This window comes from Myotis myotis, unplaced genomic scaffold (genome assembly GCF_014108235.1).
Source record: "Myotis myotis isolate mMyoMyo1 unplaced genomic scaffold, mMyoMyo1.p scaffold_m19_p_1, whole genome shotgun sequence".
Classification (NCBI taxonomy): Eukaryota; Metazoa; Chordata; class Mammalia; order Chiroptera; family Vespertilionidae; genus Myotis; species Myotis myotis.
The window spans coordinates 43,065,299-43,121,659 of record NW_023416313.1 but is presented as its reverse complement, the minus strand read 5'-3'; the positions used below and the strand labels follow the sequence as shown (position 1 = coordinate 43,121,659).

The window sequence follows — 56,361 nt, the reverse complement described above, 5'->3', positions numbered from 1 at the left end:
GGCCGATAGGGGAGTTGGGGCACCGCCCTCATCACACATAGAGCAGGGCGGATCAGGGGGTTGGGGCGCCTTCCCCTGTCACAAACAGAGCAGGGCAGATAGGGAGGTTGTGGCCCCACCCCCTGTCACACACAGAACCGCAGGGCGATCAGGGGGTTTGGGCGCTGCCCCCTGTCACTCTGATCCTGGAGCCAGGAGGCCTCGTGGCTCCGCTGATCCTGGTGCTGGGAGGCATATTACCCTTTTACTATATAGGATAGAGGCCTGGTGCACGGGTGGGGGCCAGCTGGTTTGCCCTGAAGGGTGTCCTGGATCAGGGTGGGGGTCCCCACTGGGGTGCCTGGACAGCCTGGGTGAGGGGATGATGGCTGTTTGTAGTTGCTCACACACCCTTAAGGGTGGGGGTCCTTACTGGGGTGCCTGGCCAGTCTGGTTGAGGGGCTGAGGGCTGTTTGCAGCTGGTCACACCCCCTTCAGGGTGGGGGTCCCCACTGGGGTGCCTGGCCAACCTGGATGAGGGGATGATGGCTGTTTGCAGCTGGTCACACACCCTTCAAGGTGGGGGTCCCCACTGGGATGCCTGGCCAGTCTGGGTGAGGGCTGAGGGCTGTTTTCAGGCTGGCGGGTGACTGAAGCTCCCAGCTGCTCCTTTTTTTCTTTCTTTTTTTTATTCTGGGCCAGCTTTAGCTCTGACTCCAGCTCTTATGCCTCCACTGCTGAAAGCAGGTATCTGGTTTGTTTGGGTTCTATAATCGAAACACTGTTTCAACTCCAGCTCTGAGATCCCGGCTGGCTGAAAGCAGGTTTCTGGGGTTTTGTTTAGCTTCTATATTTGTAACAGTGTTTCAAACTGCAAGCTCAGAGGCCGGCAGCGGCAGGCAGGGAACATTGGAGTCCTCCATCACTGAAGCAAGCAAGCCTCATGTTAACTTCAAGCTGCCTGGCTGCCTGGCTGCCGGCCGCCATCTTGGCTGGCAGTTAATTTGCATATCGCCCTGATTAGCCAATGGGAAGGGTAGCTGATGTACAGCTAATTACCATGTTTCTCTTTTATTAGATAGGATGATTCCCCACTGTCACATACAAGTGACAGTAGGACTTGCTCATTAGTAAAGATTTGTAGCTAACACATTTTTGCATGTATTAACATTCAAAACAAGGCCCACTTTCTTCTAAAGGTCAAAATTTGTTGTTAAATCACAGTAGGAAGCAAGATGATTAAGGATAAGTCATGATTAATTAAAAACATTAGTAAGAAAGCAGGAAAATGTACCAATAAAACTGAAGCAATATTGGCCAAAGTGGGTAGAAAGTACTGCTTGGGACACTCGCCTTATCTTCAATAGCTCAGGTCAATTCTTTTTTGTCCTCAATACTCTAAAATTTCCTTCAAGGAACAGCTTTTCATGGAACCTCACCGTGTAAATTTGTATTAATAAACAGAGATATGAAGAGCAGCACTCCTGATCTTGATTATTTCCTTTTGAACTCTTTCACAACTAAAACACCAGTTATTTTAATTATGACATCAATCAACTTTTCACTTATGAAACATGCCTTTCTTATTTGCATAATGTGGGGTTAAAGGAACAAGACACACAGCTTGTCAGAACATGAAATATAAAAGGAAGCACTAATGTTAATTTAATCTTATGCACAACTTTTAGTATTCCTACTCACATCATAGATTTTATAAAAGTCTCATCCTATCTGGTGGTACAATTAAAGTGATCATTGTCATCATTGTTGAGCCACCACTATTATGAATAATAGCACCCCCACCTCCTGATATTTTCATAACAATTTTCTCCAGAGTCTCTGTCTTCTCCAGGCAGTAGATTAAAACCCCAGCTACATGATTCACCCATCTTGTCTTGTCTTAAATTTTCTCATACCCATTGTTGTCCAGTAACTTTTTCCCAAGGATGCTCCAAAATGTGCTTACCACAAGATGGATACCTCTGAATCTTGTGATTGATTACTCTTGAAGGCTCTAGAGGTCCTTTCCCTAAGCTTTAAATCTTATCTGCTGGAACCCCCCTTGGAGATTATCAGGGCTTTGCTAGGCTCCCAAATTGCTTCCTAATCTGTGCATAGTTTGTACACAGCCACTCAGATTCCAAGATCCTAGGCACAAGTTCCCTTCCCTTTCTTTCAAGAGCAGCACATCTACCATCCAGCACACACTTTCCACCAACTCACCCTACCCCAGTATGCATTCCTTGGTTATCATTTCTCTGCTGCTTTTGATAATAAAAATAATAAAATAAACAAACTCCTAAGTCCTCACCATGTTTTAGTTATGATTCTAAGTTCTCTTACTTATATTAACTCAATTGTCTCTGCAAAAAGTGCAATATCCATAAGGTGGGTAATTTTAGCTCCATTTTATAGATAAGGAAGCTAAGGCATAGAGGTTGAATGACTGCCAATGCCCCACAGTAGGGGAGCTGGGATAGGCACTCATTTCAGCTGGCTGCAGAACTCACACCCTTAACCACTATACTGAACAACCTCTTTCATGTGGCCACTGCTGTGGCAAAAAGAAATCCTTTTATTCCTCATCCTTGACTCATTGAGTGACAACATTTGATAATATAAATAATTTTAAAAGCACCCAGAAAAAAAAAATAGATGTCAGGAGAGCTATCTAAGAGAATAGGCCCTGAAGATGTACCTTGGTAAAGGTACATTGAAAAGAGCCAGGCCCTAACTGGTTTGGCTCAGTGGATAGAGCACTGGCCTTCAAACTGAAAGGTCCCAGGTTCGATTCCAGTCAAGGGCATGTGCCTTGGTTGTGGGCATATCCCCAGTAGGAGGTGTGCAGGAGGCAGCTGATCGATGTTTCTCTCTCATTAATGTTTCTAATTCTCTATCCCTCTCTCTTCCTCTGTAAAAAATCAATAAAATATATTTTTTTAAAAAAAGAAAAGAGCCAGAGGAGTTGATTCCATTCTATTGAGGTCAAGAAGTACCTCCCCAGGAGACAGTCTGGGTAATGAGCCACTCAGATTTTACATAAAGGTAGGGAAGAGATTAAATAGAAGACACTTTTCAAAATGCTTCTCTTCTTTGTGAAAAATTTTCTAGACTGACCTGCTGAGTGGGTAGCTTTCATCACTGCTCATCTTTGCTTTGGCAGGAATACTTCAAAGATGAGGTCACATATTTTTCTTTTGATTGAATGTCAAAAGTTTCTCTAAGGCTGTATTTTCCTGTATTACAATGAACCTGTTTAGTCATCTTGCTGGGATAGGCTGGCCAAATTAAAAGTTTTGAATTACAATGGTTAGGGGGAGAAAGAGGCCAATAAAGAAAGAAAAGAGACTTGTCCTTTAGCAATTTGTAATTATAAAACTTGTATTGTATTCCAAGTAACTGCTTAATCTTTCCCCTCCTGCTATGTTTGAAAAACTCATCTCTAGCAAAACTCTGATAAAAAAAGTTTTTGTGTTGTAAATAATTTAGGGTTACCTACCACCTGAAGACACATTCTCTTATTTAGTGGACAAACATTTACCTAATATGTATGAAGTGCAAGCTCTACTAATACAGAATAACCGCTGAAATCACTCATTGAAACTAGTCAATGTGTAAGTTAAAATTATATTAGTACTAAAAACTAGGGAGAAAATCAAATCTTATTTTAATTTTTTTAAAACATCCAAGAATAAATATTATAAGTCATGGCTGCCTGGTTAAGGAAAAAAATGTAAATTTTTACTTATTATTCATATGTGGACCCCCAAAAAGAAAGATTCATTTAATGTAAACCTCAAAATGGAATTTACCTGCTGAGATGGATTCCCCTTAGTCAACCAAGGGTCCACATTTTATAAATAACTAGAGGTCCAGTGCACAAAATTCGTGCTGGGGTGGGGGTGTACCTCAGCCCAGCCTGCACCCTCTCCAATCTGGGACCCCTTGGGGGATGTCTGACTGCCAGTTTAAACCGGCAGTCGAACATCCCTCTCACAATCTGGGACTGCTGGCTCCCAACCTCTTGCCTGCCTGCCTGCCTGATTTCCCCTAACTGCTTCTGCCAGCCGGATCACCCCCTAACCACTCCCCTGCCAGCCTGATCAATGCCTAACTGCTCCCCTGCTGGCCCAATTGCCCCAACTGCCCTCCCCTGCAGGCCTGGTTGTCCCCAACTGCCCTCCCTCCCCTGCAAGCCTGGTCATTCCTAACTGCCCTCCCCTGCAGGCCTCATTCCCCCTTACTGTCCTCCCCTGCCTGCCTGGTTGCCCCTAACTTCCCTCCCTTGCAAGCCATCTATGGCAGCCATCTTGTGTCCACATGGGGGCAGCCATCTTGTATAAGGGTGTGATGGTCAATTTGCATATTACCTCTATATTATATAGGATAAGAGCCCAGCAGCCATTTGCTGGCAGGAGCTCCTCATGTACTGCAAAAATGGGGAAGGACCTCAGACTGAACTCTCAGCTTCCTACACTATGCCCCACATGAGTCAACGAATGAGTCACATGAGTCAACCAATGCAGGGGAAGCCCTGGTTTTGTCTTTCTACGAATTGAGACCTACCCCATCCAATCAGAATTGCACAATTTGGTACTTCATTTATATAAAATAGACCTAATTGGGAATCTTGGTGGGAACTTTCACTATAAATGGCCAGTGACTTCCACTCTGTCTCAGGGGAACGCAATTTAAGTTGCTACCTGAATTTGTCTCCTAGGCTGCAGCTCCATTTGCTCAAATAAATGCTCTTTATTTTTTATTACAGTCTAAAATTAATTTTGGTTTACACATACCTAAGTTTGCAATTCAGTCACAATGTTTCTGGTGTTAGAAAAACAGTTCAGTGGGAAACTATATGCTTCTGAAGATGAGAACTTTGTTGCAAAACAAGCTCCTCCTTTAACGATGTTTTTCCTATCTGACCCAGAGAGAAGACAGTGAAAAAATGGGTCCAGCATTTTCAATCTTTAAAAAATTATCACTATTTGCAGCCATTATCTCCTCCAAAGAGAAATAATTAGGTTTTTTTTTTCAAGATTCTCTTAGAAATTCTCTGTGACTCTGGTAGCAATTTGTGTGCATTGTGCTCCTTCTCCTCTATAAGACTACACCTTGAGAGGAGGATATATTTAAGATGCTTTTTACATTCCCCTACTTTGTACAAGGTAATGATCAATAAATTTCTACTAAGTTAACTAATGGAAACATGCGTTAAGCTTACCTCTATTCTCATTCATAAACTCTACTTTCTCAAGTATGTCCTTGAGAAGTCCCTCTCCTTGCCTCATGTTTACTTGTCTTTTTTTATGCTGTTCCCTCTGCCTGTGGTACATGTCATCTTTGCCAATTTCTATTTCTCAGCCTTCATGGCCAACTTCAAAGGACAACTTCTTTAAGACAAAACTAACTCATTTACCTCTCATAGCAAAATCAACCCACTTACCTCTCTTGGGCATAATTCCATTATGACATGTGTCATTTGTATTATAGTCATTACTTAATGTGTCTCTAAATAATACATTCTTGTAGATGGGAGACTATGTCTTATTCAGTTTTTAATCTTGAGCGAAAAGTGTTTGGCAAAGAGAAGAAATCAGCAAATGTCAACTGAATGAGTTTATAATTGACCATGATCCTCTATTAATAAAGGTGATAAGCCCTAACCAGTTTGGCTCAGTGGATAGAGTGTCAGCCTGCAGACTGAATGGTCTTGGGTTTGGTTCTGGTCAAGGGCATGTACCTTGGTTGCAGGCTCAATCCCCAGTAGGAGGCGTGCAGGAGGCAGCTGATCAATGTTTCTAACTCTCTATCCCTCTCCCTTCTTCTCTGTAAAAATCAATAAAATATATTTAAAAAATAAAAAATAAAGGTGATAAATATGTTCATTAGATTTTGACTGTGCCCCAGTGGGATCCTAGCTTTTCTAATGATACTTCAGATATCTGCAGATTGCTGCAGGTACTCTTGTCTTGCCATCAACCAAAGAGTAGCAGACCAGAATAATGTTATATCCTTCCAGAAATATAGCAGAACTCAGAATTAATGCTACCTGAGGTACTTATCAGAGCTTAGATTATAGGTTATAGAGTGGCAAAACTGCTTCTAGCTTCTTTGCCCAGGTGCAAAGATACAAGAGCATCCCTACTCCTTTGAGATCATTGATGCCAAAGGCACACCTCAGTAATATTTTCAATTACTTAGCTAGGGCCTATATTTTCTACTTTTATATCACCATTTATCAATCCCAGAGAAGGCAATTCCTTCTTCTTCTTTTCCATGTGTACTTGTAAGATAAAAAGAAGCAGTATCTATAATTATCAGAACAATATTCCTGTCCAGTTCTCTAATGGGTTAGATCTTCCTGTATAATCCCCGATGGTCCTCTTCTAGCCTGCCTCGATTCTATAAGTGTTCAGGTTTAGTCTTTAGGTGTGGGCTCCGAGCCTGGGATGGGAGAAGAGTTTTGTCACATTTTCCTGTTTCTGCAAAGGTTTGCCAAATGTCAGTCATTTGCATATCACTTTCATACTTTTTCTCATATTTGCATGCTACTGGTACATTATTATTGTCTCAATAATAATTGTCTTTAAATTGATTCATTATTTACTCAAATAAATATGGCCTTATTCTACACAATTCTATCTAATAAAGAGGGAATGTGCAAATTGACTGTCAAGCTGTCACAAAGATGGCGGTGACCACAGCAGAGGCAGTGTTTCTAAAACACAAGATGGCTGAGCCCACAGCGGAGGCCGAATTTCTGTAACGAGCTTTAAGGAGCAATCAGCAGGGACCTAAGGCTGCGTGGTGCTGGGCCAGGGCAGGAGACCTCAGGCCACGCCCCCTACCCCGGCACCAGGCTGGGGGACCTCAGGCTGTGCCCCCTGCCTGGCAAGACTTGACAGGGGACCTCAGGCCTCATCCCTCTCCCAGCACCAGGCCAGGGGACCTAAGGCTAAGCCCTCTGCCTGGCCGAGCTTGACAAGGGTGGGGCTGGCTGGGTTAGGATCTCACCCAGTGGAGGTGGGGCCAGCCAGGTCTGGGTCTTGCATGATTTTGAGGTGCTTCGGGTGGGTGGGGACTTAACTCTGGGTCCTGCGGTGCACCCCAGACTCTGACAGGAGGAAGAGTTTCATATACATTTTACTAATTTTCTTTCATCTCTGATATTTCTATTATAGAGAAAGGGCAAATAGCAATCCTATATATTAAAAGAGAAACATGCAAATTAGCTGTCCCTCCACTATGCTGAAGCAACGCCCACAAGTCACACCCACCAGCCAATCCGAGTGACTATGCAAATTATCTGACAAAGATGGAGGTTAATTTGCATACGCAGGTGTCAAGTGCCCCAGGAGGTGATGGCAGCTGTGGCTGCAGGCTCCCGAGACTTTCGCCGGCCCCAGGAGGCAAGGCCATAGCCACGCCCATGGGCTCCCAGGACTTTCTTTAACCGTCACTCTGTGACAAAGATGGCAATGCCTATAGTGGCCAGGACGGGACTACTGAAACCCAGAGGAGCTAGAATGCAGAAAGCCTCTGTCTGTTCATGTTAGAATGAGAGGAGTGGCTCATTTGCCCTCACTTTTTGAGGGCAATGAGTTTTTATTACCCCGGCAACATGAGCCCAGCGTCTGGCCCGGCTGCATGGGGGGGGGGGGGGGGCCTCCAGCCAGAATCTGCTTCAAGGAATGCCCAGAGTCTGTACCCCGGCCGGGCAGAGGGAGGGGAAGGGAGGGGCCTCAGGCCAGAGTCCGCCGCAAGGAACACTGGGCTCACAGAGTCTGCCTCCGGGGATGCCGAGTGTCCACACCCCGGCCGGGCAGAGGAGAGGTCCTTGGGCCGGAGTCCACAGCAAGGGATTCCAGGCTTGCTGTGATGCCAGCCCAGAGTCTGCACCGAAGGAGGGGAGGGGAGGGGAGGGGCCTGGAGCCAGAGTCCCTGGTGAGGAATGCTGGGCTTGCAGCGACGTGTTCAGCTTTAGAAGTTATTTACTTACTGATAGTTAATAAATAACTTCTAAAGCTGAACATGTGTGCTTCGCCGGGTGAAGAGAGGGGAGGGCAGGGGCCTCGGCCAGAGTCTGCACCCCGGCTGGGAGGAGGGAGGAGAGGGGAGGAGCCTCGGGCTGGAGTCTGCGCTGAAGGAGGGGAGGGCAGGGGCCTCTGGCCAGAGTCCACATTGAGGGATGCTGGCATCGTTGCAGGCCGGGCTGAGGGACTCCCCTTCCCCCCCCCCCCCCGCCGCATTAATTTCATGCATCAGGCTACTAGTATTAAAATATTTCCTCTAATTAATCCCTTTTAATGTGCACGAATTTTGTGCACCGGGCCACTAGTATTATCTATAAAAAATCACAGGTTTGAATCTTATAATCCTACTGGAGGCCCGGTGCATGGATTTGTGCACTGGTGGGGGCCGTGGCCCGTGGGGATTGGCCTGCTGTGGGAGTGCCACTTATCCTGGTCAGCCAAATGGCTGTGGACCTGCTCTCTGAGTGGATGCTCCCACTGTGGGAGCACACTGACCACCAGGGGGAAGCTCCTGCTTTGAGTGTCTGCCCCCTGGTGGTCAGTGCACATCACTGGTCAGTGCACATGACTGGTCAACTGGTTGTTCTAGTCGTTCTGCCATTCGTTCACTGGGCTTTTATATATAGAGATGAAATAGATATTCATTATATACCCCCAGTGGTTCTCATGCCATGAAGTTTCTGGGTCCAAAATTCTGATCTATCAGTATTTGTTTGTTCATTATATAAATTTCTTTTTGTGTTGTTTATTATTTATTCCTTATTGTTCTTTTTCTATTTTCTTCTACATGTCCTGTTTTAGATGTTCTTTGTATGCATTACAGATTACTTCTTTTATAAATGGAGATTATAGGTTTATGTACAGATGTGTGCAAAGAGCCCTAACAGACCAAGTCTGCATTCTAGCTCCTCCAAGTTTCAGTAGTCACTCAAAGCCTCTGTCTGTTCATGCTAGAATGAGAGGAGTGGCTCATTTGCCCTCACTTTTTGAGGATCATTGAGATATGAAGCACATGAACCCAACATATGGTATTAGTTCATTTACAAAGAAAAACTATTTCAGAACATCTAGGTAATAAACTGGGGAATATATGAAAAAGTAGTCACTGTAGTGTAATTCTGACTTTTTAAAAATCAAGATATAAAGTCAATCATCAATGAGTTTTTATTGACAGTATTTTGTCAAATTCTTTATAGAAAAACATATTCAAATGTTACCAAATGTAATATGAGCTAACCATAAATTCTAGAGTTAAAAAAACACACATTCTAAACAAATGGAAGAATGTACTGTGTTTATGGATTAGTAGAATCAACATCATTAAAATTTCCATACCACCCAAAGCAATTTATAGATTTAATGTAATCCCCATTAAAGTACCAAGAGCATATTTTAAAGACCTAGAACAAACTCTCCAAAAATTCATCTGGAATAAAAAAGGACCCCAAAAAACCACAGCAATTCTGAGAAAAAAGACCAAAGTTGGAAGGATCACAATACCAGATATCAAGCTATATTACAAAGCCATGATTCTCAAAACTGCCTGGTACTGGCACAAGAACAGACATATAGAGCAATGGAACAGAACAGAGAACCCAGAAATAGATCCAAGGCACTATGTCCAATCAATATTGCACAAAGGAGGCAAGAGCATACAATGGAATCAAGACAGTCTCTTCAATAAATGGTGCAGGGAAATTTGGTCAGATATGTGCAAAAAAATGAAACTAGATCACCAACTTACACCAAACACAAAAACAACTTTAAATGGTTAAAGGACTTAAATGTAAGATGGGAAACCATAAAAACCTTAGAAGACTCCTTGGGAGCAAAATATCAGACATATATTGAAGCAATATCTTTACCGACACAGCTCCTAGGGCAATGGAAACTAAGGAGAAAATAAACAAATGGGACTACATTAAAATAAAAAACTTCTGCACAACAAAAGAAACCATCAACAAAACAACAAAAAAGCCCACTGCATGGGAGAACATATTTGCCAATGCTATCTCAGATAAGGGTTTATTCTCCAAAATTTGCAGGGAACTCATGCAACTTAAAAAAGAAGATAAACAATCCAAAAAAAAAAAAATGGACAGAGGACTAAGTAGACACTTTTTGAAAGAGGACATACAGAAGGCCGAGAGACATATGAAAACTGCTCAAAGTTACTAATCCTCCGAGATGCAAGTCAAAACAACAGTAAGGTACCATCTCACACCTGTCAGAATGGCTATCATCAACAAATCAACAAACGACAAGTGCTGGCGATGATGAGGAGTAAAAGAAACCCTCGTGCACTGCTGATGGGAACATAGACTGGTTCAGCCACTGTGAAAAACAGTATAGAGTTTCCTCAAAAAGTTAATGGAACTGCCATTTGACCCAGTGATCCCACTTCTAGGAATATATCCCAAGAAACCAGAAACCCCAATCAGTAAGGTTATATGCACCACTATGTTTATAGCAGCACAATTCACCATAGCTAAGATTTAGAAACAGCCTAAGTGCCCATCAGCAAATGAGTGGATTAGAAAACTGTGGTACATCTACACAATGGAATACTACACTGTTATAAAAAAGAAGGAACTTTTACCATTTGCAACAGTATGGATGGAACTGGAGAGCATTATGCTAAGCAAAATAAGCCAGTTGGAGAAAGATAAATATCACATTATCTCACTCATATGTGGGATATAATGATCAACATAAACTGATGAACCAAAATGGATCCAGAGACAAGGTGGCACTGAGCAGACTGTCCAACCTTGGGGAGAAGGCAGGGGAGGAAGAGGTTAGAGATCAACCAAAGGACTTGTATGCATGCATATTAGCATGACCAATGGACACAGACACTGGAGTGGTGGGGGCTTGCCCTCAGGGACGGTGGTTAATTGGGGAAAAGGGAGACATGTAATACTTTAAACAATTAAAAAAAAATAATTACTCATCAAAAATTTTTTTTAAAGTAAAAACAAAACAAAAAAACACATTCTATGCCAAAACTATGTGAAATTGAGATTCCAGTCTTCAAGTTCTGTTTGTTTTTAATACACGACTCTCTCTCAAAAGGCCACCAATACGAAGCAGAAGAACAAATTCCTTGAAACCATGGATGATTGCCCTTTTTGTTGCAGCTGTTGTGTTGGTTCTAGCAATAATCATCGGTCTCCTTGTTTATTTTTTGGCATTTGGTAAGAACCTATCTCATTGCATTTTTTTTAAATTTTAAATATCCACTCACTTATTTCAAAACTTTAATAATTTTTAATATTTTAGAATACAATTTTCATTGCAACAATGATTTGCTTAAATGTGTACATACTTTGCATAATGTAATGTTGAGTTGCATAAATTTATCTACATTTTGGAAATTATAATCTTTTATGTGTAAAAATGCTTCTAGCATTAAAATTTGACTTGGTTCACATAACACTTTTTCTTGACCAATGCCATAGATTTATATTCTATGTTATTTTATGATTTTATGTTCTCAATATGATTTACTGAGAATAAAAAATTATTTTAGTAGCAATTCTAAATTCAAGGTCAACTTGTGTCAGGACACAACTGAAAATTACATGACTAATAGATTGTGCAATCTTCAAAAAGGAAGAGGGAACTGTTGGCCACAGCTACTGCATTAATTCTCAGGAGTTCATCAATTATGGGATGTTTTTGCATGTCATACCCTCTATTTCCATTATTTATGTAGCTCATATGAACTAAAGAGAAACCATGCATATTTGTTCTCCCTTCCAGATCAGAAAAAGGTGCACTATTTCCAAATCTCCTTCCAGATCCCCAGTATTGAATATCATCCAGATTTTTCAGTAGAGCACTCAAAAATTAGGACTGACCTGAAACAAAAAATCAATGATGAGGTAAGTCTAAGTTTTGCTGGCATCATTTCTACCTGGCAATACTGTTAGGGAGAAAGAGGTTAAAATAAAATAAGAGGTGAGTTGTGAACACACCAAATTACATCTATGTTAGGTTTGCCAGATAAAATACAGAATGCCCAGCTGAATTTTAATTTCACATCTTCCTGAAAATATACTCCATTTAACATGCTTATACTAAAAAGCATTTATTGTTTATCTAAAATTAAAGTTTAACTCTATTTTTATTTGCTACTCCTGGCAACTCTAATCAACATTATCTCAGGTACACTGGAGAAAGGATGATTGCACCAAAGACTGAACAACATAAGCTAAACAAAAAGAAAAAAAAAATAGCTTAAGTACAAAAAAATAGCATATTTGGAAATATAACTCAATCATTCAGGCACAAACAACATTACCATATATCATTAAATATACACCTACAGTATGTATGATCCTAATACATTTCCCTAATAATTAGGCAATTATATTGAACATTTGTTCTTAAAAATAGAGCATAGAAACACATAGACTTCCACTGAAGACTTCAAGTGTATACACAGCTTCTACTGAGCCAAGCATTGACCAAAGATAAAAGATCATTCTTGCCAGGTTCAGAAGTATTTCTTTAGCCATTTCCCAACCAAAATCAGAAAATGATGAAATGAATTGAAATATGCAATTAAGTGGCATTGGCAGGGTACTGAATATTTTATTACAGGAATAAATATATTGAATTGGAGACAGTCTAAGCTTTGAAGTCAGAACATCTATGTTCAATCGGCTTCTCAACTTTGGGAAGCTACTTGACCCCTCAAGGTTTCCACTTTCAAAATAATGATAATCACACCCACCTCTGAATTATTCTGAGAATCAGTTTATGTTGCGAATAAAAAGTATGAAAATCAATGTCTGAATGAAGGTTAGTATCTGTTTCTTGTGTTCTCATGGAACTTTTCGCACACCTCTGCTAGAGCACTTACTGCCTTGTGACATTATTATTATTTTATATGTCTATGTTTCTCTGGATTTGTGAAGGGCTAAATCGACTTATTCTTATAATTCTGGTGCCTGTCACAGTGTCTACCACATGGTAGGATCATAAAAATATTCATCAAACAAATGACTAGGGAATAAAGAATTTACTAGTAGTGGCCCTGTCCTCTAGAATACAAATGGTGACCACATAGGAGAAGGATCATAATTGAGAAGTACAGTAAAGAAGTACAGTAATTTAGACCAGGAGTTGGCAATATTTTTTTTGTGAAAAGCCAGATAAGTGCCCATCAGAAAATGAGTAGATGTAGTGTGGTACATCTACACAATGGAATACTATGCTGCAGTAAAAAAGAAGGAAATCTTGCCATTTGCAACAGCATGGATGGAACTGGAGAGCATTATGCTAAGTGAAATAAGCCAGTCAGAGAAAGATAAATACCACATGATCTCACTCATTTGTGGAATATAGAGAACAACATAGACTGATGAACAGGGACAGACCCAAAGACAAAGAAACAGCCATCAGACTATCAACCCCCAGAGGGAAAGTAGAGGAGGGTGGGGGTAAGGGGAAGAGATCAACCAAAGGACTTGTATGCATGCATATAAGCCAAACCAATGGACATGGACAACAGGGGGATGAGAGTATGAGTGCGGGGGAGGGGGGGGAAGGTTGGGGGTTAATGGGGGGATGAGGACATATTTGTAATACCTTAACCAATAAAGAAATTTTTAAAAAAGCCAGATAGTTTCAGCTTTGCAGGCCATACAGTCCTTCTGAAGCAATTCAGATTTGTCTTTGTAGTGATACTGCACCAGAGACAATATGTCAGCCAAGCAGTGTGGCTGCAGCCCAGGAAAACTTGATTTTGGATGCTAAAAGTTAAATTTTGTAAAAATTTTTAGCGGGCACAAAACATTACTCTTTTTATGATTTTTTTTCAACTATTAAAATAATATGAAGACCACTCTTAGATGATGGGCCCACAAAAATGAGTGGCTGGCTGATTTTTCCTATAGGCTATAACTTGCTGATCCCTGATTTAGACTGCAAGTTTCAGTTCTAGCAAACATTATCCCAGAAGAAATGACTAAAATCAGTACCTAAAATGAAATTTAGAGATGTCTTTTGGAGTTCAATAACCTAGACTGTTTATAATCTAGACTGCTTATATTGCCATGGGCAATAACATGGTTCACAAAACTGTAATTTAAAGGAAACAACAACAAAATAATGAGATAGAAAGAGAATGGAAATAGGCAGAGAACTTATAGTAAAATTTATAAAAATCGATGTAGAAATCTGGAAGTACATATGCCCAAAATGAAAATTACAGGTTCTCTGCAGTGATTTAGAAGTTATTTTAATGCTTTTCATTATGCTTTTTTGCTAGCTTTTTATAACTTTTTACAATGAATATGTATTAGGTTTTGTCATATAAATGTACATGTGTGTATAGAAAACTATATCCTTAGAAAAACAAATTTTCTATCATTGTTAAAGGAAAACACCTGGTCATTGTTTTTCTTAATAACTTGAATTTTCTTTTTTTAATAACTTGATTTTTCAATAACTATATGCTTACCATCCTATCTAATAGGATATGATATGGTGCCTCACCAGAGGAAATGTCATAAATCAGATGCGTGAAAAGCCCTTGTTCAGCACATGTCTAGTTTCACATTTTGACAGCTCTTTTCTCTTCTGATCTGAGGAAATAATTATTGAGACTCAGGTTCACTTAAGATTTGACACATGATCTGTCATTTTTTCTGAAAAGCCAGATTGATGAGTCAATGTTAATGAATAGGTTAGTGCAACCACAGATTCTGTAACAATCTGTGGTTTTAGTACAAAATAATTTCTTCTAGGGATTAGTATTACACAGAAATTATCCCACAAAAGTCTAAAATGACACACAAATAGCATAATCTTATTCTGTTATTATTTCATGATTTTTCTTGCTAAGTATATTCATTTTAAAGAAGTACCCAAAAATATATATTCTTTTCCTCTCCCCCATTTATCACAGAATCAAAATACGGCCTAAAAAGTTTCAGAAAAGCCTAAAAGACTGATTTTTTAATCACCTCCATGAGGAAGATAACTGAACTTGAATGACAGGATTTTAAGTCCTTATGTAGCAAGTTTTCAAAGAACCTCCATCTTTGTACCTCCAACTCTGTGCATATTTTATATTGGCTGTTGAAACAGCTAGCTTCATTCAACTCTATATCAGCCATCTTTAACCGTGTGACAATTTGTTTAAATATCAACATCTAATTACTAGGAAGATCTTTCTGATAACAGGATTATGCCCCAGTGAGCTTTCTGGGTGGGGATAGGTGTAAAGCAACACAGAATTAAATGCTATTTGAATCACTGCAGGTTTTATACAAACTTTTTTGTGTTCTATTGAAATGTGTGAAATTCATATTTAACAAAGTTCTATGCTGTGTGTTGTTTGTTTTTTCTTTTCTCAGATTGATAAGATATTTCAAAATTCCAGTTTAAATCATCATTACATCGAGTCTCATGTTGTCAACTTCAGGTAATCATAACTAATCAATTTGTATAATGAAAGAGCAATTTTGTTTTATTTAGTTATTCTTCATTTATTTGCTTTGTTGGCAGGATATGAAAATCTTAGATAGCTCAGCTGACATGGCTCAGTGGTTGAGCGTTGACCTATGAACCAGGAAGTTACGGTTTGATTCCTGGTCCGGGCACAGGCCTGGGTTTCAGGCTTGATCTCCAGGAGTGGATGAGCAGGAGGCAGCCAATCAATGATTCTCTCCCATCATTGATGTTTCTATCTCTCTCCCTCTCCCTTCCTCTCTGAAATAAATAAAAATATATATTTAAAAAATCTTGGATATATCAAGAGCAAAAATAATTTCATATTACTATGTTTAATTGTTATTCCTCTTCTACAGAGTACCTAGAGGGGATACTTTCTTGATTTGGGTAGAGATTAAATACATTCTTCTGGTTGTTCTTTTAAAGACTTGCATTTCTGCCCAGGCCGAATGGCTCAGTTGGTTGAGCACAGTCCAGTGCACCGAAGGGTCACTGGTTTGATTCCCCATCTGGGCACATACCCAGATTTTGGGTTTCATACTCCCATTAGGGTGTGTACAGAGGCAACCAATGGATGTTTCTCTCTCACATCAATGTTTTTCTCTTTCTCCCTCTGTACCTTCCTCTCTCTTAAAAAAAAAAATCAATAAAAACATATTTTGGACAGAAAAAAGATTGTGGGTCTGATTCTGGTAGGGCACATACCTAGGTTGTGAGTTCAACCACCAGTTGGGGCACGTGCAGGAGGCAACCTATTGATGTTTCTCCTTACATTGATATTTCTCTCTCACACACACACTCTTCCTCACTCTCTCTATAAAAACCAATGAAAACATATCTGCGCATGAGGATTAAAAAAAAAAAAAAGACTTGCCCTTCACTTAAAGATTCTCACAATCATTAAATACTTTTACTTAATTTTTTTAAAATATATTTTTATTGATTTCAGAGAAGAAGGGAGAGAGAGAGAAACATTAATAATGAGAGAGAATCATTGATCAGCTGCCTCCTGCACACCCCCTATTGGGGATTGACCCAGCATCCTGGGCATATGCCCTGACTGGAAATCGAACATGTGACCTCATTCCTGGGTCCATGCTCAACTGCTATGTCACACCTGGCTGGGCTTAATTTTTAAATTTTACTTAAATTTTAAGCATAAACAGATATGAATTTTTAAAAATTAAGAAAAAATATATGTAGACAGAGTTGACGAATTTAACAAGTATTTTTGATTTATTTTCCCAGAAAAAAAAATTCCAAAACTCTAGAATTTTACTCTCCCCTCCGTAAATATGAAACACTTTTACGAACAGGGAATAATTTATGTATTAACACCTATATGATAAAAGAAAGGGAAAAATCTATGATAATAAAATATTTATGTTGTATTTTTAAAGATATAACTAATATTTAAATAATAAGGTATTAAATAATAATTATGGCTATGACTTCACTTATTTATTCTGGTGTTTTTGTTTTCCAGGTCAAGTGATGATGGTTTGAAAACAGATGTATTGCTTAAATTTCACTTTCTTCCTAACAATGCAGAAACAGTAAAAAGTCAAGCTGCTAACATTTTGCATCAGAAGTTAAAATTAAATGAAAGCTTCTTGAAGATAGATACTTCATTGCCTTATCTTAAAGGTAAGAAATAACATTTTCTCTCCATGCTATAGTTCACAATTTTACTATCTTCTCATCTACAGAGAAAGGATGTTTATTTCACCATAAAATGAAAATGCTTTCCATTTTTAAGTCTCTCATTTATTTGATAATAAGCAAAAACCTAATCAACACCAAAATATTCCTTTGATTAATATGGAAATAATTAAGACAGAATAATTATATAATAATTATATAATAACACAAATATAATAGCAATTCCTCCTTTTTTGAAAGAGAGATATTAGTATAATTGTTTGAATTAAACGTGGATATGATTTAAAAAAAAAAACACCTATACTCTGCTACTATGCCATGAGAAGACTACCTTGTGTTACTTCTTTATAGCCACACCCAAACCCTCTTCCCATCTCTAGCCCCTGGAAACCCTAATCCATTCTCCATCTATCTATACTAATAAAAGGGTAATATGCAAATTAGACCAGATAGACCGGACATCTTCTGGTCGTCTAGTCCTCCTTCTGGACAAAGCCATGGTAGCAGGGGTCGAGGCAGAGGTGGTTAGGGGTGATCAGGCTGGCAGGCAGAGGCAGTTAGAGGCAATCAGGCAGGCAGGCAGGCAGGTGAGTGGTTAGGAGCCAGCAGTTCCAGATTGGAGAGGGTGCAGGCCGGGCTGAGGGATTCCCCCCCCCCCCCCCCATGCACGAATTTCATACACCGGCCTCTAGTGTTATTATTTCATGAATGTTACATAAATGGAATCATACACTTTATATCCTTTTGAGATTGTTATTATTGGCAAAACCTAATTCTAAGGGACTTACTCTAATAAACTCCCTACCCACAGTAATCTGCAGATGCATTTTATGTTCTCGGTTAGAGTCTGACCTACATTAAAGACTCCTTAATTTGCAGGTTTACTGAAATTTCACACAGCTTTCATTGTAGCAAAATATGGGTCTAGATTGCTCCTTATGCTATCTGGCATAAGGAGAAATTCATGTAATTGTGGGGAACAACTGAGCATCCTTTGTTTTCTATTTTGCTTCATGATAAAAATGACTAACGTATTTGAGGATTTGTTAGGATATTGGTGGATTTTGATTCCACAGGGAGCATCTGTGGACCAACCCTCCATGCCAGCTGTCTAAGATTCTTGAACGGCTTTACAGTAACACTACTGTGTGAATGAGGATGGAGGAGAACAGTGTCCAAACATATTAGTATATATGTAAAAGTGGTCTTAGGTTCTCTTCAGTTTCACTTATATTTTAATAAATTGGCATGGCATTAATCCACCTTCATGGCAAAAAATAGCATCCTCTCTGCCAATGTTTTTATAACAATGAACCAGTATTTTCCTAGAGTCCACATTTAGTAGGCATGAAGAGTTTAATTTATATCTAAACTACCCCTTTTTGTAGGATTTTATTCTATTGCCTTTAAATTAAGTATTTCCTAACTAATTCAGTTTCTTCCAAATAGAAATATTCATGTCATGCAGGTACAGTGTTTTAAATGACAATTGAAATTGCTGAGCAATCATCTTGTATTTTTTCCAGATATAAATAAAATACAAGCAGAGCACATTCTGAACAGTGGTAAGTTCAAAAATATCTCTGAGATGTCTTATAGATCAAATAATAAAACTTAAAAACACTTTAAGAGTTTCTTGCTCTAGCCAGTTTGGCTCAGTGGATAGAGCAATGGCCTGCAGACTAAAGGGTCCTGGGTTTGATTCCAGTGAAAGACACATTCCCCAGTTGTGGGCTCGATCCCAGTAGGGGGTGTGCAGGAGGCAGCCTATTAAATGATTCTCATAATTGATGTTTCAATCTCTCTCAAACTTTCCCTTTCTCTGAAATCAATTAAAAAAAGAGAGAGAAGAGTTTCTCTACTCCCATGTTTACTATTTCCAAAAGTATATGATATCTCTAAATAGATACATGATTTAACTCTCCTCAAGGGAAAATAATTGGGAATTCATGTCACATGGGTTCTTTGGAAATAACTTGCTCTTCTTTATAGAAGGATTCACTGATGACTTCTTTTAAAGAGTTCCCTTTCATTTTATCTTATTTATTTTTATTTGGTTCACTTTGTTAAAGTAGAAAATTTGTTTAGAAGTAAATGACATCCACTAACTTTAATATGTAAACTTAGATATTTATACTAAGTTATGTAATGGTTTTAATATTAGACAAGTATTTAAATAAAATAGTACAAATAGTATTTTTTTCCTGCAATAATTAGTATACATTTCACAATCAAAACCATCAAATATCATGGGGGTAAATGCTGCACCTAAGAACATGATCCCAAAATATAAGAAAAAAAATAAGTGAAATTGCTTTAAATACATCAGGGAGGGTATTAAATATTTTATGTTTTAAGTTAACCATTTTTAGTATAAATTATTATTCGATCATGTAATTTTGATTAAATTTTAAGGCCAGGCAAACCTATGAATGCTCCCATATTTTACTATGTGCCAAATATACTTATACACATTGATAACTCTAGAAATAATCATCTTATTCTCTTATGACAGGTTGTGGTTTAGGGAGGGAGTCTCCATCCATGGAAAAAATTGCTAATGGTTATATTGCAAAGAAAGCTGATTGGCCATGGCAAGCCAGCCTGCAAATGGATGGCACCCACTATTGTGGTGCCTCTTTGATCAGCGAGGAGTGGCTCCTGACTGCAGCGCATTGCTTTGACACGTAAGTCCTCCATCTGTACCAACAGGGTCACCAATGTCACTTCTTTTTCTCACCTTCACTTGCTATAATTCGTATCCCTTTTTCATCAATCATCTTAGGCCTCCCAATAGTATTCGTGATTTTTCTGGTAGGCTTAGAAAAAGTGACAATTACTGAATAGTACAAAAAATTAGAGTATCTTCAGCTTTAACTGAATATATATTCCCCAGCAATCTCAATTTTAACTAAGAATAAGCCAACACTGTCAAAATTTAAACACACTCTCCAGTTTTTCTGAGATATATTGTGGATTTTTTAAAAACTCTGCTAATAATATCTCAACCCACAAACTTACATCTGATTTTCCCACATGGATATCTTTGGTGCTCTACTTTTATTATTTATATACTCATTGAAGATTTAACATATGGGACACTTGGAGAAAATAAAGAGATATAGTAGCTCTAGCGAAATTCACATAAAATGTGACAATATTCTGGATAAAATTTAACCTAAAAGAAAGGATGAGAAAACACTGAATCAATTGTGGCTCTAATCTCTCTCTCTCTCTCTCTCTCTCTCTCTCTCTCTCTCTCTCTCTCTCTCCCTCTCTCTCTCCTCCCCTTCCCTCCCCTCCCTTTCTCTCTTTCTAACTATACATGCATACATTTAAATAACTATGCATGGACATAATGATATGTATATGTATGTATACAATATCTCTAATTTTTATTCAAGTATATTTTCTTCAAAAAATAGCGATAATCCATTGGTTTCTTTAAAAAAAAAAATACAAACTCCCCCTGGAAGAGTATACTTTAAGCTACATGAGAATGGGGGGATTTGTCATCAGCGAAATCAATACAAAGCAGCCCTAGGGGAGAAGCCTTAAATGACAAGGTGGGAGGATCCCCATCTACTATCACCCTTCTCCCACCCTATGCCCCCTGCTCATCCAGAGTCCTGGGTAAATTTAGATCAGAAATGAACCAACAATAATCCTTTTAATCTGTGATCAGTTACAAAAACCCCAAACTCTGGACGGCTAGTTTTGGAACCACTCTAAGCCCTCCGCTAATGAGAAGAAGGGTGCAGACAATCGTCCTTCATGAGAACTATGCTGCCCATAAGCACGAAGACGACATCGCGGTGGTGAAGCTCTCCACTCCCGTCCTGTTTTCCGAAGATGTGCACAGAGTCTGTCTCCCAGATCCTGCATTTGAAGTCTTGCCTAAGAGTAAAGTGTTTGTCACCGGATGGGGAGCACTGAAAGTAAAAGGTGAGTATCTCAGTAAAAAAACAAAAACCTCCATCTGAGAGGAGATATGAAGAAATAAGATACCAAGTCAAAATACAGAAAATAAGAGATTAAACCATTATGTCCCATGAAAAATATGGCAGAAACAACAAACAAAGACCAGATATTGTGACTTATGAAAACTTTGGCTATTACTATTACACAGTATTTATGATTATTATATTCTTTAGGGGTTTCTCTAAAAACTAGTTATAACTTTTCAAACATAATTAAAGCATATTTTTTCATATGATTTTTTTTCTTTCATTGCTCTTTCAGATGTAAAGATTCTGTTATGGCTACATAATTCCTAAAGTATGTTATTTGTGAGTAGTAGTAATGTATCATAAACAGAAATAGTCTTAAGAGAGCAATTTGAATGACATTCCTGATGCTGAATATTAAATGGGGCCTTCTGATCCATGTACCTATAAAACAGTTTTTTGAGTTTGAGAGTTTATGAAGTTGACAAGTATGATATTTTACTATACTTAATAATATATAATAAACTGCTGATAGACATTTAAATAATGATGTAAGTTTCAAGTTCTGTTAAGCTGCACTCTTTACATATGGTTTAATCAGTCCTTGACTTTCTGATTCTCGTTCCAGGCTCTTATTATGAAGTTGTAGTCTTATTATGTTCTTGCTCAAAGTACAGCTTTTATCTACCGAGTCTTCATCAGTTGATTTTTATAGATATCTGCTCTCTTTCAATATGCACTCTAAAATTCTCACATGGGGTCCAGGTTGATACACTGTTTTTATAACCTGAGAGTCCTTTTCCTCATTACTAAGGGATTGGCCTTGTTATATAGGGTATGGTGATAAATATAAAGGAGAATTAAATGATTTGGAATTAGGCAGACTGCTTACTGATTGGAGAAGAAATATATAGCATCGACCACTAGGGCAGGACCATGACGCCACCTCTAGAACCTAATTAAACTTAACATCCCCCTTTCCAGAGTTGTAGTTTCTGAGTGATTTGTGAGTTCATCATGAATCATTCAATGCCCAAAAGTGTGCAGAATACTGCGTATTGACCTATCTATTGTTATAAGTTGCATCCTTTAAAAAAAACCTTTATTGTTGAAAATATTACACAGATCTTTTTTATGAAGCAATAATATTTTATCTATTTAGTATTGAAGTTAATTCCCGATAGTAAAGTCTTACTCTGTATTGTTTTTCTAAAGGATTCTCAATTCCCAATATAAGTGTGTCATTTGAAGAGTGATAATCCAGATTTCCTGTAAATTAGGTAAACTGTGACAGATTTTCCCAGGTAGTGATAGATGCCCTGACTTTTTATCTCCATTTAGCTAAGTGATCATTGCAAGACTCATAGCCAAGTGATCTTTGGTTTATTCATCTAAAAAAACAATCCATATTTATCTTTGGTAATTGTGACAAGTATGAAGTAAGACAGTGGAAATAAGCATGCCAAGGATGATAGCTAACACATAGAAAACAAAAGAGCATCCAGGAAATATAACTTGACTCCGAAGCGCTGTCATCAAGCCCAGAGCCCAACTTCTAGACCAGTGGTTCTCAACCTTCCTAATGACCCTTTAATACAGTTCCTCATGTTGTGGTGACCCCCAACCATAAAATTATTTTTGTTGCTACTTCATAACTGTAATTTTGCTACTGTTATGAATCGTAATGTAAATATCTGATATGCAGGATGAATTTTCATTGTTACAAATTGAACATAATTAAAGCATAGTGATTAATCACAAAAACAATATGTAATTATATATTGTGAAATATTTATTTCTAATTACAAATAAATGAAATTTTGTCTTGAAGCATGGTGTAGCATGGGTAACAGTCTTACTATAACAACAGTAAACTACATTGCTACATTTTGCACAATATGTGTAAAAAGCCAATGTCAGTCAGTGCGAAGGTTGAGATTGCTTCTTTCTTACCAGATCAGAAATTCTCAGGGAAGTCTTTGCAAGAGCACAACGAAGATCATCTTCCACAACAAGTCTACTTCTGTATTTAGACTTGATAACCAACAAGCTGGAAAACCCTGTTTCATAAAGATATGTTGTTGGAAATGGAAGAAGAAGGTGCAACGCAGTCTCAGATAGAACAGGATATGACCGCAAAACACTTGATCCAGAATTTTGTAACTGGCATTATAGAGAAATCAGTTCTCGCTGCATCGTTGTTAATAAGTTCAATGAACTCCTCTTGTACTGTCTTAGGAACATCTTCAACTTTGACTGTGCATGGGCTCTGGCAAGTGCAAATGGGGTGTCAGGTAGATTTGGGAAGTACAATGAAATTTCGTCTGCAAGCATGTGCAAGTGTTCTTTCACAGAAATTATCATCGTAATCCTTTTGTCTGGTTTAATGTCATGTTCCTCAAAGAAAGCAGATAAGGTAGGGAATATGTACATTTTATTTTCACCCATTTTTTTTTTTTTTTTTTTGCAAAAGCTGAAGTTTCATTTGGAATGATAGGATCTTTTCAGACAAATCGAGTCATGTTGCATTTGGTCCTTGCAGTGATAAATTTAACTCATTCAAGATGGGAAAGATGTCAACCAAGTAAGCTATTTTCTGCAGTTCACTTTTATCGCTGAAAAGTGCTTCGAACTGCGGTCTTGCTTTCTGATTAAAAAACGTTTTGAGTTCATCACGAAGCTCAAAAACACGTTTTAAAATTTTTCCTCTCGACAACCATCTCACTTCAGTGTGAAATAGCAGAGCATTGTTCGGCGCATCCAACTTGTTGCACAGTTGAGAAAACAGTCGACTGTTTAAAGGGCTCGCCTTTACAAAATTGACACAACTTATGACGCTTTTCATCACTTCTTGTAACTCTTGTGGCAGCGTCTTCGTTGCTAATATTTGCCGATGAGTCATGCAGTGAGTTCCGATGACTTTTGGTGACTCATTCAGTACCAAACGCTGAAATCCATATCGACATCCTAGCATAGCTGGAGCACCATCTGTGCAAACACCACAAACCTTTTCCCAAGAGATCTTATGCTCTTTCAGAAATGAACCCACTGTGTCAAATACATCACATGCAGTAGTTGTCGTTTCAAGAGGTTTGCAAAAAAGAAACTCATCCTTAAAGTCACCATCATTAATATACCTCACATAAACCAGTAACTGTGAACAGTTTGCAACATCTGTAGATTCATCAAGCTGGATACTAAATATTGGAAGTGGAGCACATTTAATTTCCTGGATTACCTGATCAAAAATATCAGCAGACATGTCATCTATTCTTCTGTGGACAGTGTCATTAGATAAGGAAATTGCACTCAATTTCGTAGCAAATTCGTCTCCGATCATAACTCGAATAATGTCTTTGGCCACTGGCAACAGTAAATCCTCAGCAATGGTGTGAGGTTTCATAGCTCTGGCGATTCTGAGTGCCACCAAATATGAAGCTTCAATGGCTGCTACGTTTTGTTTATGGTACTTGCCACCAGTGTCAAGTCTGGCTTGCTTGAGTCCATCAGCTTTGCTTCTAAAATAGTTGGTATCCTTGCCGGCAAAGCTCGGATGCTTGCTATCAAAATGGCGTTTTAGTTTGTTCGGCTTCATAGATGCGGCTGATAGAACTTCACAACAATAACACATTGCGGTTTCTCAATTCCGGCTGTAATTATTGAGGTAAAACCATACCGTAAAAAATCCTCACTATATTTTCTTTTCTTAACGTTCCTCTCTACATGGTCCATTGTCATGGGATGGTATGCTAATGAAAATAATATATAACAATAGCTTTAATAATACAAAAGATGATACATGGCATAGTTCAGTCAATACAGTTCATTAAAGTTTCCTATGACTTACCATTCTCTGTGTTGTTGTTTTTTACAAACCTATTACTATCACAAGGGGGCAGTATTCACATCAACCACAGCTGAATATAAAAAGACAGAACAGCATCCAGATTAAGTTCCCATGGTACAGATATTTTTTTTTTGCAGTAGTTGATGATTTTACAGTACATGATTTTACATTTACCCAGTAATTATAATTCATGAAGTGTCGTTTTACCTCCAATACTGCTGCTTTCAACACAGTAGCTGCTTTTAACAGAGTAGCTGCTTTCTACACATAGCTGCTCTCTACACATGTGTGACTGGTCCGCATAAGTACATTATGGCACCAACTCTGTCACATACACCTGTATCTGTACGGGGTGTATGTGATGGGGTTGGCGCGATGATGTCATCACGCCGGGTACTCATATGTGGGCGTATCTGCATATGGACAGACCCGCCTGGAGACAGATAGAGGAGTGGTATCTCGGTTCCTAAGACCATCAGAAAATATGTGTTTTCTGATGGTCTTAGGTGACCCCTGTGAAAGGGTCATTCAATTCCCAAAGGGTCGCGACCCACAGGTTGAGAACCGCTGTTCTAGACATATATTTTATCATTAATCTATCCTTTGCAAGACACAATTAACTATTATAAATACAAGAATTTGGAAATTCTTCACTTATTTACTTTTTTCTTCTGTAGGTCCTTTTCCCAATACTCTTCGACAAGTTGAGGTAGAGATCATAAGTAATGACAGATGTAATGAAGTTCATGTATACGGTGGTGCTGTGTCATCAGGAATGATATGTGCTGGATTCTTGGAAGGAAAACTCGATGCCTGTGAGGTAAGACTAGACACAAATCCACAAAAATGAATCTGTTGAATAGAGATGAACTCACTGTCCATAAGTCAATGTCACTTCATGGATCTCCATAAAATTAAGTTGTGCAGGAGAGAGCAGAGTATAAAAAGAGGGAAAGGATGAACCATAAGAAATACTCCTATTATTGTCTCCATGCATATGTAAAAAATGACCACCAGATGCACATTAGTGCTCTAATTAGAGAAAAGAAGTGGCAGCAGATAAAAGAAACTAAGTCAGGAAGCCACACAATCATTGCTTCAATCCATAATTATAATTGATAGTTAAATATCTAATCCCTACTAGTTGTAAGGCATTGTGAGATGGGATTGGCAGTAGTGTCATTTTATGGGTGCTTGAGCCATTGACCTTAAATAGTACATCCAGAGAGAATTATGCAATTAAAAAAAAATTCTTAATCATTAAACATTTAAAGAGAATATCACTTTTATTTTTTCCCCTTTTTAAAATTTATTGGGGTAACACTGGTTAACAAAATTATACATGTTTCAGATGCACAATTTCAAAACATATCACCCGTACACTGTATTATGTGCTCACTACCCCAAGTCAAATCCCTCTCCATCATTTATTCCTCCTATGGTCTCCTCCACCTCCCCTAACCTTCCCTCATGCTGACAATCACCACCCTGTTGTCCCTGTCTATGAGTTTATTCTCTCTTTTTTTTTCTTTTTTGCTCAATCTCTCCACCTCTCCCACCCAGCCTCCCAACTCCCACCCCTTCAACCGCTGTCAGCCTGCTCTCTATTTATGAGTCTGCCTCAATTTTGCTTGTTAATTCATCTTGCTCATTAGATTCCACATATGATTGAAAACATATGGTACTTGTCTTTCTCTGACTGGCTTAGTTCACTTAGAATAATGCTCTCCAAGTCCATCCATGCTGCCACTTTTAAAGTCTAGTTATATAAAAGAAGAAAAATAAATATCAAAATTAATAAAGATTTTTACCTATAGCATTTGAAACTGAGCCCAACTTTTCATAATTCTTGAAGGATTAGGAATGGCTTTGAGATTTTTACACATGAGTGCTTTTTTTATATGCAAAGTTGCCACCATTGATCTGCTATTGGTAATAAATATTCATTCACTTATTCATTCACTTTTTTTGTGAATTGCAAGGTACTATGGCAATTACTGAAGGAAACATAAACACTTAAAAAAGCAGGAGTCCATGATGAATTTACAATTTAATAACAGCACATAAGTACATAACTAAAAGCAGTGGACAAAAGACAAGGGTTTGGCTACATTTTCTGGAACGCAAGGTCTCCTTCTACTAGTTTTAATTCTTTTTTTTCTTTTTTTAAAAATATATTTTATTGATTTTTTACAGAGAGGAAGGGTGAGGGATAGAAAGTTAGAAAAATCGATGAGAGAGAAACATCGATCAGCTGCCTCCTGCACACCCCCTACTGGGGATGTGCCTGCAACCAAGTTACATGCCCTTGACCGGAATCGAACCTGAGACCCTGCAGTCCGCAGGCCGATGCTCTATCCACTGAGTCAAACCAGTTAGGGCTAGTTTTAATTCTTAAGAAGCAGAAACAACATGTATGCTTCAAGATAGAACTGGATCACATGACTTTTAAGGAAGAACACAAAAAAGTCTATAATTAGGATAAACTCAAATCCACAAAAATAAATCTGTTGAATAGAAAGTTATATTTGAGTTTATAAGAAACCAGATTTCCTCTTTCTATTGGTCCATGCTTCCTTCACCACTAGCACACTGAGGACCTAAGTTAGGATGTGGGCTAACTTAGGAAAGGAGCTAAGGAGCTGTGGAGGATAGCTTTTGGTAGACCAAGGTTTTCACACTCCCTCTACTGTGCACTGAAATGTACTAAAAGGCATGTTAAGGGAAGAGAGCTGAAGTGACAAGTCTCTAGGACCCCATGCCTACTTCAAACAAGACCATTTCTCTTATTTAAAAAAAAAAATCTGTAAGGAACTTCCACATAATACTTTTTTGGAATGAATAGGTTCATTGCTAAAAGTTAAGTACAAATCAGTTGTCCAAATCTAAGGTTAAAGATATCAAGAAAGTCCTCATGATTCACAACATTCAAACCAGATCTTGAAGGCTAGGGATTCCATCTTAGTTTGGAAGCAAAATAATTTGTGTAATAAATGGTGCACATTGGCTTGGAGTGCCCTTTGCATATCTTCTTCCTCTCAAACCTACTGCTACACAGTAATACAGTGCCCAGGACACCTATCAGCTGGTGAGAATGGAATAAGGTGAGATTTAAACTCAAAGCAAGAGATTATTCTACATAACAGAGTTAGGAGAGGTTTCATTGTAGAGGTGGTGTTTAGTTGAAGCTTAAGGTATCATTTATGTAAGAACTGGATGCCTAAATTTAGATACAGTTTGCACTCTCTATTTAGATAGAGCAAAAATAAAAAACTATACAAGGGTAAAACTGAAACATTATCTTTATTATCATCATCTTTCAGGTGAAGATATTCATAGAGGTAAGCAGACATAATAAGATATAAGTAATAACACAATTATTATATTAATACTAATAGTAAGTAAAAATAGAATTAGTTTTACCTACTTCAAAATATTAATTTATTAGATATTAAGTTGCTGATTAACTGTCATTCTGACACTCATTTATTACATTGACAATATTTCTCTTCTTCTCTAGGGTGATTCTGGGGGACCTCTGGTTATTGCACGTGATAGAAACATCTGGTATATTATCGGAATAGTAAGCTGGGGAATAGACTGTGGTAAAGAAAACAATCCTGGAATTTATACAAAAGTGACTCATTATCGGGACTGGATTAAATCTAAAACTACTATCTAATGCAACAACCATCCACCTCCAAGTGAAAATGTCATGTGTGGTGTCTAGGAAATTGTGTCCAGTATGTGTTTGCCATGTATGCTGTCATTGAGGTCAAGATGCAAATAAGCATGATCTGACAACTCTCCCCTTAGATGTGAGGAAAAAGACAGGCTTTCTTTCACATAAAGAAGTATTTTGCTGAAGTGTTTTGCTGACCATGAACATATAAGAACCTGTCATCTCCTCAAAGATCCACCATTGCTGCTGTGTCTCTGATGACCTCCTTGTTCACCTTTCTATCCCGACTATACGCTTCTCAGTTTAGCATAATCCAGCAGTTTAAGTAGGTAAGTAGCAATTGGCTAAGCATTCTCTATTTTTTTCCGCTGACAGATCACACTGTCCTTCCCCTGACTCCACAGTTTTTAACCTTCCTCATCAAACAGTTCTCATTAGGAATCCGTAGGTCCATGTACTAGGCAAATCAAGGTAATTAGTTTTTTGGCCAATGCTAACACAAATGATGGAGGGGCATTAGACATGAAGCCAGGACTTAAGAGATGGCACTACTGTGAGTTCTTTCCCCTTTGCCCTCAGATGCATGTTTTACCTCTCTTTGAAATTTGAAGAAAAACTGTCATTTACATTTACACCCAGATTTTAATTTCCTTAAACAACTACACTAATCTTTACTTTTGAACAATAACAAAATATTTGAATCAGACAGCAAGAGAACTGAAAATATTGCCTAGCGCTGGATTTTGTTTTAAACTATGTAAAAATGTCTTTTGATATTCAGAAAAGAAAAGTTTCTTGGCCTTTTCACTGAGAAGAGGAGGCAAGGACTGAGTAAGAATGAGCTTCTTTCCTCTCTAACAATGGGAGAAGTTCCGATCTTAGTGTAAATTTACTTTTCAGTTCTGTTTAATAATTTCTTAATACAGTTTATTTTCTAAAAACAGTTATTTTCAATCAATTTCAGAACAATTAAGGAGCCCACAGAATAAGTCAATGTAAATTAGATATTCATAAATAATTTAAACAAGAAGCCAGTATAAAATTAGACATTCATGGATACTTTGATGCAAGATTTTGGGAAATACCTTACTATACAATATTTCAATTTTATGTTTAAAAGTTAGGCATTATTTGCAAAATAGTATTTATAGAAAAACTTAACAATCAAGAAAGCATCTTTGAAATGGTTTAATTCTTTACCTAGGTCATTTTCATATATATTTAAATGCATTTTTGTGGCACTGTACATGGCAACATGACATGAGTAATATTCAACAAAAGTTTTTCTGTGCACCTAAACTTTTATTTGTTTACCCATTCTTTTTATAATTAATTAATTTAGTTAATGAAATAACTGCCAATGCTAAGAATTTTTGTGTTCTTTTTTTTTGTTTTATATCAAGGGAGAGTCTCTCTTGCACTGCATGATATTATGTTATATACATTAAAATATATTTATAATAATAAAGTCAAACTCATTCTTTTTGGTCATCACCATACTGGAGGGTTTCTCATTCTTGGTACCATAGACATTTGTCAGAGATAAATCTTCGGGAGATGTGTTACATAGAGGGCTGGCAGCTATCCTCTATTTTGTAGAAGGTTTAGTAGCATTCCTTCTTTCTATACACTGGATGCTAGCAGTAACCCTACCAAGTTGCAGCAAACAAAAATGAATCCAGACATGGCAAAATGTCCCTTGAGTGGCAAAATCATCCTCAGTTGAGAACCATAGTCATGGGATCAATAGCTAAAAGAAAAATTTCACTGTTAAAAATCTTGCCCCATAATTTTCTTACATGAGTTTGGGAATATCTTTCTCCTCCTCATTTTTTCAAATTGATTTTTTAGAGAGAGAGAAAAAAAACACATCCATCAGATTGAGAGATAGAACATGCAACCTGGATATGTGCCCTGACCAGGAATTGAAGCCATCACCTTTTGGTGGACAGGATGATGCTCCAACCAACTGAGTCACCCCAGCCAGGGCTCTTCTCCCTCTTTTTATAATGCTGATGCATTGAGGATGCTGAGAGACCATCATGATCTCACCCAAATCTAAACAATTCTAGATAAATTAAGATCATTTGGAAACTGGACCTGGCTGGAGGAAGGAGGCTGTTTGAAGTTTGAACTGCTATGGGCAAATAATTCATCTGTCTATCTGTCTATACAACCACCTATGGAGAGACTTATATAGAGAGAAATCTATATCTTCTATAATAAAAAGCTAATATGCAAATTGACCTTAATGGTGGAATAACCAGTTGCTATGATGCACACTGACCACCAGGGGGAAGACACTCAATGCAGGATCTGCCCCCTGGTGGTTAGTGTGCTCCCATAGGGGGATCTCACTCAGCCACAAGCTGGGCTGACAGCTGCGAGTGCAGTGGTGGTGGTGGGAGCCTCTCCCACCTCCTCGGCAGCTCTAAGGATGTCTGACTGTGGCTCCCCAAGGGGGAGCAGGCCTAAGCCATCAGTCAGACATCCCTCGAGGGCTCTCAGGCTGTCAGAGGGATGTCTGACTTCCAGCTTAGTCCTGATCCCCAGGGAGTGGGCTTAAGCTGGTAGGTGGACATCCCCTGAGGTCTCCTGGGCTGCCAGAGGGATGTCTGACTGTCAGCTTAGGCCTGATCCCCCAGGGAGTGGGCCTAAGCTGGCAGGTGGATATCCCCCAAGGGGTCCAGAACTGTGAGAGGATGCAGGCCGAGCTGAGTGACCCACCAAGTGCACAAATTTTTGTGCACTAGGCCTCTAGTAGATATATACCTACAAATAGAGATATTTCTCAAATACCTTAACTATGCAAAATTGCACCATAAATACCCTATTTAGTAGCTTCAAAATGCATAAAGAGATACTACTTGAAAGAGCATTATGTATTTGGCTGAGGCAGAATGGTCCACTCCATCATTCACTAACAGTGTAGAGTGGAGAATAGAAAATTGCAAAGCAACACTAGGCATTAAAAGCTGCACTGTCCAATATGGTAGGCACTAACCAGATGGGGCCATTTAGATTTAAATTAGTTTAAATTAAATACAATTAAAATTTCATTTCTTCAGTCATACTAATCACATTTTAAACACAAAATAGCTACCTATGGCATATCGGGCAATATGGATATACATCATTTCCATCATTGCAGAAAATTTTATTGGACACTACTAACCTAGAACATTCTATGCAACTACTTACATCAGCAACTTTCAATCTTTTTCATCTCATGGCACACATAAACTAATTACTAAATTTCCGCAGCAAACCAAAACGTGAACTACATATTTTGCCAATCTGACAGAAAAATTGGTATAAGTTTGATTCATTCACACCAGACAGCAATTGTTGTGTTGACCAGTATCATATTTTTATATGACACTAAGGGAAAAGAGGTCAGTGCCCTGACTAAATGGATTTTCCTTGTTTTAAAAATTCTTGCAGCACACGGGTTGAAAATCGTTGACTTACATAATCACTTATTCATTGAACAAACATTATTTGAGGCTCTATGTGTCAGACATTGAATACTCTAGACACTGGGTATACAATTGTATATAAAGCTAAGTCCTGTTTTCAAGATCACATACAAAGGTAAAAGTTTGTTTGATAACTGCTGGTGAAAGTAGGAAACCCTGGGGGGGGGGAGGGGCGGGGAGGTCTCTCCTTTCAGACTCCCCTTCCTCTAGGGGCACTGGTCCAGGAGTGGAGAGGTGAATCTCTGTATGAGCAGGCCCACCAGACACCCACAGGTAGATGGAAGTGGTCAGAAATCACTTTTCAAACTTCCAAAGATCCCAGAACTTCCCCAATTAAATGTATATTAAAGAATCAAAAAAATTCTTTGTTGGTTTTAAAATAAATAGGGAATTTCTTATAACCCAACGAGATATATAATGACAACCAAAGAAAAGAATATCAAGTTAATGGAGAAGTATCAGAGTCACAAAGTTGAAAATATTAAATGATGTTTTAAGCAAGAAGCAAACCCAAATAAAAAAAGGTTTGGCATGTGCAATATGCTAATGTCATTTTGGTTGCCAGAGAGGAGGGAAGGGAGTTGATGAGCAAGAAGGGTGAAGGGGAATAAGAGGCACAACTTCCAGTTATAAAATAAAATAAGTCACAGTGATGTAATGTACAGCACAGGGAATACAGTCAATGATGTCATAAAAATTGTGTACAGTGACAGATGTTACTAGACTTATTGTGGAGATCACTTCATAATTCATAAATATATAACTGTTGAATAAATAGGTTGTACACCTGAAATTAATATAATATTTTATGCCAACTATACTTGAATTAAAAAAAAAAAAAAGCGCTGCAAGGTACTAAGAAATTTAGACCAAATGTGTTACTATGCTGCCATCTCCTGGTCAATGTTATTTTTAATATATATTTTATTGTCATCTCATTTTGAACTATAATTTATACAATCTGTGTTCCAACATAGAGTAATACAAAGAAAAATCTGGCAATCTCTCCCAAATTTTCTCCTAAGTTAATCAAAGTTCAAATTTTGTATATCCTTGCATGGTTTTCTTTGTTTATCTAAACATAATCTATTCAGTTATAAAGGATTTATTCACTTAAAAAAAATTGTATCATTTTATCTGCCCCTCTCTCTCTAACTTCTGCCAAAATGGTGAACTAGCATAGCATACTTACTTCCTCCAAATCAATCCAATCAGATAAACTATAGAAGAAAGAAGTAAACATGAATTCTAGGCCAGGAAATTACAATAAAAGTGAGAGACAAGGAGACTGAGGCTATCCTGAACTGGTGTATGTGAGGAGGGTGGGTGGCAGAAGCCTAGAGTGGAATAAGAGAGTACTTAAAGAAACACTTTCTAAGTTTTACTCTTTCATCCCTCACCCCCACCCCCAACACCCTTCCTTTCCCAATGTTGCCTTGAGACAATGTTCTCCTGCTTTTCATACCAGAAAATAGTCACAGCAATCCAGACTGCCAATTTTGGAAAGTATCAAGGCAAATGTCTACTAAGGAGAGGAGTTTCTACAAAAGGTGATAACTAAGCAGCTACTTTCAGATATTCTCTTCCTCACCCACACTCCTCCAGACCTCCAGGGCTGGTATCGTTTCCTCCTAGTGCTGCTTAGCTACTCCTCCTATGGCCAGCCTTCACCCGCAGAGAAGAGCCAGTGTTGAACTTCTCAGTTATGCTCTAGCCCCAATCACCAGCTCATCTGGTGGCTTTGGTAAGTAGAGTGTCCTCTGGGCCACCCCATAGAACATATCTCCTGACGGGTCTTCCAGCTTTACGCAACATATCCAGCCGTTTATTTCTTTCTCCACTCTCTACCAGGACACATAGGGCTTTTCTTTTTTTTCTTTTTCATTTTCTTTTTTTTTAATCCTCACTTAAGGATATGTTTTTATTGGTTTGAAAGAGAGAGGTAAGGGGATAGAGAGATAAACATTGTTGTGAGAAAGAAACATCCATCGGCGGCCTCTGATACACACTCCAACTGGGGATTGAACCTGCAACCTGGGTATGTGCCCTGACCAGGAACTAAATCCACCACCTTTTGGCGTAAGGGACGACCAATTGAGTCACACTGGCCAGGGTCATAGGGCATTCCTGCTTCACTCAGCCTTGACTATTGCTTTCTTCAGGCTAAGAGCCACCCTAGCAGCAAATCTGCCCAATCTCCTTGGGTCCTTGCCAGCATGTCAAATACTATATCTCGAGAAAGTCAATAAATTCTTATTTATTTGTCTTTCATTCAACGCTGCTTCATCAACCACCCTCAAAATCCAATGCCAGAAACAGGAGTGCTCCTCTGTCAGCACATACTTATTCTTATAACATTTTCAGTGCACAGTCTTCTTCTTCCCGTATCAGACCCTGCACATTCCTAGCTGTTATTGGCCTAGTTGTCAATCAAGGAGGTGGGAATATCTCTCAAGGAGGCAGCTGTGTCTTGTAGGGGAAAGGGCTCTGGAGCATCTTTCAGCAAGGGAGCAGGGACTGGCTCTAACTAAAGAGTAAGGGACTACTTCTGCAAAGTCTGAGGGTTCAGGGGATCTGCAGAACCAATATCATCATGACATCCATCTGCTTGTCTCCATCTTACATCTCAAGGTCCTAGGTTTTCCCAACTAGGGCCCTGACCTAAGTGTCTCGGATCTGCTTTGACTAAGTTTTCAAATAAACTCTGGCATTCTAACTATTAAAACTTCAGCCTGCTGCTTAGCTGTGTCTGCTCTTTCTCTGTAGGAGATCAGGGCCTCTTTTTAACCTTTAACTAATTGTAAATAACCCTCACTTTCTCCTTATCCCTATGCAGGGCAACAGTGAAAATCAGCAGTTGGCAATAACCAGCCAACTCCATTATTTTCTGTAGGTACTTTTCCAATTCATTTTTCAATTGCTTGGACCATCGTACCTGGAGTCCCTTCTACCAGGAAGGTTTTCCAGGTCACTGCTGGTGAAATCTTTAGTAATTCAGCTACCCAGTTACGACAAGGATTATCTGTGCCTCCCATGCCTCTCAAGATGGTACCCTCTCTACCCAATGGACAGTGAAGTGAGTTAGTCCATCCTACATTTTCTCAGACCATTCAATCAGACACAGGTGGAATCAGAGGTGAAAAAAATTTTTTGGAAGAAATTTCTGTGAAGAAAATGGAATACGTGCCAGAAGAGTCAAAGACCCTTCAGAATGCAGTTCAGGTCTGACCCTGAAGTAAGGAGGGAAGGAAGAAGAGTCAGATGGGAAGAGTCTCACATGGCAGTGCAGTTCCCAGAAAATTTGATCAGCCTAGGGGGAGTCTTCAAGTCAAAGTTGCCCAGCAGAGGAGTCCCACATCTCCCAGGATAGGGACAGCCTAAACAGCCCTGTTCTGCTTGATCATAGGCTGGGAGAAGCCAGCAAGAAGCATGGCCACTGGGTGAATGCCGTGGTGGGCTGAGAGCACAGTGGCTGGGCCATTTGTCAATTAATTACATTCTCTAAAGCTGGAGATCTGAGAGGCTCATTTCCATCATCATCACAACAATGGATCCCTGCTTAAAACTATGCATAAAGGTAGACTCCAGAAATAAATTAGAGACACATTGAGAAGAAAAAAAAGAATAAAATTTATAGATTAAATAAATCATATATACCTATGATTGACTTTGCGACTCAGAATAAGGAACAGATTGTTAAAGCCAAGCATAGAACATATCAATTGTAAGGCCAAAAAAATAAAACATACTTCTGACTATTCACTGCTTCTATGAGGCAAATAATGTCCATAGAATGCAAAAGGTATTTAAAATGTCTAAAACTGAAAAGGTAGTGATATTAGAATATATAAAATATCCCTGCAAATAAATAAGGAAAATGATACTTTCCTTCAATAGAAATATGGGAAAATATTATGAAAAAGCAGTTTATCCTATATAATAAAAGGGTAATATGCAAATTGACCGAATGCAGAACTACAAGAACACCTGCAGCCCCTTGCCCTGGTCTGTCCTGCCCACGGCCCCTTGCCCCAGCCAGCCCGTCCCCATTAGCCCCCATTGGGGTGGGCTGACTGGACCCCACCAGTGCACAAGTTCGTGCACTGGGCCTCTAGTAGAAAATGAAAACCCCAAAGCCAGCAAGCATATAAAACAAAAGCTCAAATAACTCTCATTGAGAGAAATAAAATTAAAATAAACATCGTCACTTTACACCAAATAGAGAAGTGGAAGAATGGCAAGTGTAGGCAGGTATGTAGACTTGGATTGTTGGTGTTAGCTGACAATTTTAGTTAAATTACTCAGAATAAAAAAAATAAATTGTTAAAGCAAAGCACAGAGAGTATCAACTATAAAGCAAAAGATAAAATAAAAAATATATATTTAACTATTCACTGCTTCTGTTAGGTAAATAAAATCCATAGAATAGGAAAGGATATTGAATGTCTGAAGACCTCCAAATTTTATAATTTTCTATATCATGCACAATTCACTTTCAAATTGTATCCCAATGCATTTTCTTCAGATTAGATTATCTGGAAAAATTTTAATTTTCCCATAAAATTTCAAGTGCAAACCAAAAATCAAGAACACAGGAATTTTTCATTTGACAAGAGTTTAGTTCTGAGAATAGAATATTTATAGCAGAAGGAAAAACATACATTCTTAAGTAATGCTGCCAGTCTTTATAGTTTTCAAAATCAACAACCCATCTCTATCTAATTGTTAAAGGAGGGAAACAGTTTCTCACAGTTTGAATAAACCTCAAGGTTGTCAGAGTAAGCAGTAAAGGATTGATCTCACATTCTATGCAAAACAACCAACATAGATTTCATTGCTCAGAGATGCATGCAATAAAAAGAAAGATTTTATACCTTAATCTTTTAATTTAAATAGATTCTTATATACATAACATACTTGTAACTAACTGCACTAATTGGCAACTTTGATTAAAATAAGTACATGAACACATTCCCTTATTTTTGTTCTATTTATTTAGAAGTGTGGACAGTATGATAGCTATGCCTATGATATTCCTAGATCAGTATCCAAGCCATGACCTTTCTTTGGCTTGAAACAGAATAAAAAATCTCCTCCTGAAACCTCTAGGACAATAGCTTTCACAAAGAACATTTCTAGTAAGTTGGATTCTGGGTATACTCTGCTCACTTCAACCAGATCTACTTCAATGTAATTTCTTCCATGTATTTAGCTTCAGCATAAAATTCAGTTAGAATGAATGGTTCCACTGCTTCACCCACCTCCACCCCAAATAACTGCTCTAATGCATTGTTTTAGGTTGACATTTGTTATATTTTGTGACCCAGTTCAATGGAAAAAGGAAGAGAGATGGGGCATAGATTCTTGTGCAAATGAGAGGGAGACTAAAAAAATCAGTGCAGGTCATAATAATTCAATGGATATGGGAGACCCTGGAATGGATGGAAGGGAATTATAGATCCATATTTTGTTTGAGTACATTGAATTTGAGGTATCAGAAATAGCACGTAGACTACTTTAAGAGCCAGACCTTTAATGCACTATCAACAGAGTGAAAAGGCAAGCCATGGAATAGAAAAAAGCTTTTGCAAATCATATATCTGATAAGGAATAGCCAGATATCTAAAGAACTTCTACAATTCAACAACTAAAAAACAAACACCCAAATTTAAAAATGGGCAAAGTATTGGAACAGATATTTCTCCAAAGAATATATACATATGGCAATAAGCACAATATGATGCTCAACATCATTAATCATTAGAGAAATGCACATCAAAATCACAATGAGATACCACTTCACACCCATTAGTATAAGGAAAAAAGGGAAATAAGTATTGACAGAGATGTGGAGACAGTGGAACCCTTGTGCATTCATTCCTGGTGAAATGTAAAATGGTATAACTGCTATAGAAAATGTTATGGAAGTGCCTTAACCCATTTTGGCTAATATAACAAAAAATACCATGGACTGGGTGATTAAACACAAATAATTTATTACTCACAGTTATGTAGTCTGGAAGGTCAAGACCAGGCACCAGCAGACCTGGTATCTCGTGAGAGCGTGCTTCTTGGTTCATAGATGGCCATCTTCTTGTGATCTCACCTGGAAGAAGAGACAAGAGCTCTCTGGGGTCTCTTCTAATAGGGCATTAATCCCATTCATGAGGGCTCCACTCTCATGACCTAATCACTTCCAGTGGCCCCACCTACTAGTACTATCACATCGAGGGCTAGGGTTTCAACATACAGATTTTGAGACACATTCAGTCTACTACAGACAGCTCCTCAAAACATTACACATAAAATTGAGACATATGAAACAACAATTCCACTTCTGGGTATCTATCCAAAAGAATTAAAAGCAGGGACAAATAGATACTTATTTGTACACCCGTATTCACAGCAGCATTATTCTCAATAGCCAGAAGGTAAAAGCAACTGAAGAAGCCATTGACAGATCAATGGAGAAACAAAATGTGGTGTAGATTCATATAATGGAATATTATCCTACCTTAAGAAATAAGGAAATTCTGGCACCTTCTGGATGAACCTTGAGGACATTATGCTAAGTGAAATAAGGACATGCTGTGTGAGGTATCTAGAGTAGTCAAATTAATAGAGACGAATAGTAGAATGGTGGTTTCCAGGGCCTGGGGGAAATGGAAAATTGGGAATTAATGTGTGATGAGTACAGAATTCCAGTTTGGGAAGATGAAGTTCTAGAGACGGATGATGGTGATGATTGCAGAACAATGTGAATATACTTAATGCCAAAGAACAATATATACCTAAAAATGGTTAAAATGGTAAATTTTGTGATGTGTATATTTTATCACAATAAGACAAGAGAGGGCCTGCCTGGTATGGCTCAATAGTTGAGCGTTGATCTATGAACCAGGAGGTCATAGTTTGATTCTAGGTCAGGGCACATGCCCAGGTTGCTGGCCTGATCCCCAGTAGGGGGCATGCAGGAGACAGCCAATCAATGATTCTCTCTCATCACTGATGTTTCTATCTCTCTCACCCTCTCTCTTCCTCTCTGAAATCAATTTTTAAAAATTCTTTTAAAAAAGTTAAAAAAAGAGAAGGACAGAAAATGAGAGAACACAGAAAGAACAGAAAAGACAGCCAGGTTGAGACTGAGGCAGAGACTTGAGTTTTCAGATATGAGCAAAGGAATTCATGGGGCCACCAGAACATGAAGAGGCAAGGAAGCCTTTGGAAGGAGTGTAATACTGCTGACACCTTAATTCCAGACATGTGGTCTCCTGAACTGTGAAAGAATAAATTGATGTCTTTTAAGCCACTAGGTTTGTAGAAATTTATTACAACAGACTCAGGAACCTAATACAGAATGTATGAAGAAGGTCATCAGCTAAGAGTGAGAGTGGGAGAGAAGCTGAAGGGGCTTGAGGGAAGAAGATGGGTGAGAAATTGCCCTGAATTATGGGAAAGTCAATAGCTTGGAAACATAAAATGACTGCCTGCAGCATTAGGAGCTACTTTAGGATCATAAACAGGAATTTAAAATGAGATAAATCAGTTTGTGTGGTTTTTCTACAGATCTGTTTATCTGTACAAGGGTACAGGTGAGGAATCATAGAAACTTGGATTTATCCAGGGTTATCTTTTCATCAAGAGAGTACAAAGTAAAAGACAAGTAAAACAGTTGATGATATATGTAAAGAACTGATTTTAATGACTGTCTTTTTTTGTAACTGCTCTCATCTCCAGGTACCTACAACATACCCTGACAAATCATAGGAACAGAGCAAATATCTGTTTAAACAATTACTAAATGGCTTGATATTTACCATAGTAGGCTTCTCTGAAATAAACATAAGACAATTGAGTCTAAGCTACATCACAGATAAACCTTGCCACACTACAATCTACTGTGTGTGGGTCCATGAAATTATTTCTCATGATCCTGTGGAAGAGCCTAATTTCCACCAACACCATGAGTCCTAAGCTATGTGATGCTTTCCACCTATTCCTTTCTTACATGACAACACTTGTTTGTCAACTGGTATCAGTTTCATAATTTCCCCTTGGGAGAGAGAGAACAAAAATATCAGTTGAAGAGAAATATTCATAGAAATATCTCACATCCCAAGAAAAGTATATCACCATTGTTTGATGATATAACCCTTATGCTGTATGTGTTTGTCAAAGCTCAGCATTTTTAGTGAATAGTTCTGTGAATTTTGGCAAACACATACAGCCTATAACCACCACCACAAAAAATAGAAAACATTTTCATCATCTCTGGTAGTGAATGCCTCCCTGCCACCACTGGACTCTGGAAATTCGAATCTGTTTTGTCCTTATAAGGTTTTCTAGAATGTCATATTAATGAAATCATGCCTTTTGAGTTTAGATTCTTCTACTCAGCATAACTCTTTTGAGGTAATCTCATTTTATTTTCACATACATTACTATTCTCAGAGAAGGAAAATTATACTTAGAAAGCTAATAAACCTACTCAAAGTTGTAGGTATTGAGTCAAAAATTTGATCCCAGTTGCTTCAAAGTTGTGTTTCTTGTTCACTATGCCATATTGCCTTCTGTTAGCTGATGACTTATACAACTCTCACTACCAATTCTTGAATTTAGCCATTTAGTCCTCTACCCTCCTGCAAAGAAAGACCAGAAAGCTAAGAAGAGAGACATCAGGGCCAATAGAGGCGGTCTAAGCAAACCTTCTGCCATGTTCGCTATGCTGACATTTGTGCAGTCACCATGTTTTCTTATTACCGTTAACGTTCAGTTCTTACATGTGCCACTAGTGTGGGGAGCATTTTACATGCATTCTTTCACTTAATTTTTACAACAGAATGGAAAGCTAGTATGAATTCCATGCACAGAGGAGGAAGCTTAGGTGCAGGAAGGGCCCAGCAGCAGTGGTGTCGGGGAGCCAGGGTTTACAGACAAGGGTATTTGCTTTTTTTTAAAACATACATTTACTTCACTCTCAAATTCACATGGAAATTCACCAATAGAGCCATAAAACATTAACAAATTTTAACATATACATTATACAAATTATGTTCTCAAAAAACATGGAATTAAACTACAGCTCAAAAGCAGAAAGATAACTAAAAAAATCTCCAAAGAATTGGGAATTAACCAGCATACTACTAGTAATGCATATTTTCCTCCAATGTCTGAGCTTAGGAAAGGAACCAGGCCTCAGCCCCTACAGTGGAAGGTACCATTTAGTACCAGACAGTGTGCTAGGCAGTGCCACATACATTATGTTATTTAATTCTCACAAAAGTTGTACATAAATGGTATCAGCTCATTTCATACAGGAGAGCACATGCTGAAAGGGTTTATGTAGCCTGTCGAAGTTCACCTAACTATTAGGAAGTCAGAATTGCATTCTAAGTTCATGCCTCTTTTCACTATTCCTTGAAGCACTATGTTGGGGGGAGTGAGGAGTGGGGAGGAGGGAAAAGACGGAAGGAAAGGAAATAGAAGGGAAGGGAAGAATGTAGCTATGTGTGCTCCTTCCTCATTAGTTCAATCGAATGAGCTTCACTTAGGGTTTCTCTGAAAAACGTTAGCTAAGAAAATATATACAAATAAATTAAGGACTTTTAACAATATTAGTTGATATTTCTGTAATGCTTCCATTGCACAAGGCACTAATCCAAGCATTTTATCTATCTTAACACATTTATATTTCAAAAAGCCCTATACGGTAGTCACCAGTAATATTTCTATGTTACAGACTACTACAATTTGAACCCTGGCACTCTAATTCTAAAGAGTCTGTCCACTTACAGCACGACGCACACAGTTCTAAAATTATTCCAAATGTACTCTCCCTACATGTTAGAAGCAATGACTGATGAAAACCTTTGTTTGAGTAGTGTTTCCCTTTAAATGGGTATAATTTAGTTGTAAGATTATAATCAAGGCTAAAGAGGGTATTCATACTTCATATAGCTGTCAAAAAGAGAAGGTAGAGAGAACCAAGATGGCGGCATAGGTAAACACCTGTACTCGCTGCCTCCCACAACCACTCAAAATTACAACTCAAATATAGAGCAATCATCATCCAGAACTGCTGAAAAGCTGGCTGAAAGCACACTGAGACTGGTAGGAGTGCAGAGTCGCGGAACCGGCATATCTGGTACTGATGTGTGCCGCTTTTTTAATCAGGAGGGAGATCATCTCTGTGGAGGCTTCCCGGAGGAGCAAGGGGTCCCAGCCCCACACCAGACCCCCAGCCCAGGGTCCCAGAGCTGGAAAAAGAAGTCCCCATAACTACAGGCTATAAAAAACAGTGTGGATTGGGGCTCAGTGACACAGAGACTAATGAAGACTCAGCTGTTCCTCTTAAAAGGCCGGCATCATGAAGTGAACTTACAAGGTCCTGCTTCCTCGGAGCTCCAGATCCAGGGTGAGGCTTTGGGGGACACATTTGTCTGGCATCAGGGCAGGAACTTGGGGGCAGCTTTATCCCAGACAGAGGTACTCTCAGGGATCATTGTTCCTATGCTGGGACCTCCTCAGTTGCAGGGCTGACTGGAAGCCATTTTTGCTTGCTCTGCCCTGGTGATTCCCTAAAATACTGCCTCATCCAATTTACAACCCCACCCAAGCTGCCTGCAGCAGCTTTTGCATAAGAATGGTCTGTCCTTGAAAATCTTAAACAAGATGCAGCTGGGTCAGGTAGCCTCAAACCTATCAATGAAAGGCCCAAAACCTAGAACCAGCACCAGCCTGCCTTGCTTCACAGCTGGGCCTCATCTGGGCATTTCCAAAATCAATACAAAGAGGAAGAATCTGCAGATCTCTGTGTAGCTCCTACTGGGAGGCCCCAGGCAGTGGCTGACTTTGTACCTCCCTGAAGACCCAAAGCCAGTGTACCCAGTGGTCAGTGTCAGACCATACCAGATTACAATTCTACACATCCATAAGAGACACACTCAAGGGGCAGACTCAGTGAGCACCAAAGCCCCACTGAAGCAAGTCCTGCTCCATAGGGGCGTCTCCTGCACAGCAGCTCTCCCACTATAGTCACAGCTGGTCCTCATAGCCAATTGGCCTAGAGGTCAATTCCTCCCAGTGACACCAACAGCAATCAAGGCTTAACTTCAACAAGACTGTGCTCACAGCACACAAAGTGGTGCACCTAGAGTCCCCAGCTCAGGTGACTGGGGAGGCTAAGCCACTGGGCCCTATAGGACACCTACTACACAAGGCCACTCTACCAACTCAAGGAGACATAGAAGCTCTACCTAATACATGGAAACAAACACAGGGAAGCAGCCAAAATGCAGAGACAAAGAAACATGTCACAAATGAAAGAAATGGAAGAAAGCAAACTACTGGATATAGGGTTCAAAACCATGGTTGTAAGGTTACTCAACAATCTTCTAGAAACCTCTAAGGGAGTTAATGAGACTTTCAAGGATCTTAGTAAGAGTGCAAAAAAAAAAAAAAAAAAAAAAAGGAAAAGGACCAGTCAGAAATTAAGCATACACTGACTGAAATAAAGAATAATATATAGGGATTCAACAGTAGAGTAGAGGGTTCTGAGAATCAAATCAACTATTTGAAATATGAGGAAGCAAAAACATCCAACCAGAAGAGCAAAATAAATAAGAATCCAAAAATATGAAGATAGTGTAAGGAGTCTCTGGGACAACTTCAAGCATACCAGCATTCATATTATGGGTGTTCCAGAAGAAGAGAGAAAGCAAGATATTGAAAACCTATTTGAATAAATAAATGATAAAAAAAAAACTTCCCCTACCTAGTAAAATAAATAGACTTACAAGTCTAGGAAGCACAGAGAGTGTCAAACAAGAGGAACACCAAGAGGACCACACCAAGACACATCATACTTAAAGTGCCAAGGGCTAAAGACAAAGAGAGAACCTTAAAAACAGCAAGAGAAAAGCAGTTAGTTACCTACAAGGGAATGCCCTTACGACTGTCAACTGATTTCTCAACAGAAACTATGCAGGCCAAAGGGAGTGGCAAGAAATATTCAAAGTGATGAATAGCAAGAACCTATCACCAAGATTACTCTACCTAGCAAAGCTATCATTTAGAATCGAAGGTCAGATAAAGAACTTCACAGACCAGGAAAAGCTAAAGGAGTTCATCACCACCAAACCAGTATTATAAGAAATGTTGAAGGGTATTCTTTAAGAGGAGGAAGAAGAATAAAAAAGATAAAAAAATATGAACAACAAAATGGCAACAAATACATACCTATCATCAATTGAATCTAAAAAAGTAAAATAAATGAATAAGAAATTCTAATGAACAGAATAAACTGGTGAATAAACTAGAATCAGAGGCATGGAGATGGAACTGACACTTCTCAGAGAGAAGGGGAGTGAAGGGGCTGGAAGAAATTAAACAGATATCTTATATGCATATATGCATTACCTATGGACACAGACAATAGGGTGGCGAAGGCCTGGGGTGGGCAGGAGCTGGGTGGAGAGAGGCAATGGGGGTGGGGGGAGAGGAACATCTGTAATAATCTCAACAATAAAGATTTAAAAAAAAAAAACAGGAGAAGGTAGATCTATGTTCCTAACATAGGAAGATCTTCAAAATACTAAGTGCAGAAAAAAACTCCAAAAGAATGAGTACAATATGATGCTTTTTAAATTGATTTTCATCTGTGTTGTTTTTTTTATAGATATAAGTGTGTGTGTAAATACTTAGTATCCTATATAATAAAAGGCCAGAGGCATCACGACCGAAATGACCAAAGACCAGACCACCACAGCCCGTCGTGGGCTGGCCCCGCCCCCAAGCAAGTGGTTAGAGGCAATCAGGCAGGTGGACAGAGTGCTTAGGGTTGATCAGGTAAGCAGACCAGCAGTTAGGAGAGATATAGGTAGGCAGACGGTCCCTCGCCAGGCTGGCCCTGCCCCCAAGCAAGCGGTTAGGGGCAATCAGACAGGCAGGCATAGTGGTTAGGGGTGATCAGGTAGACAGGCAAGTGGTTAGGGGAGATCAGGTAGGCAGACAGCCCCTCACAGGGCTGGCTCCGCCCCCCAGCAAAGAAAGAGGGAAGACCAGGCCAGCCAAAGAATCGCACTACAGCCTGTTGCCTGCCAAGGGGGCCACCAGTGGCAGGGGAGGGGGGCGCAGTGCTGCACAGGTCGGGTGGGGCCAGCTGCCTGCAGCCAGGGGAAGGAAAGCCCCGATAGGCCCTGATCTCAGGGCAGGCCTAGGTACCCTACCTGAGGGGTCCTGGATTGTGACAGGGTGCAGGCCGGGCTGAGGGAACCACCTCTCCCACGAGTGCATAAATTTTCATGCACCAGGCCTCTAGTGTTCTATAAAAAGATGAACCTTTTCAGGACAAGATCAAATAGTGCTTTAGTCTCATTTCTAATGTTTCACTATTCACAAAAAGCAGGTATTTATGTTATTTGACTGATGTTCTAATTAAAAATTATTTGTTTCTCTTATCTCTTTTTTGTTTTCTTTATGCTGATAAATCTCTCTCCATATATAGAAAGACATATCTGTGTAATATAGAAAACATAAATGTAAATTGTATTATACACTGAGTGACCAGATTATTATGACCACCTTACGTTTGTAGGCGAATTAGCCGTACACTGCATTGTATGGGATATGGAAGCTGAAGGCCAGTTCAAACATCTTTGCTGTCTGCAGTTACCAAGATAAAAACGTCTCCAATTCACACAGGAACACAAGGATTGAACAGTCAAGCTTTGGAAAAAAGTCATGTTGTTCGATGAATCACATATCCAGTTGCATCATGCAGATGGCAGAGTGAGAATTTGGCGGAAACAGCATGAAAGCATGCACCCCACATGCATGAGTACAACCCTTCAAGCTGGTGGGGGCAGTATTACGGTTTGGGACATGTTTTCCTGGCATGATTTGGGCCCTTTAATTCATGTGGAACAACATCTGAATAGCACAACATACTTAAGTATCATTGCTGATCAAGTTCATCCTATCATGTTGATGGCGTATCCCAATGGAAATGGCTTCTTCCAACAGGACAATGCACCATGCCACAGTTCTCGTATTGTGCAGGAGTGGTTTCAAGAACATGAGGGAGACTTTACCTTGCTTAGGTGGCCCCCACAATCACCAGATCTCAATCCAATTGAGCATTTGTGGGATGAAGCTATAAGAGCCATAGGCAGCTGGCTCCACAACCATCAAATCTCACAGAACTGGACAGTGCTATCAATCAGGCATGATGTTAGATTCCTCACATCACCTTTCAACATCTCGTGGAGTCAATGCCAAGAAGAATCGTGGCAGTATTGAAGGCAAAAGGTGGCCCAACGAAGTACTGATGGGGTGGTCATAATAATCTGGCCACTCAATGTGTATATATATATATATATATATATATATATATATATATATATATATCACGTTCAAAAGGCTGTTAAATCGCATTGTTTACCCATATCTTCAGAAAAAAATCACTTCTACTGTTGTGGTAAACAATCTGCTTCCCTATTTATAATGGTCTGGCCCACTAGCAACTTCAGTGCAAAATTATAGCCAATTTGCCTACAAACGTCAGGTGGTCATAATAATCTGGCCACTCAGTGTATATTTATTATGAAAATCATTTGGAGAAAAATCTGATTTGATATAAATTTATTTAAAAACTCTCAGAAGTAGATATTTTAAAAGAAAAATGATTATGGCCCTAACTGGTGTGGATCAGTGGATGGAGTGTCGGCCTGCAGACTGATGAGTCACAGATTCCATTCCAAGTGAGGGGCACATGCCTGGCTTGCGGGCTCAATCCCCTATGGGGGTGTGCAGAAGGCAACTGATCAAAGATTCTCTCTCATCAGTGATGTTATTATCTCTCTCCCTCTCCCTTCCTCTCTGAAATCAATAAAAGTATATTTTTAAGATAAAAAATCTTCCAGCAAACAAAAGCCCTGATCTGGACGGCTTTACAGGGGAGTTCTACCAAGCATTCAAAGAAGAACTAAAACCTATACTCCTCAAAGTGTTCCAAAAAATTCAAGAGGAAGGCACACTTCCAACATCTTTCTATGAAGCCAGCATTACCCTAATCCCAAAACCTATAAAGACACCACACCAAAAAAGAGAACTACAGGCCAATATCCTTGATGAACATAGATGCTGAAGTCCTCAACAAAATTCTAGAAAATAGGATTCAGCAATACAGTAGAAAGATCAGATAGAAACCAAGATGGCAGCATAGGTAAACACTGGAAACTGCTGCCTCCCACAACAACTTCAAAAATACAACGAAAGACAAAATGGACATCATCCAGAACTACAGGAAGGCTGGCTGAGTGGAAATTCTACAACTAGAAGGAAAGAGAAAAGCACACTGAGACTCAGAGGAGCTGCTGAAGTAAAGTGCAGAGGTACAGGGGCTCAAACACACATGCGGAAAGGGGCTGGAACCTGAGGACACAGTTGTCTTTTTGAATCAGGAGGGAGTCACAAGCCCCCAACTGCTCTGAACTCTGGTTCCGGGAAACCTCTGGGGACCCAGGACTCATACGGGGAGAAACTGGACTGTCTGGCAGCAGGCAGAACTCAGAACTTGAGGGCGGCTTTCCCTCAGAGGTGCTTACAGCAATTACCAGGACACTGAGACACCGGGCCCCTTAGGGCAGGGCTGAGGATCAGCCTTAGCTGCTTGCTCTGCCCTGTTGATTCCCTGAGACACCGCCCCACCCAAGCTGCGTCAGAGGCTTTTGCATATGAATGCCCAGGCCCTTTGCAATCTGAAAATTACCTAACAAATTATAGCTGGGCCAGACAGACCCAGAACTTCCAAGAGAAGGCCCAAGGCCCCACAGTAGCTTGCATTGCTTCACAGCTGGGCCTCATCTGGGCACCTCCAAACCCCAAAAAAGGAAGAGGAATCTGCAGATCTCTTCGTAGCTCCTGCTGGGTAGCCTCAGGCAGAGGCTAAATTAGCACCTCCTTAGAGATCCAAGAACCAGTGTACCCAGTGATCAGAGTGAGACCATCCAGATTACAACTCCTCAGATCCATAAGGGACACACTCAGGGGGCAGACTCAGTGAGACTGAAGCCCCACTGAAGCAAGTCTTGCCCCAGAAGGGTGTCTTCAGCACAGAAGCTCTCCCACTGCAGACACAGCTGATTCTCACAGCCAATTGGCCTAGAGGTCAATTCCTCCCAGTAATAACTACAACAATCAAGGCTTAACTACAACAAGACTGTGCACAAGGCCCACAAAGGGTGTCCACCTCAAGTAATTGGGGAGGCTGAGCCACTGGGCCCTATAGGACATCTAGCACAAAAAGCCGCTCTACCAACACAGGGGAGCATAATAAATGCGGAGACAAAGAGACAGGTCACAAATGACAGAAATGGAGGAACGCAAACGACTGGATATAGAGTTCAAAACCACGGTTATAAGGTTTTTCAAGAATTTTCTGGAAACCGCCGATAAATTTAGTGAGACCCTGGAGTATATGAAAAAAGACCAACTAGAAATTAAGTATACACTGACTGAAATAAAGAATATTATACAGAGATCCAACAGCAGACTAGAGGATCCCAAGAATCAAGTCAAAGATTTGAAATACGAAGAAACAAAAAATACCCAACCGGAAAAGCAAAAAGCAAAAAGAATCCAAAAATATGAAGATAGTGTAAGGAGCCTCTGGGACAACTTCAAGCATACCAACATCCGAAGTATAGGGGTGCCAGAAGAAGAGAGAGGGCAAGATATTGAAAACCTATTTGAAGAAATAATGACAGAAAACTTGCCCTACCTGGTGAAAGAAATAGACTTACAAGTCCAGGAAGCACAGAGAACCCTAAACAAAAGGAATGCAAAGAGGACCACACCAAGACACATCATAATTAAAATGCCCAGAGCAAAAGACAAAGAGAGAACCTTAAAAGCAGCAAGAGAAAAAAAGTCAGTTACCTACAAGGGAGTACCCATACGACTGTCAGCTGATTTCTCAACAGAAACTATGCAGGCCAGAAGAGAGTAGCAAGAAATATCCAAAGTGATGAATAGCAAGAACCTACAACCAAGATTACTTTATCCAGCAAAGCTATAATTCAGAATTGAAGGTCAGATAAAGAGCTTCACAGATAAGAAAAAGCTAAAGGAGTTCATCACCACCAAACCATCATTATATGAAATCCTGAAAGGTATTCTTTAAGAAGAGGAAGAAGAAAAAGGTAAAAATAAAAATTATGAACAGAAAATACATATCTATCAACAAGTGAATCTAAAAATCAAGTGAATAAAAAATCTGATGAAAAGAGTACACTGGTGAATATAATGGAACCAAGGGCATGGAAAGGGAGTGGACTGAAAATTCTTGGGGGGAAAGGGGTAAGGGGTGCAGGAAGCGACTGGACAAAAATCGTACACCTATGGATTGGGACAGTGGGAGAGGTAAGGGCAGAGGGTGGGGTGGGAACTGGGTGGAGGAGAGCTATGGGGGGTGAAAAAGTGGAACAACTCTAATAATCTGAACAATAAAGATTTAATAAAAAATAAAGAAAAGAAAGAAAGATCATACACCATGACCAAGTGGGATTTATTCCAGGGATGCAAGGGTGGTACAATATCCACAAATCAATAAATGTGATATATCACATAAACAATCTGAGAGACAAAAATCACATAATCATATCAATTGATGCAGAAAAAGCATTTGACAAAATCCAACATCCTTTCTTGATAAAAACTCTCAGCAAAGTGGGATAGAGGAGAATACCTCAACATAATAAAAGCCCTATATGACAAACCTACAGCCAGCATCATACTCAATGGGCAAAAACTAAACTCATTTCCCCTAAGAACAGGAACAAGACAAGGATGCCCACTTTCACCATTCCTGTTCGACATAGTACTAGAAATACTAGCCATAACCATCAGACAAGAAGAAGAAATAAAAGGCATCCAAATTGGAAAAGAAGAAGTAAAACTGTCCTTATTCACGGATGACATGATACTATACATAGAAAGCCCCAAAGACTCCATCAAAAAACTACTAGACCTAATAAATGAATTTGGCAATGTAGCAGGATTCAAAATCAACACCCAGAAATCTATGGCCTTTTTGTATGCCAATAATGAACTCACAGAAAGAGAAACGAAAAAAAAAATCCCATTTACTATTGCACCAAAAAATATTAAGATACCTAGGAATAAACTTAACTAAGGACGTAAAAGACCTGTACCCGGAAAACTACAGGACATTGAAAAAAGAGATAGAGGAAGACATAAACAAATGGAAGAGCATCCCATGTTCAAGGATTGGTAGGATCAACATCATTAAAATATCCATACTACCTAAAGCAATCTATAGATTCAATGCAATACATATTAAAATACCAATGGCATATTTCAAAGATCTAGAACAAACTCTACAAAAATTTATCTGGAATTTAAAAAGACCCCGAATAGCCACAGCTATCCTGAGAAAGAACAACAAAGTTGGAGGGATCACAATACCAGATATCAAGCTATATTACCTAGCCACAGTTCTCAAAACTTCCTGGTACTGGCATAAGAACAGACATATATACCAATGGAACAGAATAGAGAACCCAAAAATTGACCCAAGCCATTATACTCAATTAATATTCAACAAAGGAGGCAAGAGCATACAATGGAGTCAAAGCAGTCTCTTTAATAAATGGTGCTGGAAAATTTGGTCAGACATAAGCAAAAACAATGAAACTAGATTACCAACTTACACCATACACAAAAACAAACTCAAAATGGCTGAAGGACTTGAATGTAAGATGGGAAACGATAAAAATTCTATGACTCTATAGGCAGCAAAATTACCGACATATGTCATAGCAATATCTTTACAGACACAGGTCCTAGGGCAAGAGAGACTAAGGAGAAAATAAACAAATGGGACTACATCAAAATAAAAAGCTTCTGCACAGCAAAAGAAACAACAAAACAAAACAACACATCAACAAAACAACAAGAAAGCCCACTGCATGGGAGAACATATTTGCCAATGTTATCTCCAATAAGGGTTTAATCACCAACATTTACAGGGAACTCATACAACTTAACAAAAGGAAGATAAACAATCCAATCAAAAAATGGGCAAAGGACCTAAATAGACACTTTTCGAAAGAGGACATTCAGAAAGCCAAGAGACACATGAAAACATGCTCAAAGTCACTAATCATTCGAGAGATGCAAATCAAAATAACAATGAGGTACCACCTTACACCTGTCAGAATGGCTATCATCAACAACTCAACAAATGACAAGTGCTGGAGAGGATGTGGAGAAAAAGGAACACTCGTGCACTGCTGGTGGGAATGCAGACTGGTACAGCCGCTGTAGAAGACAGTGTGGAGTTTCCTCAAAAAGTTAAAAATTGAACTCCCATTTGACCCAGTAATCCTACTTCTAGGACTATATCCCAAGAAACCAGCGACACCAATCAGAAAGGATATATGCACTCCTATCTATGTTCATAGCAGCACAATTTACAATAGCTAAGATTTGGTAACAGCCTAAATGTCTACCAGCAGATGAATGGATTAGAAAACTATGTTACATCTACACAATGGAATACTACATTGCTATAAAAAAGAAGGAATTCTTACCATTTGCAGCACCATGGATGGGACTGGAGAGCATTATGCTAAGTGAAATAAGCCAATGCCAGTCAGTGAAAGAAAAATACCACATGATCTCACTCACTTATGGATAATAAAGAACATGACAACCTGATGAACAAAAAAGATAGAAACAGAGTCAGAGAAGCATTGAACAGACTGTCAAATTACAGCAGGAAGGCTGGGGAGGTTAGGGGGGTGAGGTAAGAGATCAACCAAAGGACTTGTACGCATGCATATAAGCATAACCAATGGACCCAAGACACTGGAGGGATGGGGTGCGGGCATATGCTGGGGGGGTAGGGTAGGCCAGGGGAAGGTCAATGGGGAAAAAAAAGGAGACATATGTACTAGTATTTTTAATACTTTAAACAATAAAGTAAACAATTTTTAAAAGGTATATTTTTTTAGAAAATAAAAAAAAATAATTATGTATTAATAAATTCACTATATCCCTGTGACACATGGGATTTCTTGAGTTATTTTATGAATATGTTTTAAGAATATCTGGTTGTGTTTATTGAGAGCTTTTATGTAAAGTTTTCTTTAAGATATCTGTATACCTACCAATAATCTTCTTTAAACTCTTAATCCTAGTGCATTCCTTAGGTGTTTCTCATTCAAGTCCTTGCAACCAGTTTCTTCTCCTTTGATGAAATTAGTCAATAGTAAAAAAAAAAAAAAAAAAAAAAAAAAAAGGGTATTGCTTTCTTGTTGGGACTATGCTGTCTCTGAGCTATTTTCTTCAAGCTCTTCTATGGGTTGAGACTTCTCTGTTCAGACTTGTCAAACTAGTTTCATTTCAACTACTTGTAATTTGTTTCCTTATTTCTGGTAGCTGTAGACCTTTAATACACGAGAGATGTCATATAGTTGATTAGAAAGTCGAGTTCAGTGGGTGCATGCTTTCAAGATCATATTTTCCTCCTGTAGATGATGTTTCGGTAAGTTCAGCTTTGTTTTGTAAATGGCTTGTTTGCTCTGCCGTGTGTCAGTGGCTAGATTTTTGGTGTGTCAGAGGTTCCTGTGAGGTGTCCTCAGTGGATTGAATCTCCATTGGATTTTGTGAGATATCTGAAATTGTTATAACAGATGAATTAATCTCTGTATTTGAAATTAGTGTTTTTGTATTTAAAAGATCATTGTCAGCATTATTGCACATTGTGAATTTCAAATAGTTGGGATTTTAGAAGTTAATGAAAACTATATTACATTGCATCCTGATTGATTCTGATTTTGGGGTTAGGGGAAAGGTGTTCATTTGTTTTTTAAAAAGCCTGTTAGCAATCTGAAAAAATTTAGCTTCTATGGCACTTTCCCTTTAGCTGCTTTTCCTTGTACCTTCAAGTCAGTCCCTGGGAACTAATGCAGATTGGGAGGTCAGTAACTATAGAGGCACCTGCCTTCATCATAGAACTGTCAGGACTTCTTGGGGGGAGAAAGAAAACAGGAGACCCGATTGGGGAAAACATGTCTATCCTCTTAAAATTTTTCTATTAAATATTAAGAAAAAAGAAAACTATGATTTCAATTTTTTTTCAAATGGGGTTTTCTACATGCAGAGGAGAGGAAAAAGTAAGATTTCTTGATATAACTTTATACACATTTAAAATAGTGACTTTAAACATCCATGATGACAATAATACTTCACCATTTATGCCATTTCAAAACATTTATATTTATGTTATTTCATTTAATAGCCAGGACACTGTTGTGAGATCAGTAGAACAGGTATTGTTAACTCTGACTTTAAAGTGAGAAATCTGAGAGAAACAAAGGTGAAGGGGCCTCCCAGGTCTATGGAGCTGTGTAATGACAGAGCCCGAGAGCTGCAATGCACAGCTCCTCAAGTCCAGTCTTCCCGGACTCCTGCAGACGTCCCAGGGGGCCAGGGTTCCAACCGGGAAATTTCAGAGATGAGAACTTGACTCTAGATTGGCCACTAAGTTAATGTACTTCCCTGGGCTTCCTTCCCCACTAATAAAATCCACATTTGTATCAGCACTTTAGTGAGCACATTGCAATTGTCAAAGGGTCTGAGATCCTGAGAGCAGGTCTAGAAAGCTTCACACATAATCGGCACTCCATAAATATTTGGTGAACAAATGAATGAGTAAACACATTCTGTAACTGTTTAGCATTAATGTTTTGCTTATTAAAATTTATTGATTTTGAAAATGTATATCCCATTTCATTGAAAGCATGATGTTGTAAAGCAGTAGTTCCAACCTTTCACATTTCACATTCCCCAAATTATTCTTTTAAGAATATGAAGTCTCATGATTACAGATACCCAAAATCGTTTTTTCTAATGAATATCTGTGTATATGGGAATGTGTGCAGTTTTAGGGAAGTAAATTACAGGAATAATTTTGGAATTCAATGCTTTTGTTTAGGGCACCCACGACATTTGTTGTTAAAGAAAGGGGACAGTAGGAATCATCAAAGGTTTATGGTTCCTTTAAGATAAATTCAAGGAACACTAATCCAGGATTTAGAGGATTTGTAGGAGGTGGCAGGTCACACTAACAGGTGAATCTAAGGACTGAGGCAAAGCAAAAGCTTAATAATTTCAGGTATCCCCACTTTTCAAAAGTACATGCTATGCCACTTCACTGTTACAAAAAAATCTACATTAGTATCTGTTTTTGTTAATTGAAAGAAATCCAAAGAGGACTTTTGCTTTTATAAAAAATAAAAAAAAAGAAAGAAAGAAAGAAAAAAGCGAAAATAGCATTCAGTGTTTGTTTTGCAGTGAGCTGTTGCGGAGGCAGCAAGCACCGTGAGCGTTGAAGGCATCACCAAGCTCAATCTAGTTTATACAGGCCACGTATTTATCACTATCATTCATATTCTTACTACATGTTAGTGTTACTTCAATTTTTGTGTGTTATTTGGTATGATCTGGTAAGTTACTTTGGGGATCTGGGAATGCGCGAAAATTTTTCCATATAAATTAATGATAAAAATTTCTTCCCTTTATACCATTTATGCTTACTAGAGGTTTCATTGGAATGCTCCATTTCCAGAGAGTGGGGGAAACTGTTGCCATGAAACGCTATATCTCACCTACATTAAATCTACAATATGTTCTACAATCACACTCACCATTCCTACGTCTCAATGAACAAGAAATACAATGGGAACCCTTGTTAAAATATATGTGACCCATATCGTCACTGTTTCTGCCCTATGGAACCTTAGGTCTCTTCTCTATGGATTTACTGACCCTCTTCTCTACATCTCAGAGATATCTTTAGTGTTTGAACCTTGCTGTAAATATTTATTTGCATTTGCCTTTCGCAATATCCAAACCCTTACTCTTCTTTAAAAATGTATTAATTGGGAGAATTACTCACTAAAAATCTCAGTTATTTCCCTTGCATAAATAAAACACTAAACGACTTCATCTGAGATTTTTGTCCTTTTCCCATAAGTCTGCATCTCCCTCTCTTCCTATAGTGCATTATTTTTGTCATTGCTAAATAAATGCAAAAATTAGATTCCTCCTCTCCATTTTTTATTCTTTAGAGAAAAAGATAGTCCTGGGAAAGTCTTTGCAAACATTTACATTTTTTATTTTAATTTCATTCTGAATACTCATTTTAAACAATTTGCCAAGCCCATTCTCTAATATATTCAAAAACTCTATCTTCAGAATTAAAATTAAAACAGCAAAGTAAAACCTTCATGTTTCTTACTGATTACTAAGCTTTGTGAAAGTTATCCATTTTACTGTTTTTTTTAATTTTTCAATAATCTCATTGTGTTTAGATACTGTTAGATACTATTATTATCTACATTTCATAGATGAAAAAGTAACTGGCTGTACATCATCACAGATAGTAAAGTGAAGAGTTGGGATTTGAGGCAATCTGGAACCAGAGCTTTAACTATTAAGATATTCTGCTTTTCCTTTTTTTGTTTTTGTTTTGTTTGTTTATAATTTTCAAGCAAAAATAACTTTTGTTTTTTAATTTAAAATTTGAATAAAAGATCCATCTTGCTAGTCACTCAAAACTCCACAAAGTTATGGCAACAACTACTTGAGATAACCCATACAAAAACTCCTGACCCACAGAATAAGTTTAATATGTGCTAGAGTCCTTCATTACTCACTTCATTGCTTCACACTTCTGGGCAGTATTTATTGTCACTGTTCTAAGGTTGGACAATTGAAATTCAGAGAAGTCATATAATTTCTCATGATACAGGTTAAAGAATTACAAGCAGGGGCTGAGGCCAAATTCTTCTACTCTAAAAGACGGGGCCATGTCTGCAATACAGGATGCCTTCTGAACATTTGTCCAGGCAGGTGAAGACTTAAAGGAATTTTTAAAACCTTTGCCTTGGAAAAACTCTGTGTTTTTCTTCACTTTCACGCTACTACCACACTCACTACACTTTGACACCAGCTGTGTGTGGCTTTTCCCCAAACAATTCTGGAGCACCAGCTGTCCTACAATTCAGTTCAGTTCTGACATTAATCAGAATTAGCACAGATCCCTTGGGTGAAAGGCTCATTCCCATTAGACTACCCTTGCCCCACTTCAGATGCCAACTCCTCTTCTGGGTTTCTATTCACTTGTTTTTTATGCTGCTTGAAATTTCACACATTATTCATTTGGGTTAATAGA

The 56,361-nt window shown here is 38.7% G+C and overlaps 1 protein-coding gene across 1 annotated transcript; it reads left to right on the top strand.

The window, feature by feature from the left end:
* Nucleotides 1–6,670: 6,670 nt before the first annotated feature.
* LOC118673782 (transmembrane protease serine 11G-like) lies at nt 6,671–29,970 on the top strand. The gene is made up of 9 exons (XM_036348694.1): nt 6,671–6,744; nt 11,091–11,212; nt 11,781–11,902; nt 15,386–15,453; nt 16,969–17,129; nt 19,660–19,831; nt 20,830–21,089; nt 25,616–25,758; nt 28,459–29,970. The coding sequence occupies exons 1-9, from the start codon at nt 6,671–6,673 to the stop codon at nt 28,618–28,620; spliced, it is 1,284 nt and encodes a 427-aa protein (XP_036204587.1). The 3' UTR covers nt 28,621–29,970.
* Nucleotides 29,971–56,361: the final 26,391 nt, after the last annotated feature.

What these genes read in the sequence shown, in the direction of transcription:
- LOC118673782 (XM_036348694.1), top strand. Translation starts at nt 6,671, where the DNA reads ATGGCGGTGACCACAGCAGAGGCAGTGTTTCTAAAACACAAGATGGCT. An exon ending in GGGAGCACTGAAAGTAAAAG is followed by an intron (nt 21,090 to 25,615) that starts GTGAGTATCTCA and finishes TTTCTTCTGTAG; the next exon opens with GTCCTTTTCCCAATACTCTT. An exon ending in GAAAACTCGATGCCTGTGAG is followed by an intron (nt 25,759 to 28,458) that starts GTAAGACTAGAC and finishes CTTCTTCTCTAG; the next exon opens with GGTGATTCTGGGGGACCTCT.